This window comes from Emys orbicularis, chromosome 9, assembly GCF_028017835.1.
Source record: "Emys orbicularis isolate rEmyOrb1 chromosome 9, rEmyOrb1.hap1, whole genome shotgun sequence".
In the NCBI taxonomy this organism is placed as follows: domain Eukaryota; kingdom Metazoa; phylum Chordata; order Testudines; family Emydidae; genus Emys; species Emys orbicularis.
In genome coordinates, this window is record NC_088691.1 from 54,580,437 (window position 1) to 54,652,362 (window position 71,926).

Here is a 71,926-nt window from a genome sequence, read left to right on the forward strand (position 1 = left end):
TTGTGGAGCAGTGGTGTGAGTGTTTGGGTGAAAATCAGCTGTGATTTGACTGAGGCTAGGTCTACACTACAGCGGGGGGTCGACCTAAGATACGCAACTTCAGCTACGTGAATAGCGTAGCTGAAGTGGCATATTTTAGGTCGACTTACCTGGCTGTGAGGACGGCGGCAAGTTGACCGCTGCCGTGCCGCCGTCGACTCCGCTGCCGCCTCTTGCCGCGGTGGATTTCCGGAGTCGACGGCAGAGCGATCAGGGATCGATTTTATCGCGTCTTCACTAGACGCGATAAGTTGATCCCCGATAGACCGATTGCTACCCGCCGATCCGGCGGGTAGTGAAGACGTGCCCTGAGTTATGAAGATTTGGGAATCACATTTTGCAGTTTGCAGATGATACCAAGCTGGGAGGGGTTGCAAGTGCTTTGGAGGATTGGATTGGATTAAAATTCAAAATGATCTGGACAAACTGGAGAAATGGTCTGAAGTAAATAGGATGAAATTCAATAAGGACAAATGCAAAGTACTCCACTTAGGAAGGAACAATCAGTTGCACTCATACAAAATGGGAAATGACTGCCTAGGAAGGAGTACTGTGGAAAGGGATCTAGAGGTTATAGTGGATCACAAGCTAAATATGAGTCAACAGTGTAACGCTGTGCAAAAAAAGCAAACATCATTCTGGGATGTATTAGCAGGAATGTTGTAAGCAAGACACGAGAAGTAATTCTTCCGCTCTACTCCGCGCTGATTAGACCTCAACTGGAGTATGGTGTCCAGTTCTGGGCGCCACATTTCAGGAAGGCTGTGGACAAATTGGAAAAAGTCCAGAGAATAGCAACAAAAATGATGAAAGGTCTAGAAAACATGACCTATGAGGGAAGATTGAACAAATTGGGTTTGTTTAGTCTAGAGAAGAGAAGACTGAGGGGGGACATGATAACCGTTTTCAAGTACATAAAACATTGTTACAAGGAGGAGGGAGAAAAATTGTTCTTCGTAACCTCTGAGGATAGGACAAGAAGCAATGGGTTTAAATTGCAGCAAGGCGGTGTAGGTTAGACATTAGAAAAAAACTTCCTAACTATCAGGGTAGTTAAGCACTGAAATAAATTGCCTAGGGACGTTGTGGAACCTCCATCATTGGAGATTTTTAAGAGCAGGTTAGACAAACACCTGTCGGGGTGGTCTAGATCAGTGGTTCTCAACCAGGGGTCTGGGGCCCCCTGGGGACCTGCGAGCAGGGTTCAGGGGGGCCATTAAGTAGGGTCAGTGTTCTTGGGGTCCAGGGTAAAAAGCCGAATCCCCACTCCATGGGACTGAAGCCCGGGCCCTAAGTCCCGCCACCCAGGGCTGAAGTCGAAGCCTGAGTACTGTAGCTTCGTGGGGGCCGCCGTGGCATGGGGCCCTGAGCAACTGCCCTACTTGTATCTCCTAATGCAGGCCCTGGCTTTATATGCAGAAAACCAGTTATTGTGGCACAGGTGGGCGTGGAGTTTTTATAGCATGTTGGGGGGGGGCGCTCAGAAAGAAAAAGGTTGAGACCCCCTGGTCTAGCTAATACGTAGCCCTGCCATGAGTGCAGGGGACTGGACTAGATGCCCTCTCAAGGTCCCTTCCAGTCCTATGATTCTATGTGCAGTATCTGGTGTGTGATTTTTAAAGCAACTTGTTTTAAGCACGGGGAGGCTGTGCAGCACATGCCTGGCTAACAGCTGCGAAGCTGCCTCAGCCACAGCACGGTTGTTAAAGTGTGAATTGAACAAAGCCTTCAAAGGTGCATAGTAGAGCTTCTGATGCTGACAGCACATTGTGTGTGGGGGAGGGCACAGTGAACGTGTCTAGCCAAATAGGGACAGATCATGGATTTGTTTTGCCTTTCAAACAAGGCTACAAAAACTACATTAAGAAAACATTCAGGTTGCACAGATAAGTGCTCAAAAGTGGTGTATAAGCAACCTTACCTTGCACCCTGGTATCAGTACACAGCACTATAGACTTTAATGACAATCACACACTGTATCTCAAATATTCTGCTCCATCACACAGTGGGGATCAAAGGAGCTTTGCCAGTTTACACCAGCTGAGGATCTAGTCCCTAGGTCCTAATCAATATTGCCAATTCAACAAGAGGTCCTGACAAAATTGCATTTGAATGCAGGAATATTTCTATTCTCACACTATATCAAAGACTCTAGATAATAGAAAGCACGGTAACAAACATCGACATTTTGAGAAAGCTGACTGAAGTGGGAGAAAAATGCCACAGATATTACTGCAACTCGCTAGCTGAATTGCAGTTTGACCACTTTCCCAACCCTTTCATATTTGCTTTCAGGGAAAGGGGGAGGGATAGCTCAGTGGTTTGAGCATTGGCTTGCTAAACCTAGGGTTGTGAGTTCAATCCTTGAGGGGGCCACTTAGGGATTTGGGACAAAATCAGTACTTGGTCCTGCTAGTAAAGGCAGGGGGCTGGACTCAATGACCTTTCAAGGTCCCTTCCAGTTCTAGGAGATAGGATATCTCCATTAATTTAACTTAACAGTTAAGTGCCTGAGATATACAGCACAAACACTTGGGAAAAACTTCTTTTGAGCTCAGACACTGGACTATTTGCTAGCAGAAAATTCCGAAGCGTATATTCAACTGTAATATTTGAAATTCACAATAATACAACTTACCCAATCCGATAAGTGAAACAATCCCAAATGACTCATGTAACTAATACAACATGAAGTATGAATATCATGGCCCTCACTCTTATTTACACTTAGGCCTCTTTACCCTGCGTTGGCAAAGTAAAAGGCCCTTGAGGTGGGCATAAATTATTTATAACCTCTCTAAGGCCACTTTACTCTGCTAAAGGGGTGCAAGAGACAGCGTAAATGAGAATCAGGCCTCATATATTTACAGTGAACTGCTCACAGGCCATTTGTATATGGAAAAATGTTCAGATAAAGAATTCACAATGTCAAACAACAAATCCCACCAGGAATGTTGTGATCGGTTCACAAATGTGTAACTTCTCGAAGTGAATTCCTGCATGTGAAGAAGCCATTCCACTCTGTGATAAGCTACATTTGTGGAAGCTGAGCAGCATGCGTGTGTGAGGAGAGAAAACAGAGCACTCTTCAAAGAGCAAACGTGCCCGCTAAAGTTACCTATTTCAGACTTTCCATCTCTGTTTGCAGCCAGGTGGGCTCTGGTCTCTCATCGTCCTTGGTGATCATCTGGTCTGGTTATATAGACTCTCTGCTCTGGTTTTCCTTATCCAAATGTTGCCCAATATCCTGGCTTTCCTGGCAAGCTGACTTGATGACTAGCAATGGCTTGTTCCCATGTAGGGGAGAGAATTATGAGAGTTTGGAGGTTGCTATTGGCGGTCAGGAATGGTTACTGATATGCGCTTTGTGGGTAGGCATGAGAGTCTTGTCTAGAAGGGTTGTTAAATGATAGCTATACTTACGTATAACAACATCAATGTGGGGTGTACCCAGTGCATGGCTCCCAGGGGACGTTATAAAATCCTGCTCCATATAGTTCTCCAAAGTTCAGTGACGGGTATTATTATATGAGCCCAGTCACAGACCAGGGCCCCATTGTGCCAGGGGCTGTTCAAACACACAAGGAGATGTTTGTTCAAAACCATGATGAGGCTGGTCAGGCTCAGTGGTTAGAACCATGACAGTCAGGCCTAGTGGTCAGAGCCAGACTCAGGCATCCAGAGAGGGGTTGGAGCAAGACTGGAGCAGGATTAGGGACGGAGCAGGTGCAGGATAAGGCTTAGGGAGTCTGCTGCCACAATCAATCCTGGACGGACATGGAACAGACTCAGCAGCTGTTTCCCCTGTGAGGCTTACATACCTGCCCTGAGAGTCACCAGGCCAGTTCAGTTGTGGATTGCCTGGGGCCTAGCACAGGAGTGACTCATCACCTTGCAATGAGAACACTGGAGCCTAGGGTGACCAGATAGTAAGTGTGAAAAATCGGGACGGGGGTGGGGGGTAATTGGCACCTCTATAAGAAAAAGCCCCAAATATCAGGACTGTCCCTATAAAATCGGGACATCTGGTCACCCTACTGGAGCCTGCCCTCATGATAGATTCCTTCAGATGCCATTTGTGGGTGCCAGCACTGAATAGCTGTGAGGAACATCATAATTCAGTCACCTCTTTATCATCTGATCTTCTGGAACTGCGAAGAGAACCTTGCCCTGAACCAGCTGGCTTTATCGTCACCTGGACCTGACATCTGGGGTTACAAGCTGAAGATGTTTCCTCCTTAGTCTGTGACCTACCACACTTGTGCTATGGTGTATTTTGTGTAATGAGCCTAGGGGATGGGCCATGACTCAGCCCTGAACTGCACTCCCCTAGAGGTCCATGTTCACCCTCAGGCACCTCCGTGTTTGGATGGTGGAGTTCTCCTCAGTGAGTTACTCTTGGCTCTGTTTTTGAAGGATTTCAGAGTGCAGGTGGGGGAAGTGGATGGAGGAAGCACTCCTCCTTCCTTTCCCCGACTTCTGACGTTAGGGATTTACACCCTGTCTTTGGGGAGAAGCAGAGAAGTGTGCCGTGGGGCTATAGAGAGCTGTGAGCACAGTCAGTGCTGTAGCACCCTGAAATCACCTCCTGGGGCACAAGGTGCATCCTTTAAGTGTTGCCTCCTCTGTCTCCTTTTGTGAGGCTGGCCAGCAAAGTGTTATCGCCTCCCAGGATCAGCTTGTTATCAGCCTGGCATGACGCTGTCAGTAGTTTACTTCAAAGGTGCACTGGTGCAGCACTGGGCCACGTCCCCTTCTAGCAGAGGGTCCACACAAGAGGCTAACAGAGCAAAGCAGCTACCAGGTAACAAAATTTGTTAGTCTCTAAGGTGCCACAAGTACTCCTGTTATTTTTACCAGGTAACACAGTTACTCCATTAGCTCAAGCAGTAAATGCTTCTACGGAAAGCCCTGGGTTCATTCCCTGCTGGAACCAGAGCATTGTACTTGTGTGCATTTCTGAGAGGCCACACATGGCCTCTCTGGAAGGGTTACTTTGCTTTAGAACCATTTTAGGTTTCTCATTTGCTACAGACAAGGACCCAGTAACAGTTCACAGAGAACTGTCTTAAAGGGACTTACTGTAGCACACTATAGGGTGTTGTACAAAGGGCGCTTATGAACTCCCTGGACCATATAGGTTCTGCATGAAACCATGAATGAGCTTTCTGGGGAAATTTTCCCAAGAGCCAGCAGTTAAAATTTGCCAGTTTATTAAAACCAACAAGCAAGAGCACGAGAACAAAGGCGGAGAAAAGGAGGGCAGCTGTCAGGACAGGGACAGGACGCAGACAAGGAGCAGGTAGCTCTAAGAGCTGTTTCCCCGCTCCTAGCTGTACCCCAATCCTGCTGGGCCAGGCTTTTATACCACTGGGCCATGTCCCCTTTCTCCCATCAGCCATTGCTTCATTCACACACACGTGGGGAAAAACATGTTAATGTGCCCCTTAGGCAGATATAATTTTCAGAGCCCTGTTTGTGACTAGTTCAGGACCAGTGCTAGCCCACAGGAAAATGGTAAATATAGGCAGAGAGCTGGCCGGGGGTGAATGTGTACCGAAAAGACGACAATTCGCTTATGAGGCACTTTTCACCAATGGAGTTGAAAGGAGGGGATCCTTCTCCCCATTGTACAGATGGAGAAACTGAGGCTCACCTTTGCTCGAGGTCAGTGGAAGAGCCTGGACTAGCACCCATGTTTGCTGAGGGCTTGTCAACATGGTCTGTTAGCACGCAGCAAGGCAGGCTGGGATCATACAGCGCACGAGGTGGCTGCACAACAACTGGTATGTGGACTGGTACTGCACACTGAATGGTCCGTAGTGCATTTTGATGTATGGCTGTTTGATTGGGAGGCAGCTGGGAATGAGTGCATGTGACATTCTGCCCGGTCCCCTGGGCTCCGAGGGGGGCAGGCAGTAGAGGAGTAAGGCAGGGCCAGGAACTGGGCAGGGGTGGGGAGAGTGCCTGAGACACTGCCTGTGGGAGGTAAGGTGAGGCAGGGGACAAGGCTGTTTGTGGGGAGCTGGGGAGGGACACAGTGATAGTACCCATGGGGGAGAATGCTGGGCTGAGCGCCCGTGGGGATGCATGGGGGACTGGCAGAGAGGAGGCTGGGCAGAGCGCCTGAGCAGGCATGTGGGGGGACTAAGCAGAGCACCTGAGGTGGTGTGTGTGTGTGTGTGGGGGGGGGAGGGTGGCAGACAGCCCAAAGGTGTGCATAGGGGGCTGAGCAGAAGGCCCCAGAGAGCCCAGGATAGGAGCCAGGCCAACGCTGTGCCTGGAACCCCACCCAATGTCAGGCTAGTGGGGCAGAGGGGTTTATCCGGATGGTGATGGATCATCCTGGCACCAGTACTGGAGATTAGGGGATAGGGCATCAAGGAGAGGTGAGGGCTGGGGGACCGACTGAACAAGAGAGTAGATGGGTGCCCCAAAGCACCCATTTGCCGCTGGATTTCCCAGGTGGTGCTGGGGGCCACAGGGGGAGGTGGGATAAAATGGGAAACCCATTCTGAGCAGGACTGTTATAGGAAGGAGACTTGTGTACCCTTTAAATGGAATATAGAAGGGCTCATTAGCCTGTCACATGTTCTGGGGGATCTTCCCCCCACCATGCTTGGGGAGTCTATTTCCCCAGGTGAAGGGGAAGAGCTAATCCTTCCCATCCCTCCCCTCTCACGCCAGCCAGAGCCTGGAGAGTGGTGAGCTCAGCCCTACGGCCCCTGAGGACCCCAGTGCCAGTACTGGTGCCCTGCTGCTGTGAAAATCCGGTGCTGCAGTGGCTGAGAGCCCTGCCTGGCTCTGGGCTCATGGGAAGCCAGCACTGGAAATGGGCAGAGGAACAGGGTTCTCTAACCACTCACAGGGAGATGAGGAGAGGACTAGGAGGGAGGGGTGGAGGAGACGAAACAGGAGCCAGATGGGCAGCAGCCCCAGAAGTGGGGGTTGGCCAATGGGGATATTAGACCATGGGCCAAAGTGCAGGGGGGAAAAGGGGCAAGGGAAGGTTTTACCTTCAGTCTGGGGCTGCAGCCAGACCAGCACCTCCCGTCAGCCAGCTAGATGTTCCTGTGGGATTCCTAAGGCAATAACAGACTGAAGCAAACCCCATGGCACCTCGTAAGACAGTCCCTCCCTCAAAAAGCTTACAATCTAAACAGTACCACGGACAGCACTTGAGAAGACAGTGTGATTAGGAAATTGCTCACACCACCAAGGTATGGATCTTTTATGGCAAATACTCAACTCTGAGCTCTTCCACTGACTTGATGAAAAGGTTCCACCCCCAGGTTCAAAGCTGGATGCCTAAAGTTTGGAACCTAAAGGCTCTATTTATCTTCTCAAATAGGGAGACAGCAGCTCCCATTGGCCTCAGAGCAAGATAAGGATGCTCAATGCCCCAGAAAAATCAGGCCACTTATTTAGGTGCTTTCCTTAAGGGCCAAGATGTCCAGTCCTGGGTACCTCAATGAACAATGCCTGTACTTTCGGATTGCCGTGCAGTGTAGTCTCTTCTCACCTCCAGGCTTACTGAGCTAGGGCTCTTTGGCAAGGGAAGAGGAAAGTATGGTAAGTCACAAGAGAAACTCTACAACTGGTAGAGCTTTTACCCAAGGAATAAGCTAAACTGAGCACATTTGTTTCATTTAAGGCATATGCCTTCAATTCATGACATTGATTATGAAGTCAGAAGTGGTCAAAGAAGCTGGTGAGAATCCATTCCCCTCCCTTCCCCCCCCCCACCCCCGCTCTCCTGCTGACTCTGTTTAATGTGGTTCCAACACCTTTAGTACAACAGTATTTTCAAAGAACCTCTCATTTCCCACTGTGTGCGTTCTGCCAAAGCTGGAGGGGGGACCTTTAAAAAGGATGCTGCTAGTATCCTTTTAAACTAATAAAGCCTAAAGCAAACAATCTACCAAAGAGAGAGGTAACATTATTAAAAAGTTACTTGCATGCATATTTCACTGTACGATACCTGTCGTTCTGACACTCCCCAGAGAACAAGTTCTGATTGAATTGTTTCAGACACTGAAAAAGGCAAATTGATCAGAACTGTTACTAGGGGCTAGTATTACAGCACTTGTGAACATGAATCTCTTTTTAAAAGGGAAAGAAGGTTTCTCCTTTCATTGAAGACCATCCAATATCACAGCAGCAGCTTTATCATATAGAATTCCATAAGCTGTTCCTAAGCTGTAAGAAGTCTACAAGGTGCAGAGTTGCTGGCACAGAATGGCTGCGACGTCACAGGTGAAGCATTTCGGCAATGGGACCTTTGCATGCCTCAGGTTTGTGAAGTACTCTGATCTTTCTGGATGAAGTGTGTCAATTGTGCAGTTATTTGATTCACCTACAGTATTTGAATCAACAAGTTTTATTTTTCATTTGCAACTAGTACAAAACTATTCTAACACGCTGTGTTATGTTTAATTGAAGTTTAAACATTTTAAGGAATAAATTATGTAGTACAGTAAACAACATTCACCTATTTTGGCCATAGCATAAACATGAGAAATCAGAACAAACAGATCGCATTACCCGAACAAGGCAAGTTTCAGCTCTCAAACCAAACACTGAGAAATAACTTTTTAAAATCTAAATAGAAGTTATTAAAATTGGTGATTTAAATAAAGTGTTTTTACTACTCATTTTAGTCATGATTTAAGCCATTTTGATGTAGCAAATCTGCCCTGCCTTTCAATGCTTAGTTTCTTTGAAATCCGTGTGTTCCATGTCACTAAAAATACCGTTTTCGTTTTGAGAGGACAGATTCAGGGGGATGTGGTGATTTTCCAAAGACAACTGGGAGTTGGATGCCCAGTTTCCATTGAAAGTCAATGTGAGATGGACATCAAATTGCTCATTTCCAGAGTCGTAAGAGCTAGTGGAAACACAAATCCTGGAATGGACATTAAACCTCATGTCTAAGCTGAGCTGTTGCTATTAGAGATCAGGAGACCTTCATGCCCACTGCAGGATTCTTGCACCTTCTTCTAAAGCAGCTTGTGCTGTCCACTGTCAGAGACAGGATACTGCATGGGATGGACCTTGGGTCTGACCCCGCCTGGCAATTCTTATGACCCTTTGTCTTTTTGAAGATCTCTCCCGTGGACTATATCCTTTCCCACATGGGGCCCAAGTCAAAGCTGGACTCTCCTGGCTATCTATCTTTTCATCTACTGAAAGAAACAACTGAGGAGAAATACATTCTTATACTTTTGCGAAAGGAGAAAATATCACTTTATTTTCAATATACAGATTAAGTTCCACCATAATACACATGAATAAAAATATTTTGCTTTTAAAACAAGACTAATTCTGCCATGTCCCTTTCTTGACTGATCACAATCTGTCTGGAATCAGGCATACAGCCCCTTCCTTTCGGAAGCTGTTTCCTAATGTGATTATGGTACTCCACAAGCTACACTGCATCTATCTAGTGCATAAAATGCCTTCACTCCACATACAAAAGCTACATCTTCATGTACATTTGCAAATACTAGTTGGGTACAATACTACTCCATCATCTTCCTGCACCCAAAACTAGTCTTCTTCCAAACCTAGAGGAATTACTCCCTATAATGGAGATAAATCCAGCAAGTTATCCCAGCCCAGAGTCTCTTCAGTGATGGATAAAGATGACATCCTAGAGTGACATGCAGCACATGTGCATATGCAATATGAACTGCAAGCCACCAGATACTGAAATGAGAACAATATACATATATTTCACTCAGCAAAGCTCTCTCAATAATGTAATTATTCCAATAATTTGATTTCTTGGTTCTTTTCATTCAAAAAGAGATACTCCTATCCTAGCCTGTTTAAGATAGTCAACAATATTTGATTCCACACACAACAGAGGCGTATGTTATTGCTTGCAGCATAAGCATATTTGCTGGAAATGCCTACAGAAGATTCAGGCCTAGACAAGAGGTTCAGTTGTAAAGCAAGAACACCAGAACGTGCCCTACACCAGCTTTACAGTCTGGGCACTACAATGAGTAGTTTGAAGGTTCTTCATTGTCCTGCTGCATACCATACAGAGGTCAGTAGAACAATGTTGCAAGTGTGCATCCTTCCATCCTCTAGGGGATGGCATCAGTGATAAGGATCTCCCCCAGCACTGACTTAGGGATGCAAGAGCAGTTAGCATCTAGAAATAGCAACTCCTGCTAATGTAAGGGTTAAATCAGATCAGCGTCAAAAATCCACATTCCCTACCTGAAGTGTGGGTGATCTGGGCTTTCATGACAAGTGCTCAAGTCAGTGCTCTATTCTATCAAGTATTGGCAGAACAGGGTTTCAGATCATCTCACAATATCTTGGAAAGGGTTTACTGTCCCAGCAGGACTAGCTGAGCCCATTTCCCCCCCCCACGATTTTCAGAGCACAGATGACCTACGTAGCATTTCAGGATGCAGGTATGTTGTACTAGAGGTACTGTGCTATACAATTGATTATGTTCTGTTATATGCACTGCATGTTTTTTAGTAAGGGTTAAGTTATTAGAATAAATGAATAGGATAGTTGATATTGCTTTTTAGCCATTTTCTTTCCCTTGTAAGTAAAAAGACAGGATCTTGTCTGTATCTATGTTAATTAGATTAGAGGAATTTCAAAGGCCCAGGCCTGTGAATGTAGGAATGTAGGAAAAGATAGTTGCAAGATTTAGTAAGGTCTAATTTATGATGCCTTTCTTGTTCAATATAAAATAATGCTATTTGATACCTTTTGAAGATTTCTGTAAAGAACTGTTTGTGTGAATGAGGAATGCATGCATCAGGAAAAGATAAGGTGCGAAGGCCATTGTTAGCCAGATGGCCAAGGGAGGAGAAGTGAAGAGACTCAAAGATGCCAGAGAACCATCAACGCGCATCATGGTTGAGGAGGGGCAGATTGATGACCCTGAGGTGAAGGCTAGCACTCTTAAACACAAGATAATTGATTGAATCGAAACCAGATAGGATGACCCTCCTGGAGGTGTTTTGGGCCATCAAAAGATAACACCCACTGAGGAGTAACCGGTCATAAACTGACACAGCAAAATCCACAGACTTCAGCAGAGAAGAACAACTATAAGAACAGGGTGCTTTGCCATGGGGCTTTGGGATCGTCTTGCCAACAACTCCAGGAGCATCGGATCATGAATGACAGAGCCCGGCTCCCCTCTGCAACCAATCTGGCAGGCCACTAGATTGATCCAGACTCTGGACTGGTAACTATAACATCGACTGGCAGGACTGTGTGCATGGTGTATGTGTGTGTGAGAGAGATTGAAAAACATATGCTAACTGTTATATTCTCAATAAATGTGGTGTGTTGCCTTTTCCCCTATAAAAAGATCTTGTGTGCTTTTTATAAGCATAACAGGTACCTAACAAAACAGCTGACCAAAATGTTTACGAAAAGACTGGATTTCCTGACCTACCTCTCTGATTGAAACTGGAAGTTACAATAAATATTTTTAGGGAGTAATTACAGCAGTCATTGAGATCTCTTCTTTGCAAAAGCAGATTCAAAGGCTAGATTTAGACTGACAGCATGATACAAAAACATTGGGCTATTCTAGACAGCTGGGTCCAAGAGCACCAGCCATTGGTGGAACTGGCCATCTAGAATGAGTCACCTTAGCTAAAAAAACTTAAAATCGCTACCTACATTAAAACAACCTGAAGGTGTTCTTGTTTTAGAACCTCCTTCACTGAGCTACCTTTTTGTGAACTCTGGTGTTGACTATCATCACTGTTTCCAATTTCCCAATGAGATCACACAACTAAAAATGACTCGCTTTCTGCACACATTTTTGGGTACGATGTTATGCAGAAACGTAAAGCTGATTGTTGTAGCAGGTCACCTAAAACTCCTCTTCCCTGGAACAAGTTCTGGTGGCAGATTGGCCAAAATGGGAATATCTGCAAACATGAATATGCTGACCACCTAGCTACTTACGTATTCGTTCACTAACCTTTGCTCTGAATCACTGACTGGGGAGAATAAGACTGATTCCACTGCTTGGCAATGCACAATCGCTTGTGCATTTTCCTGGTGAGACCAGGGGGTGGATTGCAGCAAATGGGTATAAGACTGTGCTAGGCTCAAATTCATGCTTTGTAAAGTCTCCAGATTTTCAATACAACAGAATGAGGTAGCATTGAACAGCCTTTGCAATAGGACTGACTCCATTTTTGAGTTCTAATAATGTACCTCCTTGCTACATGTTTTAGTCTGTGAGCCAGAGGCTTTTTAAGGGGGGGAAATAATAAAAAGAATAAAGAGGAAGAATTAGGCCAGCAATTTTACAAAATCTGCCTTTTTGGTATCAGCACTAAGCACTGCTCTCTGTCAGCTGGAGAGAAATACAAAACACTGCAGTTTCATTCTTTTCTTTTTTGTTTTTAAAGCCCAAGGGACTTCTGCACAATCTGCTTGGCAATTCTGTTAAACTGTTCTCTGTCCTCCCGCCACATTTTGGAGGCATCAACATTGGCTCCACTTTCATCATTTGGTTCTGAAATGAGAAAGACACAACAGATAGGCAGGTTACTCACCGAGGACTCTGGTTCTTCAAATGCTGCCTCTGCACATTCACCCTCCTGTGTGCCTGAGATACCATCTGCACCAGGGGGAATGTAGAGGCCCCTGGAGAGGAAATCCCACTATACATGCAGCACCCACCCCACCCCTTGTTTCACATATCTCACAGAAAACAGAGGAGAGTTTCAGCAAGGGGTTTTTTGGAGGGAAAAGCTTAAGTGATTGGTATGGGTGCTCTCTTAGTAGCTGAACCTCAGCACTTAAGACAGTATTTTGTCACCAATGAGGCAGTCAGAAGATTAGTGGAGGTTTCTAACACTGCAGGCTGCCACCTGGCAAACCTCTTTCTGGTTCTGGAGTTTCATGAAAACCCAGATTTCTCTCCAGCCCCACCACTGCAGGTCATCGCCTGCACCTGGGGGAAGAGTGCCCAGAAACACACAACATTCACTTCTAGAGCAACCTTCATCCAAGAATCTGAGAACTTTGCAAACAGTATTTAAGACCCTGTGAGGTCAGCAACTCATTTTACAGTCAGCTAAACTGAGGTACAGAGACTTACCCAAGATGAATAAAGAACAGTGGTGAAAGGAGGAGCATAATTACTTCTTAAGGATCACACAGACAGTGGCCACTGAGAATAGAACCCAGGAGTCCTGGCTCCCACTCCTACCTCTTGCATCTGCCAGTATGCTTTCATGGTTTGATCACAAGGAATTGGAGCCATTTCATGACAAGAGGGGAATAAAGCTCATGCAGTCTCTTGTGACTGTACATGAACTTCAGATCCAAATTAATCCAACTACGGATGATTTGACCAGTTCAGAGCACTGAAACACTAACCTGAGGATCGCCAATCTCCAAACCTAGCTTCTTCCAAGCTGTGACCCTCCAAACCTTTCTCACTACTCCTGGAGGATCAGACTGTGGGACTCTGTACCTCTAGCAACCTCTCCACTAGGCCCCAGCTGCCTTCAGTTTCCAGACTCTGGTAGGCACAACTCCAGAGCGCACAGTTTGAATCTGCAAGCAGCCAGGGTCCAGGAGAGAGGCTTCCAGAATCTCTGCTACACAAAAGATATTCAAAGGTGTGTCTCTTGGAAGGGGAAAAAGGGAAACAAAGTCATGAGGACAGAAGAGTCCAGGCAGCTATTGGAGCATTGGAAAGCCTGGGTAAGATGGTGGCACAACCCAAACCTTTTGAGGCCCACACATCACTGTATTAAGCCTTACAATGTTTAACGTATAGCTGGGAATTGAACTGATTTGGGGACAGTCTTGATGTTAAAAATGGGAACAAGTAGAGTGCTTTGTGTCCTGTTCATTCAGGTTTTCTGTTCCTAAAACCTTGGATTTTACATCTTGATGGTCATGCTGTGATTACGGTCGACTGTAGTATTTCTTCCCTGAGTGTATACATCCAGAATACCTCTCTAGGTTCTTAGTCAGCCTTCATCATAGCAGCACTAAGCACCTAAATTATATTTTTAATCACTCAGTACCAATTATTCAAGGGACACATTTCTATCTTCTCCAGTTATTAGATGGCCAAACTTTAGAAACTTATCTCCAGGGTAGAAGTCTGTGTGAAATATTGGCTTGCAGGGATATCCCTGAACCACTGACCTCTTAGGTGACCTATCAGAGTGAGAAGCAAAAACTTAACCCTGATTTCACACACAATAGCAGAGAGCACTAACTGTGCCTCACAGATCTCCATGGCGGTGCCACTGGCCTGGAGAGAAGCGGTGTGAGGTTGCATGCAAACCTGGAGTCACCAATTTGCTGATCCAGTCCAGATATTTTTAGGGTACTGGTACATTAATAAAGCAGTAGGTGGCTGTTATGGCCCCGACAAATCTTGCTGTTGCAGAACAAGGTCTGAGACCTCTGACTGCCCAACAAAGACAAATATCAAAGTAAAGACATTAACCATGCTTCAGAAATGCTGTCCTAGCTGATCAACTCCAGATGAGGCACTAATCCTTACCTGCTAACATGCTAACCACTGACAAGAGGATCTTCTCCACGCTCTGCACTGGGCTCCACCGCTCAGCGCTGCTCTCGTACCCCATGGGATCATCCCCTGGAGCATGCAGAATGGAAATGCAAACTCGCCCATCTGGGTAAACTGAAGAGGAAGCAGAGGAGATTAAAAGCTTTTTATAAATGATACATTTGCCCCTTTGGGCTCCTCAGCCCAGCAATGATTTATGTGCAGAGAGGACCAGACTTGCTCAGCCCTTGCCTCCACACAGCTGCTCCTGAACCCAAGGGGACACTTTCCCTTCAGAAGGCAACAGGACAAGTTATGGATGTTTTGTTAGCTTCCCTGAACTAGGAAGGGAGAAACTAACTTTACCACCATTGTAGCCCAGGTCACAGAGGTGGGCTGTAAAAATCAGATCTCATACACAGGAGAAAAAATAATACTCTATAGTGAAAGTAGGCAGCAAATTAGAGCCAAACATTTTTCAGCATCGCTACTGCCCAGGCTTCTCTCTCCCACTGACTCTGCAATATGGATTACTGTACCTCCAGAAAATCGTTACCCTGTAGTTTCCAAAGTGAACCACAATTCGTTATTTTCTGCCCATGTTTCTAGCCTCCCTACAGCCTTTTGCCCTGTCCTCACCACCCATTCCAAATTACTCTCACCTGCAAGTTTCATTAACATACTCCTTCCGGAACAGAGATGGAGATATTAAGAGTGGATCTCACCCCAATCCCCACAATACTCTGCTAGTCTCCTCCCTGCAACTGGATATAAGATACTCTGACACCCCAAGAACTCCACCCTCTGCTGGTCACTGCTACGCTGACTTGCTGGATTTTCAAAGCAGTGTAGAAAATTTTAGCCCTATAAAGTTAACGGATGATATACAGCTAAGTCACCCAGGCTTCTTGAAAACTTCAGTCCCGCAGAACTTTCCTTACATTAAGGTTGGATCTGTACAGGAGTCAACTGGGAGATCAGTTCCCATGGTGAGAGGCATGGTGATCTCAAGAACCTTGATAATCGGGCAGAGATAAGGGCAATGGGAGCTGGGTGGATTAAACTACCCCTCTTGCTGAAGTAATAATATACAATAATGTGCAGGAAGGACAGAGTAGGTGAATGATCAGTAGCTGCACAAATTCCATGGCTTGACATGAAATATGGATTAAACAGGTACCTAAATCTCAGCCAGAACTTAAAGTGGTTGACATTCCAGAGCTTGTGTACTGGGGTGGGAAACATGCAGGGCAGGTGCGACCAGAGTTTTCCCTCTAGTGTTGTCAGACTTCAATGAATCAGAAGATGGGTCCAGGCACATAATTTGAATCATAATAAAAGGTTCACACATTTTGTGTGTTGCTTTAATAACTAATTAAATCAGTAACCAACAGCTCTGTGAAGAATGCCATGGACCTGTTCAGAAAATGAGAACTGAGTGCTGGAATAGCATTTGGCGCGGTTTTTAAAATATATGAGCTTTTGAACACAAGCATTAGTATTATTCAGTAGAACATTTTTAAACCCCTACCTGCAGAGAGGAGTCCCGTAAAAACAGTTTGGTTGTGATACTCCAGTCTTTTTAACTGTACACTGTAATACTAAAAGACTAAAAAAAACCTTTGCTGAAATTCACGTCCAAGAATCTGAGCTGTGCCAGATATTGAACAGAGGCACCTGGCCTCACAGCAACGTCACATCAGGAATCTCATTAAGATGCTACTTTTTCTTCTCTTAAAAATATTCCTCACATTAGCTACTTTTAAGTTACAGAACAGCACAGAAGAATCTACCCCAGATTCAGATTATTTTTCTAACCATACACCACAAGGCATACACCACCAGAGAATTCAGATGTAGTATAACTGCAAGAGTTCCTGCAATGATCCCCATGCAAGACAGACTCACTTTTGAGTGCTGACCCTTGCTGTACCATGACCAAAAAAGCACAATAGGAGAGAGTTAGATTAGGAGAAAAGACAGTCCCAGAAAGACATGAAACTGTCCACTGGTTAGGAGAGTTCCCACCACACACTTCAGATCTGGGGTTAAATGAAAGAAAATAGCCTTTGTGGGAACACCTGATGTCCTGCTACAATAGTTGCCCCTTTAAAAAATTATGTATTAAAATAAAGTCTTTAAAAAAAACAACCTGTTGAATCAAACTTACTGTTTGGATGAAACATCTCACATGTGAACCTCATCTTCGGAGGACTTAGAGGATAATCAAGAGGGAAGCTCAGGATAGCTGGGAAAACACCATACTCAAAACAGGTATCCTCTGGCCCCCTAGAAACAAATTAAACAAATTAAGTACCTGACTGCAGTGTAAATGCCTCTCTCTGCAATGGTCATTTATTAAGAGGATTAATCAGAGAAATACAATTTAACCTGGATGTTGTGAACATCAAAAAGAAATCGGAAAGGAAAGTATATTGCTATCAGTAATCCTGCAATCAGAGTCAAAATGTTAAGAAAAATATTATGCACACACCTAGGATTCCACTAAAATTCAAATACTACAGTTACGGTAGGGGACAGAAAAAAAAAAGATCCCAGCAGTTGAGCGTAACAAAATGATTATTCGTAAAAGACTGTAAGCGGTTAGGGGCAGGGACTCTCTTACTGTGTGTTTATAACACTGAGCACAGCAGGGCACAGAACCTGAATGGGGCCGTCAGCTACTACTGCAATAAAAGTAGTAAGATGGCACATCAGTAGCAGCAAATTACTTATCATGTGCAAGACACTATTCTTGTGCAATACATGCTAACGTCTATTTGACCAACAGACTTCTCCTGTCCTGGCCTGGCCAGCATTATCACCAATATCCCCCATTTAAAACTGTGGCTAATGACTAAGATCTTGTTGAAACTTGTTCTGAAAAGTCTGATATTTGTTTTCAAGTTTACATTTCAGGAGAAAGGTGGTGACACATCCACTCCCAGCATCAGTCACTGCTATTCAGAGCTTGTCTCCTCAAAGTACGAAACACAGACATTAAAAGACTGGGTCCCTTCCTCACCAATATGGCACACAAAGCATGGTTTGCCCCATGCGACCATTATCTCATTACAACCATGGGAAAAGCGATTGAAATGGCACTGTTAAGTTATTTCTCCTTAGGTATCCTTAGGTTTCAAGTCCTCTTCACACAGCTTTTGACAGCCAAGTGGACTCAGGGAACTGAAGTTTGTTCCCTGAGCTTTCCTCTATAATGCACACCCAGGGGTGTGCTATTTTAGGATATTTACTAGTGGAGAACTGCTGGCATTTGATTACTCTAAGACAGTGGTCACCAACCGGTCGATCGTGATCTCCGGCTGCGCAGCAGGGCTGCCGCTAAGACAGGCTCCCTGCCTGCCCCAGCCCCAGGCCGCTCCTGAAAGCAGCCAGTACGGGGCAGGGGTCTCCCTCCGCATGCTGCTCCTGCCTTTAAGCACCGCCCCCGCAGCTCCCATTGGCCGGGAATGGGGAGCTGTGGCCAATGGGAGCTGCAGGGGTGATGCTTGCAGAGAGGGGCAGCGTGCGGAACCATGTGCTGCCCACTCCCCCCCACTCCCCACAGGGGCACACTGGCGCTTTCCAGGAGTGGTGCGAGACCGAGGTAAGCAGGGACCAGGAGCTGCCGGAGGTCACACCACAACCCCCTCTCCCGGAGCCAGCATCCCGAACCTCCTTCTGCACCCCAAAGCCCCAGCCCTGACCCCCCTCCCAGAGCAAGCACCCTGTACCCCCTCCTGCACCCCAACACTCTGCCCCAGCCCAGAGCCCTCTCCAGCACCCAAACTCCCTCCCAGAGCTTGCACCCCTCACCTCCTCCTGCACCCCAACCCCCTGCCCCAGGCTCAGCCCAGAGCCACCTCCCACACTGCAAACCCCTGGGCCCCAGACCAGAACTCGCAACCCCTCCTGAACCCCAACCCTGTGAAAGTGAGTGAGGGTGGGGGAGAGTGAGTGACGGAGAGATCCTGGGTTGCCCTTAAATTCAAAAAGTGATCTTGGGCGTAAAAAAGGTTGGAGACCACTGCTCTAAGAAAACCAAGAACAGAGACCCTGTTTTAGGGGATACATACACCTGTCAGGAATGACACACAGGAGGCAGATAGACTGAAAAGCGGTAGGGCAAAGTTCTGTGCTTTCCATTATGCAGCACAGATGGTGGCAGATGAGTTTGACTTAACTTAAAAATGGCAGACCAAAGACTACCAGCTACTAATACCATACCAACATCCAACCAGCACTGGGCCCTTCAGACCACCTAGATATCTGAAAGCACCCCACCCAAAGGAGGCCTGCAGGAAAGGGAAAGAATCAGAACACCTAGTGCAAGTGGTACACAGCCCCAAATATTAGGCCATAAATGGAGCAGTAAGGGCACTAGACACAGTCAACAGTAATTAGTCCTACAAGCCTAGTTAACTCCTTTGGAAAGGTCACACACACGCAAAGAGAGCACAGCACGGGAGCAAGCCGTGCAGCCAGAGGTGCAGGCGACTGGAGCAACGTGGAGGAAAAGGCCAGGGATCCACAGAGTTATCAACCTTTTACCTGCTCGGCCTATGCATGAACGTCTAATTGCACAGCCTGCCCACTCAAACCACTTAGCACGTGCACAGATGGGCCGACATGGCAAAAACTCAATACGTCTGATGCTGATGCTATTTCCCTCGCTAGACACCTCAAAACCCAGCCCTTTGCACTCTTCTGCTCGCTCGCTCTCTCACTGGCATACAGCATCTTCACCAGACTGGTAGAGTGGCGCAGCTACATCGGTGCTGCTGTAGCACTTCTAGTGTCAACTAGCCCTCAGTGTCACGCAAGATCCCTGTAGCAACTCCAGCTATGAAAAAGTCATAATGGGAAATGGGTCATTTCAGCTGTATGTACCCAATAAGTGTTTTATTCTGTTCCTCTCTTCCCAGCTGCTGCTCTGCAACATGTCCCGTTCCCCACGGACATGGCATGCAACTTCCTTGTTCCCTTCCCCCAGGGGCACTCCTCTCCTACTGGCAGTTCCAGTCCTGTTGACATCCCCTAGCTGACTGGTTCTCAACCAGGGGTCTGGGGCCCTCTGGGGGGCTGTGAGCCGGTTTCAGGGGGTCCTCCAAGCAGGGCCAGTGTTAGACTCGCTGGGGCCCAGGGCAGAAAGCTGAAGCCCCACTGCATGGGGCTGAAGCCCAGAGCCCTGACACCTGCAGCTGAAGCCAAAGCCTGAGTAACTTAGCTTCACAGGGCCCGCTGTGGCCAGGGGCCCCAGGCAATTGCCCTGCTAGCTACCCCCTAATGTCGGCCCTGGCTTTTATATGCAGAAAACCAGTTGTTGTGGCACAGGTGGACCGTGGAGTTTTTCTATCATGTTGCGGGGGACTCTGTAAGAAAAACGTTGAGAACCCCTGCCCTAGCTCTTCTGTGGGCCATGACTGGCAGGTCCAGTCGGGAGGAGGTGTAAGAGCTGCCCCCACAATGTAGCAGCAGCCTGCAGACTGGTAGAAGCAGATGGAAACAAGGAGTTACAAGACACAAGCTGTCCAGAGCAGCAGCAGTTACCCGCTACCATGCCTCATCTAGTCAACAGTCAGCACAGTGGGTTTGTGCAGGAGCCTGTGCACCTTGCGATAACTATGTATCAACAGAAGTCTTTCCCACTTCGGCATGGCAACTGCCTTGTGCGACGACAGTCATCAGTATGCAGGCACCCAAACCCTTGTCTAGTAAGAAACCTCAGATTTCCATTACATGTTTCCTGAGCTCTTCTAAAGAGCACAAACAGTTAACCTGCTCTTATCTCACTCCCCATAAACTTAAAACCAAACATGGGGGTTGGGAGGGAGGGGAATATCAAAGCTTGCACATTAAATTACTAGGAAGGTCGCAACACTCTGTTCAATTATACCCCCACACACCCCGCTAATTACGCAATCTGTCTCCAAGGCATGTTCCAGGATTTGGGCGTCTGCACGTCAAGGGGAAATAGCCAGCAGGTATGGCACTTTTGCTTCTTTGAAGATACCTTTGTACTCCACACAGGGATGTCAAATATAGCAGCTCAAAAATCATTTTATAAGATAGGGATTAGGTGGGGACTCATCTAATTGACCTACCAAGAGTCGAACTGTCAGTATCTAACTACAGCCACATGTCAGGACTTCTTACCACTTGAGACAAAATACTAAACACTTCAGGAAGCATAATTGCTGTATATGGGGTCCCCACACCTCTCAGCTTTCAGACTCTTGTTCTGCGACATATCCAAGGCATACACAATGCTGCGTGCAATTACATACATCAGAGCTCTTGTGAAAGTGTTCTCTATCATATGCATCTAGTTCACAAAATAACCAAGTAAAGTGTCATAGGGTGACCCTGCTTCGACAGGCCATGGCATGACAGGTGAACCTGCCTCAGTTTCCCCATTCAGAATCCCGCCAAACAGCCTCTCTTAATGCAGATGGCCTTTGTGGGGTTAACTTATTATAGAAGTCTGTGCACATAATTCACAAAAAAAGTCCCACAACTCTAGTCCAGAATCCCCCCCGCATAGTCCAAACAAGTACATGCAACATACAGCCTGGGTATCTTCCACCAGGCCCCGGCTTCCCGGTACAGTCCTCTCCTATCCTCATCTCAAGACACCCAGCCCAGCCCTTCTACCTGGAATGCATCCCCACTCTTCCCAGTGGGAACCTCCACAGCTTTTGTGCCTGGAGATCATATTTAGCAGCGAACATCCCTGCCAAGAGAGCATCCTTCACTCCCTTTGGCCCTCTCAGTTCCTCTGGGTCCAACTCTCTGATCCTGGAGATGTCAGTCACTGGGTACCTTTCTGTACCTGATTCTCCCTGTCCTTTATAGCCCGCAGGTGCTGTCCTGCCCTCTTAGTTGGCCTGTAGACTGAAGTTCAAGGTCTACAAGCCACAAGAACTGAGTAGGATTGCTCCTCAAAAGTGTGGGGATTTAGAAAGGCTGGACAGGTTAGTGAGAACGATGAACATAGAACTAGACCTGCGCTTTCTGCTCCTCAGGTTACTGTAAGATCAGAGAAACACATAAATAGCCAGCGAGAATCAAAATTACACCACAGTCATGTTTGCCTTCCTCATGGTTAGTCAGGGTAATTCAGTCCTGTGCTTCAGCAATAAACACCATGAGCTGACATTTATTCTGGTTACAGTTTAAATACATTTATGTATTAAATTCCTGAAAGTGTGTGAGGTTTCTCGCATTCCCTTTTAAAAGCAACAGGCAACCCTGGGGGTTTCTCTGCTCAGATATGCTAATGCATGATCATATGCCCCATTTTTAGGACTTCTGTTAAACATGCCAATTGTTTTTGTTTTAGTCATTCGCTGCGGCGGGGATCAAGTTCAAAGGGAAACCATGAAGTGAAACCAAGATGGGATTTTCTACTATGAAATGCATAAGAAGGGTGTGAATTTTAGACCTAAACAACTTGACAGAATCCCATTAAGTTCAAGTAGTATACCAAGAGCACTGAAGTTAAGCAGCCATTTGGTAATCCCACCACCTGGTACGGAAAGGATCTCAAAGCACTCCACAAAACTTGAAGCTTCAACACCTTATGCTATGATCTTGTCTGGCTTCCCATGCTAATCAGTCAGGTGTGCTGAGTAGTTGGACACCTCCAGGAAAAAACTCTGATGATGCGGAAGTTATTACGACACCACAGCGACTGGTGCTCTTTCCTTCTAGTCAGTACAGTATGGATCCAATGCTCCAGTGTGGTGTTAGGGAGCTGCTGGAAATGGCATCTTTCAAATGAAGTGCAAAACCAACTATCACAAAAGATATGTTGCTACAGATAAGTCCTGGAGTCCCCCTCAGCAAAGTTCACATCGGGAACTACATTCTGCCCACCTACCTGCCTCCCCGTAGTTTCAGCTTGAAGTCACCACTTCTCAAGCTAAACTGTTGTGATACTGCACAGAGCCTCAACATAGCCATCCGAAACATGGCTAATAACTAACTACCTTTTGATCATGCAAATCTCACATCTTTAACTTTCTCAGAAAGCTGTGCTCCTCTAGAACAACGGAGATCACAAGGCCCAGGACAAAGCATTCCTGCTTGAGGAGATCCAGCTACGGAACAAACAATTATATGGAGCAAATAATCAAGCAAGCAATTTGCAAATACCTAGCAAATAATAAGGTGAGAGGTAATAGTCAGCATGGATTTGTCAAGAACAAATTGTGTCAAACCAACCTAATAGCTTTTTTTGACAGGGAAACAAGCCTTGTGGATGGGGGGTGGGGTGGGTGAGCAGTAGCGGTAGATGTGGTATATCTTAGTAAGGCTTTTGGTACTGTTACGCATGACCTTCTCATAAACAATAGAAATACAGCCTAGATGGAGCTACTATAAGGTGGGTTCAAACTGGTTGGAAAACCGTTCCCAAAAAATCATTATCAGTGGTTCACTGTCAAGCTGGAAAGGCATATCAAGTGGGGTCCCACAGGGATCAGTCCTGGGTCCAGTTATGTTCAATATCTTCATTAATGATTTAGATACAGTAATGGCATAAAGAGTACACTTATAAAGTTTGCAAACCCTCCCTGTTTGGTAATCTCTGCAAGTGCTTTGGAGGATAGGATTAAAATTCAAAATGATCTGGACAAACTGGAGAAATGGTCTGAAGTAAATAGGATGAAATTCGATAAGGACAAATGCAAAGTACTCCACTTAGGAAGGAACAATAAGTTGCACACATACAAAATGGGAAATGACTGCCTAGGAAGGAGTACTGCAGAAAGGGATCTGAGGGGTTACAGTGGATCACAAACTAAATATGAGTCAATGGTTTAACACTCTTGCAATACATCTTGGGATGCATTAGGTGTAGGTTTCCCCCCTCCCATTGGTGGGTAGGGACTTGGGAATAGAAGAGGGAAGAGTGCTGTGGTGGAAAGGCTCTCTCAAAAACGAAGGCTTTGCAATGTTTCCTAAAGATGGTCAGACTCTGGATTCACCTGAACTCCTCTGGAAGACTGTTCCATTGCCGGAACCCACTCACCAGAGAAGGCTTTGCTGTGCTTGGTCCTGAGCTTTGTGATCTGCATTGTCCCAGAAGAGCACAGCTGTCATGGTGGTTCGCAGATCAAAATTTCGTCTTTCATGTAGCTGGGGCTTGATCCATTAATTGCTTTGAAAATTAGGACCAAGGCCGTAAACTTGCATCAGGACCTGACCAGGAACCAGTGAAGGGATGTGAACGTGTGCCTGATGTGATGGCAGCCTGAGTCATGGAGAAGGCGGGCAGATGCATTCTGTACTAACTTGTGCATGGTATTCACATTTAGATACAATGAGTTACAGTAATCCAGCCTGCAGGAGACACCACGTTCAGGTCCTTGTCCAGAAGGAAAGGATGAAGCTACTGGTATACATGGAAACTGATGGTTCCTGGTCATCCACATTTAGCAGGGAGTCAGATAGGTCCCTGAGGCTACACCTCTTTGACAAATGGTGGCTGTGAGCCTTCAATGGAAGGCAGAGAATGTCTTGGTCAGTTCTTCGAAGTGATTCCCTCCTTGTGACCAGCATCACTTGAGTCTTGCCTGGATTCAGCTTGCGCCAGCTGCTCTTCATCCAAGAGCTAATTTCATGTAGGCATTCTGACACATTAGTAGTGGCAGCAGCTGCATCATTTAAAATGAGATCTAGAGTTGAGTGCAACCATTGCACTTTAGGCAGCTGAGCCCATGGCATCTCGCTCTCTCCACCAGTAGTCTCACGCAGATACTGGAGGAATGGGGATAGTTTGGGTCCTGTGGTACCCCAAAGGTGAGGGTCTTCAGAGAGGAGGAGGAGTTATCACCACTACTGTTCTGCTGGAGAGGAACAACTGGAGCCCCAGTCGAGCTTGGACATCTGCTCCTCCTATGTCAGGTAGGGGGGTTACTAGCACCTTCGGGTCCATTGGGTCAAAGGCAGCAGAGCGGTCCAGTGCCCATAGTTATGAGGCGATTGTCCTTTAGTGCACCAGAGCTATCTCTGGGCTGTGCCCAGGTCTGAACCCTGACTGTGAGGCAGCTAGGATGTTGGCGGAGCACGGTGGTTAATTACTTCACTCAGGAATGTTTGGCTGGTGATGAGGCAGCAGGTAACGTTGGCTTCTGGAGGCCTAGGATGAATTATTGTGTTTTTCAAGGAGTTTTGTAGGTATGCTTTTTTGAAGGAGGCAATGACTGTTTTCATTCCATTTAACAGGGTATTTTTCCTCTGTTCACCACCAGTGTAACTAAGGGAAGCAGAGCTCTAGAAATATGGTATTAGCAATGTGACGTTCCCCTGGTGTTATCCGGACCGGTGATCTCCTAGGTCACTACAATCCTCAACTCTGGGAGCCAGCCTTACCCTGCTCTGCTGTGAGAACCCCCACTCCTGGGCTGTTCACGCACAGCCTCTGGCATGTAAGCTGCTCCTTGAATTGTGCAACTGAATGACACTAGCCAATATCTCTGGTCCCGGACACAACCCTAGAACCTCCATCTTGCAGTGTCCAGTTATGCCCGCTGGACGCTGCAAGCTTATATGAGTTCGTCAATTTAACAAAGAAATTGATATGCACCAGGCTCGTTATCCCAAGTGGTGTCTCTGACACGCTTCAAACCAAACGCACTGCTTCAGGTAGAATAAACAAATAAATTTATTAACTACAAAGACACTTTAAGTGATATTAAGTGATAGGCAAAAAGTCAGAGTGGTTACCAAAAGAAAATAAAATATAAGCATGTAATCTAAACTCTCAACCCTATTAGACTGGGTAACATCTAGATTTAAGCAGTTTTTCTCACCCCACTGGATATTGCAGTCCTTAATATACAGGTTTGTTCCTTAAACCTGGGCCGATATACTCTGTTGGAGTCTTGTCTTCTTCTCAGTGTCTTAGGGCTGGTCCACACTACCCGCCTGATTCGGCGGGTAGAGATCGATCTTCTGGGATCAATTTATCGCGTCTCATCTGAGACGCGATAGATCGATCCCAGAAGCGCTCCCCCGTCGACTGCGGAACTCCTGCTCGCCGAGAGGAGGAAGCGCTGTCGACGGGGGAGCCTGCCTGCGCCGCGTGGACCCGAAGTAAGTAAATTTAGTTCGATCTAGGAAACGTCGACTTCAGCTACGCTATTCTCATAGCTGAAGTTGCGTTTCCTAGATCGATCCCCCGCCCCAGTGTGGACCTGCCCTTAGTTGCTTGCAGTGAAGGTGGGGGCAGGAGAAGGGCCCAGTATGTGTCCACTCTGTCTGTTTTATACCCTCAGTCCATGTGCTTGGGGAGCACAAGTCCAGGCATGTCTGGGGGGCATTGCTGAGACTCTCCAGGCAAGGTTGAGCAATTCCTCTGGTACGGCCTTATGCAAGTGAGACATTGCATTGTAGCTCCCTTGCTGGACAATGGCTGTTGATCGGTTGTTTGACACCCTGCCTGGGCGTTGGTTACTTTCCTTGCTGTTGCCTCTGGGGAGCTAATATCTGGCTGACTCCCCAACTTACAGCATGTTTTAGTGACCACCATACAACACAATTCTCATAACTTCATATGCATTAATGGTACACATATATGGACAGAGAAGTGACTTTCAGCAGATCATAACCTTTCCCCTAATACCTTACAAGGCATGCTTTATATGTAAGATCACAATTACATGAAAATGAGGAATATGGGGATTACAATATGCTCCCCCAAGGTATAGAATGTCACAAGTAACCACAGTCCTCCTCAGATGGCTTTCTCTGCAGCCAAACAGCAGAGATCATCTTCCGCCCAGCATCACTGGTGCCTATTGTTTAAACTTCCTAACAAAATTTATGATATTTAGGACCCAGAGGATATTATTACTGACTACAAACAGTTCTAAGAGAGGCTAGATGAGACCACACAGCTTTACACCATCCTTCAGAAGATTTACTGATAAATTAAAATGCTTGAATAGTTCAGTTCTTCTCTGTCAGAGATCACAGACGGTGGTATTGGGCAACTGCTCACAGGTCCTTAGAGCTCTAGCATTCAGGGCTGTATTGGATCTACCATTCTGATCCAAGTGCATGAAAAGCTCCCGAGAAAGACAATATGGGGTGTAGTGCCTACTGCTCTACAGGGTAAAAAGACTTTGCAGAATTTGATTTTTAAAATATAAATTTGACATTTATTTTTAAGCATTTTTATCAATTTATATCGTCACAATTGCTGGAAAGTATGGGAGGGTCAGACAATTATTCAATGATAGTAGATGCTGAGATTCAAATGGTTAAAGCTTTTTAACCATTCAAACCCTAACTGTCAACACCACATGTCAAAATATACAAAGTAAAGATCCTTAAATCAAACTAAGTTCTCAAGTAGGCAAAATAAGAAAAATGCTCTCTCTACATTTTGATCATCAATGGAAATATTTTTCTGTTGGGTTGTGTGTGTACAGTGGAGAGATGCACTGTTGGTTTAGTATACAACATGAGCACAAGAAACTCTGGAGTCCATCAATAAAATGCTATTTATGGTGGAAGAAGCAACACTATGGAGTGAAAACCATCATCCAGGTGTCTGCCAAAATAGTAGGGTGAGACAAACTGATGAGAGGATAGGGAATTCTATAATCACTGATTATGTACATTTGTAAATAGCTTCTTTTGTATTTGTGACAGCTGGAAAATGACCAAAACCCACAACCTCATCAGATCCTGATAAAGGGGAATTCCATGCTAAAAAAAGCCCTTCTCCAAACAAAAGTTCTAAGTCTAAACACAGATCTAATTACTTTTCAAGACAGATTTTTGAAAAATTGGCTTAAATGCGTATTGTTTATATTTAAAAAAGCAATCTTCAGTCTAACAAAGTTCTTAACGAGTGCTTCTGTTTCATTTTGGTGGGCTAAGCTATTTCTTTAACACAAGCATAAGCTTTCATGGTATACTGCTTTTGAAGTTCATAAGGCAGAATACTAAAAAGGCCCTGAAATGATTAATATTAAATTAATTAACTTTCACAATAAATTCTTGGACCCCACACAGCATTAAGGTATCATCCAGTATTTTGATTAAATCCTTTGACATTTTGGAACAATTTATCACTATGTTGTATGAACCAATCACCCCTTTTCTAAAGATCCAATCTGCAGACATCTATTAATACAGCCGCATTCGAGTGTTACAATAGCATCACAGATGTGCACTATTATCTGTTTCACACACTTTTGTGTGTTAGAAAGACACCTCTTAACACAATCGTCTGGGATAGGTAAACACACATGGCTTTATGGAACTGAAAAACAGCTACTTGGGAAGTTCAACTCAATAAGATCTTAAACTTAACTATTACAGCAGTGCTGCATTGTGTAAACACAGCGTTGAAAGAATTCAGCATTTTAAAAATAATTTCCCTTGCTTTCTAGAAGAGAAACAAGAGTTCCCACTTACACATCTCCCTATTACTTTAACCAGCTGTAATTCTTGTATTTATAAAGGGACATACTTGGTGGGTCCTTCACATGTGCTACAGAAGGCCCCTTAGATTAGTCAAAATGAAAAAATGTCAAGCCTCCTGTTTGCCATTTCACCATTTATGCTGCTCGTTTACTTTTTGCATTGTATCCCTCGTGGACAGGGCTAGACTAATTACTGGCACTTCATAGTCTGTTTAGTTTCTTGGACGTCATGCAGCATCCGGGGAACTACAGGCCAGTCAGCCTCACCTCAGTCCCTGGAAAAATCATGGAGCAGGTCCTCAAGGAATCAATTATGAAACACTTAGAGGAGAGGAAAGTGATCAGGAACAGTCAGCATGGATTCACCAAGGGGAAGTCGTGCCTGACTAACCTAATTGCCTTCTATGATGAGATAACTGGCTCTGTGGATGAGGGGAAAGCAGTGGATGTGTTATTCCTTGACTTTAGCAAAGCTTTTGATACGGTCTCCCACAGTATTCTTGCTGCCAAGTTAAAGAAGTATGGGCTAGATGAATGGACTGTAAGGTGGACAGAAAGCTGGCTAGATCATCGGGCTCAACGGGTAGTGATCAATGGCTCCAAGTCTAGTTGGCAGCCAGTTTCAAGCGGAGTGCCCCAAGGGTCGGTCCTGGGGCCGGTTTTGTTTAATATCTTTATTAATGATCTGGAGGATGGAGTGGACTGCACTCTCAGCAAGTTTGCCAATGACACTAAACTAGGAGGCGTGGTAGATACACTAGAGGGTAGGGATCGGATACAGAGGGACCTAGACAAATTAGAGGATTGGGCCAAAAGAAACCTGATGAGGTTCAACAAGGACAAGTGCAGAGTCCTGCACTTAGGACGGAAGAATCCCATGCACAGCTACAGACTAGGGACCGAATGGCTAGGTAGCAGTTCTGCAGAAAAGGACCTAGGGGTCACAGTGGACGAGAAGCTGGATATGAGTCAACAGTGTGCTCTTGTTGCCAAGAAGGCTAATGGCATTTTGGGCTGTATAAGTAGGGGCATTGCCAGCAGATCGAAGGACGTGATCGTTCCCCTTTATGCGACATTGGTGAGGCCTCATCTGGAGTACCGTGTCCAGTTTTGGGCCCCACACTACAAGAAGGATGTGGAAATATTGGAAAGAGTCCAGCGGAGGGCAACAAAAATGATTAGGGGGCTGGAGCACATGACTTATGAGGAGAGGCTGAGGGAACTGGGATTGTTTAGTCTCCAGAAGAGAAGAATGAGGGGGGATTTGATAGCTGCTTTCAACTACCTGAGGGGGGGTTCCAAAGAGGATGGAGCTCGGCTGTTCTCAGTGGTGGCAGTTGACAGAACAAGGAGCAATGGTCTCAAGTTGCAGTGGGGGAGGTCTAGGTTGGATATTAGGAAACACTATTTCACTAGGAGGGTGGTGAAGCACTGGAATGCTTTACCTAGGGAGGTGGTGGAATCTCCTTCCTTGGAGGTTTTTAAGGCCTGGCTTGACAAAGCCCTGGCTGGGATGATTTAGTTGGGAATTGGTCCTGCTTTGAGCAGGGGGTTGGACTAGATGACCTCCTGAGGTCCCTTCCAACCCTGATATTCTATGATTCTATGATCAGCACAAAGTTGCAATTTTGCGGTCGCATACAACGCAGGGGGAAGCTTACATCCAAATATAAAGTAGTAATTGAATTTTCATTTTAAAAGTAATTAAAACATTCTATAAGATTTTGTCACATTTATTTATAATAAACAATTTTGAGGACTAAGGTACTTGAATCTCTGCTTCTATTGCAATTCAGTTTCAAAATCTATCAAGTGTTAAAATGCAATTTTAGTATTGCACACCAAACCAATAAATTTAACAGTAATAATGCTTAATTTGCACTGATGAAAGATCACAAGCTAAACGTACTTGAGAGTTTGCATTTTAAAGGGTGTTTATTTTCAGTGCCAGCAAGAAGTCCCTGGTTATTTACATCTGCCTTATAGCGACAAGGGAAACAAAAATATTTTATGCCTAACAATACACTTTCAAGTTTTTCCACTGTGTGTGTCCTCCATGACAGCTCTCACTATTTGGCAGAGAAAATGAGTTATCAGTACTTCCTCACTCCAAGGAGTTTGTCAAACCCTGGGAGATTTCTAAAGTCAACCAGATCATCACACTGTTTACGGAATACTACTTAGTGTGTGCTCACCTTTCACAACTACAGAGATCATACTTCTAAGAATGCTGACTACCACATTTCCAACTAGAAGACACTGCATAAAGAATCATGGTCAACATTTCTGGATTTGGATGCCTAAAAGTTAGGCAATGAATGCATATTTAGAAATCCAATTATCTTATTTTCAGAGACACAGAGGATCCACAACTCCCACTGATATTGTATTAAGGCAGGGGGTACTAATTGGTTGTATTTCAAACCAATATTTTTCTCCTTCCAGAACAAGTCAGAGATCCCATTCTTTTATTAAAAATATCACCTTCACCCACTCCACGCTATACACGGGCTGCAGACCTCACGTGCTCCAGTCACCAAACCAGGCTAGGTAAGTTCTTACATCCATGATAACAGACAGTATTCCGTTTTCATCTGATGTCAATAATTTCAACGTTTTAAAAGTTTAAGTCATGCTGTAAGTGTATTCCTGTGAAGGCTGGTCGGCAGGGATGGTGAATAGGCATCAGGTTGCTTACAAAGCCTACAATTCAACCACTCAACACCACCACCTTAGTTTTTATAACTAGTGCATGCCCATCTCAGTTTGGGATTAATACCTATTTATTTATAGCTGAATGAAATTTATCTGGGAGTTTGTTTGGCCCTTTAGAGGGGCCACATGGAAGTTAAAAGCTGCACTGTTAGAGAACTTTCAGCCCGTGTACATGCAATACTGGAAAGCATGACCGTTTGAAATGTCGCACACCCGGGAGTTATTTTTGCTGCCTAATGCCAGCGGATGTTACACGTACCTAAAAGGCATCCAACAATGCTGGCAAAAGGTATAACTTCTACAAGGACTCTTTCAGAGCATGTGAACTTTTTGTTAGGAAGAGTTTGCCTCACTGTATTGCCAACCCAGAACACGGTTCACTGGAAAAAGGATGCATTTTGGGTAAATTTCATACCACTACTCTCCATGTGGGACCTCTCTCCCTGAAAGTCCAGAGCTCTCATCTTACCATTACATGTCTAGATGGGGGAGTGGCCTGCTATACGCCCTCTTCTCCAATGCTGTCAAGGTGCAGTGTCATTCAGGGCTACCTGGCCCTCTTGGCTATGATTAAGGTAGGGGAAAGGGAAGTCACCCCTTGAGTTAACGGTTAACCAGTTAACTTTTTAAAACTGATATTTACATCCCTAGTTACACCACAAGGGAGTTAAAAGTTATAAGCCTCTCACATGATTGGCAAGAAAATGCATCCTTTCCTTTCAGATGTAAGGCCTCACTATGCCTAACCATCCTTTGTCAACTCAAGATTGGACTATTACAACATGCTCTGTACAGACTACACCTGCATACCATCCCAAAACCGCAGCCATTGCTAGACAAGGCAGCCTGCCTACAGAGCAGCTTTCCACACGCAGCATATTACATCTGTGCCATGTGATCTTCATGGGCTACCCACTGACTTCTGCATAAAGTTTAAGGTGTTGATTACACCATGCCTACCCCCATATTATCTGAGCTCCTCCCAGAAAGCTACGGGTATGTCTACACTTGCAGAGTTTTTGCGCTGTAAGTTTCACCGGTGATAGGGAACCAGTGAAAGTAAAGCACTGGTTTGTGTACTCACCTGAGGCGTCACAGAGTGTTAACATTAGCAGCACTTCCATCGCTGATGAGAGCAGCGCTCTAGGGCAGCTATCCCACAGTGCAGCTCTCTCCAGTTTGACCATGGGTCTTGTGGGAAGAGGGGGGTGATCGCGTGGCATCCTGGGTCCCTGCACAGCCTCCTCTCCCCAAACACTGATAAGCTCCAGTAGCTCAGCATTGCTCCATGCAGGGGACCCTTTGCTCGTGGAGCAGGCATTGTCACCTGGCCAGATAAGTGAGCACTTGCCAAGAAAACAGGACGGGGAGTTTCAAAGTTCCCGGGGCTTTACAGGGGGAGGGGTGGATGTCTGTTTACCTGGCATCAAAGCAGCAGTGCTACTGGCCAGAGTGGTCACTTAGGCATGGTGGGATATCCTCTGGAGGCTAAAAGCTGTATAAACAGGAAGAACGTGTCTTCACTTGCACATCACTGCAAAAGCATCACCAGTAAGAGCTATATGCCTCTCGTGGAGGTGGTTTTCTTTTTGCGGTGAAACTTCTGAGTTTCACTGCAAAAAGTCATTGGCAAGTGCAGATGCTCCCATGGTTTTTGCGCAAAAAAGGGACTTTTTCCCGCTTTAAATGGCAAGTGTAGACATGCCCTAAATAAGCATCTATATGTTTTATAGACAATGCCTATGGATCCTGTATGCTTCTGTCGTGGAAAAACGACCAGGCGTTGTGTTTGGATCAGAACAAGCATGAGGCTTCCTTTATTGAATACAAGCACACGGGGGTGACAGATATTGGAGCTGCCCCCCGATTCAAGGAACACACAAGCTTTTAAAGCTTAAAACCACAAACAAATTACACATACTTTTGTCTTAATTACCTTATTTGGAATACACTGCAAAATCAATACAGGTTAAAAGCAAAAAGAATAATCATATTTCCTTATTTGGCCTTTCCTGTTGTTATTTACAGTCTGTTTTTTTTTTTTGTGGTTTGACTTTTCTAACAGTACTATTGCGGTTATATATTTCTTAAGCTTGGCTATTGCAAATTGTTCCGCTCCCTTATGCTCCTTATACACAGAACACCATTGTTCTGTTTTGGGGACTTTCCATTCAGCTCCTTATACACAGAAACATACTTGGCCAATACTTTAGATCTACTAGCTTGACCAGAGTTTTAAGGCCCCTTTAGATTTTTCTTCACACTCCGTAACAGTAAATGTGGAGCTTGCCAAATCATTCTGGCACTTTGGTTAAGTGCTGGAGGGGGCAAAAAGAAAATTAATTTTGGAGACAAAAGGAAAACAGATGTAACATTGGCAAACTGTCTGTTTTCTTCTGCTTATAATGTGAGAAATCTGTCCCTATTTTGTTGAATTTAGTTACCGGTTTTCACAGTCTGCAAATCAGTCAACTCATTCTGTTTTCCAAGTTACTTATTTATGTACACATTAAGTTGATGTGGTGCCAGCAGTGATCCTTGGGGTATGCCACTACACCCAGCACACTACTTCACTGGGCCAGCATCACAAACTTTTATTATTCCTTCAACAATATGACCATCAGCATAAAATGACTGAAATGCAAGTGATCTATTTTCAAATACACATCATGGTCTGATGGCAGAGAGGTTCCCAACTTCTCCCTGTGACTACAGACCGAGCAGATTGCATGGAGTTCTCTTTTACGCAAGAATATACAAGACTGAATTAAGATTTTCTGTATTAATGCTCTCCTTTATGACAAGCTAATCCAAAAAGTTAAATGTAAGATGAAGTTTAGCTCCAAAGGAGTATCAACTCACATGATCAAGGCTTCCCATTCAAAGAAGTTTTCTTCATTCATAGGTCCTATTTAAAAAAAAGAGAAAGATACATCATTGCTTTACGAACAACAGTCAATGCCACATACCTACATCACATGAGTTCTATATAGCTCCTTACCTGCTACTATTCCTTCTGGTGGATTCAGGGTTAACTCTAAAATTCAGAATTAAAAGAAGATTGTTATTGATATATTAGTTTCTTTATATTACTGAAAATTCAAAGAATAAGACATTTAACCTATCAATTGGATTGCTGTAGCTCAGCATGCTAATTCCTGACAAGCAGTAACAGCCAATCAGACATCAGGAAAAACTTGGGAATGTTCCAATTCCTCCTACTGGTTGTCTACTTTCCTCATCAGTTGAGCCTTCCAGAGATGAAATACCAACACATCGAGCTCACAGAACTAAACCACTTCATGAACTAACACAATCACTGACTTTCTAGCCAACCTGGCTTTAAAACTTTTCCTGAAAGCCCAATACACAACAATTTGAACTATAAGGGGAAAAACCACTGCTCCACACAAACACAGAAAACATGCACCCTTTTTGAGGGTGGCATATTCTGAATCAGCACACAGAGCTACCAAAGTTCAATGAACAGGAAAAGACTTTACTCCTTCCTGCAGCTCCCATTGGCTGGGAATGGCAAACCGCAGCCACTGGGAGCTGAGGGGCTCCGTGCCTGTGAACGCTCCAGGTAAACAAAACGTCCAGACCTGCTAGAGGCTTACCCTAATGGGCCAGGAGCCAAAGTTTGCCAACCCCTGAAATATAGGGTCACCTTATGAAAGGGTCATAGTTTTTGCTATTTTTACCTAACCATCTTGGGGGGTCGACTTATAAACGAACGGGCTAATGAACGAGTATATACGGTAATTTCTGATGAGAATAAAAACTTTGTAGCGAGCTATCCTGATTTGAGTTGAAAAGCTTAGGAATACACTGAAACACAGTCTTTTGAATTATTTTAGCCCTGTGGTACACTTGGAAGACGAATTTACAAAAGAGGCTCTCTAGCCTGCCAGCTCTCTGCGTAAAAAACAATACAATGAAAGCCATTAAGGAATAGGATTCAAAGGGGAAGAGTCAAGCCAAGGGGTTCAAAGAATTATTTCTCTTTGTCTTGCCAAGTACAGTTCAATGTCAAGCTGGTAAACGACATCACCAATGTATGGTATTATACATGGCCTGCGGAAGCTCTGAGCCTATCAACTCAACATCAGAATACTTTTGATAGTTCCCACAATTACATGCATCCTTCTAGGTGGGATTTTCCACTTCTGAAAGGGAAAGCAGTGTTCAGATCTCAGTCTCTGTGCTGACAGAGCGGCGAATGAGACTTCTGTTGCTCAGTCAGGGCCTACTTAGGAGTTAATAGCTATGAAAGGAGTTGTGAAGGATGCACTGTATAGCCCTCCTACCCCAAAGAAAACTATACCAACACTGGGGACAGTGAGGGTGAAATCCTATGGGACAAAATAAGGTATTTATGAAGATGCAGAGTCAACCCTTCACCTCACCTGGCTAGGCTCTGTCCTTCCCCCTCTCAACAGAAATGGGTGTGCACCACATTAGGGCAGCAAGCACAAGGCAGCTGTGTGGGGTTAGGCCTACATAGTCCTGAAGGAGGTAACTGCAGGATCTTGAACTCACATCATGCTGACAGCCATTTTCTGTTGATTATTTTTGGGGGAGGGGGTACCCCTCTTTTGCACTTCCAGGATTCTCTCTCATACTGCTAGAGTTTATACCATTTAAAGGCCATTTGGGAATCCCAGCTTTCAAATGCTATACAGCATTAATCTCTAACAAATATCATATTGCCTCTATATAAATCCATGGTATGCCCACATCTTGAATACTGAGTGCAGATCTGGTCGCCCCATCTCAAAAAAATTGGAAAAGGTACAGAAAAGGACAACAAAAATGATTAGGGGTATGGAACAGCTTCCATATGAGGAGAGATTATTAAGACTGGGACTTTTCAGCTTGGAAAAGAGATGACTAAGGGGGGATATGATAGCGGTCTATAAAATTATGACTGGTGTGGAGAAAGTAAATAAGGAAGTGCTATTTACTCCTTCTTATTATACAAGAACTAGGGGGTCACCAAATGAAATTAATAGGCAGCAGGTTTAAAACAAACAAAAAAGTATTTCTTCACACAACTCACTGGTAACCTATGGAACTCTTTGCCAGAGGATGTTGTGAAGGCCAAGACTATAACAGGGTTCAAAAAAGAACTAGATAAGTTCATGGAAGATAGGTCCATCAATGGCTATTAGCCAGGATGGGCAGGGAGGATGTCCCTACCCTGTTTGCCAGAAGCTGGGAATGGCTGATAGGAGAAGGATCACTTTATGATTACCTGTGCTAATTCCCTCTGAAGTACCTGGCATTGGCCATTGTCAGAAGACAGGATACTGGGCTAGATGGATCATTGGACTGACTCTGTATGGCTGTTCTACTGTTAGCTTGTGAAGCATTAGCTGTTAAAATTACATCAGAACTGAAGTGGACTAAAAAGAAAGATCGCAATCAAAAGTACGTGATTTTAAAAGGACACAGCTTGAACAAGATCCCAAATGCAGGTTTTGTAAAAACACAAGCCCATAATTTTTTATTTTATCTTATCACTACCCACTGCAGCCAGAGGCAGAAGGCTCCATAACCCATTACTAATCCCTCGAGCCATTTATGCACTCTTTTAAATTTTGTTTGTGTGAAGAGTTAAGATTTTCTAATTCGTTTTTAAGCTTAGAATGAATTAACCATCCCATTTAAAAGATCTATTCATATGCAAGTACAGTGTCTCCACTGAACATTTATGGTGCACACAATGACCACTAATGCATGTTGCGGATGCCCAAGTTTTTAGAAAAGGTTTATTTTATTAGGTATAAAATAGTTATGGTCCAAATAAACCTTGACTTAACTATAGCGAGCATACAAACATACCAAGAATCTGCATTTTAATCAAGCCTGATTATGTTCTTAAATGATCTGCTGAACAATACACCTTCTGAAAACTTTATAACACATTTATCAATTAATTTGAAGGTATGCAAAACTATTAAAGACAGACTACTTGGGAAATACATCTTCTCCCCTTAGTGCAGGCAAATGATAGGACTCTGGTCTGAGATTCAGGAAACCCAATTCTATTACCCGATTCTATTTCCCACTCTGCCATTTCCCTATTGTTGTATTCAGTGTTGTTGTAGCCCTATTGTGTGACTTTGGGCAAGTCACTCCCTCCATCTCTCAGTTTCCCCATATGTAAAATAGGGACAATGATGCTTACTTTCCTTTGCAAAGTTCTGAGACCTATGGATGAGGATACTTAGCTGTTATATAGCAAATATTATTCACTATTATACATGGTGGATAAAAATCATTTACTTTTTTTTTTTTAAATAAAAAAATCGGATTTTTTTCATAATCGGATTTTTTTGATAAAATGCTTTTTGAGGAAAAATCCTATCTAAAGATAGTTTTAATTAAGATACATTATAGCTCAAAGATATCTCATCATGGAATAGGGATTATAAATTCTAATTCTATAGTATGAGACAATATATTCATGTAATGATTAAGAAAAAAGTTTTGTAAATGAGTTCTAATAGTTCATGGATTAGGGACCCGATTTTATGGGCTTTCTGGGGCTTCTGTATAGATTATTTAGGTTAATCTTTTTATTTACCCAGTGGGACTCAGTGCTCAGTCTAGAAGATACCATCAGAAATGCTTAGTTTTGCAGTTCTCAAAGAAAAAAAAAATCTCCATCATCCAGAAACAACCATAGATAAGTTTGTGATAAGAACCAGCAGATTACAAAAAGAGGTAATTGATGAAAAAATTGCCCGGTTTGTTTATGCAACAAACTCTCCTTTCTGTATGATTGTGAACCTACACTTCATTAACATGGTTCAGTCATTAAGACCAGGATACAGTCCACCAACAGAGCAGATGTTGCAGGCAACTTGCTAGATAAAGTGTATGAAAGAGAAATTGAGCAGTGTGCAAAAGGTCTAGAGGGTAAAATTGTTAACCTGAGTCTTGATGGGTGGAGCAATGTCCACAATGATTCTGTTATATGTGCTTGTGTGACAACAGAAGAAGGGAATGAATTCCTTACAGAAACAATTGATACATGAGGAAATGCACAGACAGCAGAATACTTCCAAGAAGTAGCAGTAAAAGCTGTAACAAACTGTGAAAAGAAATTCAAATGTCTAGTATGCAGCTTGGTCACAGACAATGCTGCAAATGTATCCAAAATTAGAAGAAATTTAGAAGAGAGTGAAGAGAGTCCCAAGTTAATAACATACAGTTGCAGTGTTCATTTGATGCACCTCCTAGCCAAAGGCTTCAGTGTTCCAGAAATAAAGGCTAATGTTGTTGAAATTGCAAAATACTTCCGTAACAACCACTTTGCAGCAGCTGCTCTGAAAAAAGTGGGAGGAACCAAGCTAACTCTCCCACAAGACGTGCAATGGAACTCAATAGTGGACTGTTTTGAGCACTATATCAAGAACTGGCCTAATCTCATGACAGTTTGTGAACAAAATTGTGAAAAAAATTGTGAAAAAATAGATGGCACTGTCACAGCCAAAGTTCTCAACATTGGGCTTAAGATAAATGTTTAACACATACTGAGTACCCTGAAGCCTATTTCTGTAGCCTTGAACAAAATGCAGGGAAATAGCTGTTTTATTGCTGACGCTGTTGAAATTTGGAAGAAACTGAGTGAGATCTTAAAAAGAGAAATATGCAATGACAGAGTTAAATTACAAGCATTAAAAAAACGATTGGGACAAGCACTATCTCCAGCTCATTTTCTTGCAAATATTCTCAATACTCGGTACCAGGGTCAAACCTTAACTGATGAAGAAGAGGAGTTGGCTATGACATGGACATCCAGCAATCATCCCTCCATAATGCCAACTATAATAAACTTCAGGCAAAGGGTGAACCATTCAAGAAATATGTTTGCTGATGATGTTTTAAAGAAAGTCACACCAGTGAACTGGTGGAAGTCACTTAAGCACTTAGATTCAGAGACTGTTGAAGTGATAATCTCACTTTTAACAGCAGTAGCTTCTTCTGCCAATGTAGAAAGAATATTTTCTTCCTTTGGACTAATTCATTCCAAACTGAGAAATTGTTTGGGACCTGAAAAAGCAGGAAAGCTTGTTTTTCTTTTCCAGATTATGAACAAACAGGAAAATGAAAGTGAAGATGACTGAGTTAGCTGCAGAAGCCAATATTTCAAGTTTCTCATGTTGACCTGGCTGACAGAGTCGATTTAATTTTTGTTTTATTTAATTTAACTATTTTAGTTAAAAACAATTTTAACAAAAATAAACCTGATTTTAAAAAACTTGAAGGTTTAACTAAATTCAAAAATTTATATGCTTGTTTAGTTAAAATATGTTTGCTGTTGAAGAAAAAAATCCAGAATACATAACGTTGTTGTTTTAGTTAAATAAAACAATTTAAATGTCTGTCTGGTGATGTTCTCCTCCTAATACAACATGGCAAGAAAATCCTCCAAATATTAATAATTAACCTGTTGAACTGGAGATAGTTCACCTCCCAATGACTTAATATCTGCTTCAATTAACTTTGGTAAATGAAATAACCAAATAATCATTAATTTTCTGATATAGCAGTAAAACTAATCTGAAAAGTTTTCAAAATAAATCACTTTAAAAATGTATAGTGTGTATCTTCTAAAAATGAAACCTACATCTATCTCTGAGTTGTGAAGAATGTGTGTTAAGGTTAGAACAACCAACAAGAATGCACTTTTATGCAGAAATCCATGATTAAATCGAGTCTTCCTGACTAGTGATTTAAATCAATTTGATTTCAATCAAACCCACCCTGCTATTATAGCCTCCATTAGAGATGGTGGAAACATTCTCTATCCTGAACTCACCCATCCTATTTATTACAGTTCCCTCTTGTGGTAAGTGAATCCATTATCACTACTTGGTAAGCTTAAGTGTTTTATGATGCAATTTCCTACATTTTTTAACACGTTCTCTCTCTTGGGATTGAGTTTCAATAACTGACTAGGGAAAAGCCCCAAATACTATGTTTAGGAAAGGAAGGGCATTTTCAAAGCAGTGATTTTGATACTAACAATGTTAACCAGCTGCAGGGGCCTTGCCTAAATATTTCTCTCTTTATTTAATGAGCAGCAGCAGCTAATCACAACCTGTCCAGTGCATTGCTGGATTTTTCTCTTTTTGCTCCAGATGGACTCTTTCCAATTTTAAGAACAGAGTGCAATAGTGTGCAACTGAAATGAAATTGGCTTATGTCCTGAAGCATAAAGGCTTATATCTCTTCTAACTGTTTTTTTTTAATCCTGTCTAATGGACCCGTAGATGTTCTCTGCCATATAAATGTCTAATTATTTTCTTAATCCTACTAGGCCAGGGGTGGGCAAACTTTTTGGCCTGAGGGCCACATCGGGGTTGAAAAACTGTATGGAGGGCCTGGTAGGGAAGGCTGTGCCTCCCCAAACAGCCTGACCCCCGTCTCCCTATCTGACCCGTCCCACTTCCCGCCCCGACTGCCCCCCTCAGAACCTCCCGACCCATCCAGCCCCCCCTGCTCCTTGTCCCCTGACCGCCCCCCTCCTGGGACCCCCCACCCCTAACCGCCCCCCTGACACCCCACCCCTCTCCAACCCCCCCTGCTCCCTGACTGCCCCGCCCCCATCCACACCCCCACCCCGACAGGCCCTCCGGGACTCCCACACCTATCCAACCCCCCCCCCCGTTCCCCGTCCCCTGACCGCCCCCCTCCAGAACCTCTGCCCCATCCAACCGCCCCCTGCTCCCTGTCTGCACCCTGGAACCCCCTGCCCCTCATCCAACCCCTTCGCTCCCCACCCCCTTACCATGCCACCCAGAGCAGCATGTCTGGCAGCCGCGCTGCCTGGCTGGAGCCAGACATGCTGCCGTGCTGCCCTGCAGGAGCGTGCAACCCCGCCGCCCAGAGCGCTGCCCGTGCGGCAGCGTGGCTGCGGGGGGACGGGAGGAGCGATAGCAGGGGAGCTCCCCAGCCAGGAGCTCCAGGGCTGGGTAGGATGGTCCCGCAGGCCGGATGTGGCCCGTGAGCCGTAGTTTGCCCACCTCTGGACAAGGCCCTTGACCTCAATTATATCTAGTGGTAATAAATTCCACAGATTAAACACCTCAGTTTTTTAAAGGAAATACTTTCTTATATTAAATACGACTATTTGCAGTTCTACGGTTCTAATGATGTAAAAGAATCTCCATTTTACAGATGTGGAAATTCAGACACAGGAGAGTAAAGAGCTGCCTAAGATCATATAGCACGTTACTGGCAAAGCTGGGGATATGTCTACACTAGAAACGCTACAGCAGGAGCGCCAAGTAGCACTGTAGCGAAGACACTACAGCGATGGAAAGGATTCCTCTACTGCTGTAGTAAATCCACCTCTCCAAGAGCCAGTAGCTACATTGACAGAAGAATTCCTACCAGTCTCTATGCCAAGGCTTAGGTCAGTTTAATTACATCGCACATGGTATGAGCAATGTAGTTAAGCCAACCTTACTTTGTAGCCTAGACCAGCCCCAGGAAGAGGATTCCAATCTACTAACTCTCACATGCTTCAGCCAAAAAAATGCTTTTCTTCAAAAACGACATTCAACCAATTTCAGATTTAACAGCACAAAATCCAGGACATTTAGGCCAGGTCTACACTATACTATAAACTTACACCTGTATAACTATATTGCTCAGGGGTGTAAAAAATTCTCACCCCCTCCTCCCCCCAATTCAGTTATACCAACCTCACCCATAGCACTGCCGACAGGAAGCCTTCTCTCATAGACATAGCTACCGCCTCTCACAGAGGTGGGTTAACCAAGCCAACGGGAGCAGCTCGCCTGTCAGCCTAGTGGTGTCTTAACTTCCCGATATTTCTGACTTTAGTGCCCAACCATGCAGCAAGCTGCAATTATTTGACTGGCACTGGCAGAATGGCCAGTCGGGAGTCTGAAGCACACAATGCCCATATGATTCAAGGAGGCAATGGCTGATATAGTTTTCCAAAGCAGTGAAAGACATGCACACAGGGCAAAAAAATTTTAACTGCTTAAACCAACGTGCAGAGAATGGAACAGGATCTCTGCTTCATTCAACGTACACTGTTAACGAGGCAGTGTTCTTTAGAAAACGTCCATCTTCCCAGTGCACATAATTGCAGCTTTGCATAGAATATAGGTTTTAAAAAAAATCCTACTTGCATACATAGGCAATTTGGAAACACTCCTATCTGCCAAATACAAATAAATTTCCACCAGAACTCAAAAAGGAACATTGCCATACAAAACTTTGAACTCTCTACCCCAGCCATTTTGCCAGTAGAGCTCTTCAAAAAATTGTTTCAAGAATTTATTTACAACATATAAAAATGGGGAAAGTTTGCTGTTGTCGTCTTTTACTTGCTCATTCAGAAATGACAACCAATTTTTTTACTTAAACTATAAAAAAAATACACACATACAGGCAGAGACCATTTCAGGAAAAATTTCAGCCCAACATATTAAAGTCCCTGAACATTATGAAAAACTGAAAACAAAGGATTATAATGCTCATGCAACCTTAAGTACAGATGTAAATAAAGCACCAGCTAGAGTATAACTGCACAATTCTAGCAAACAACTGACTAAACTGAACAAAGGAATGATTTAACTTCTTTTATAAGACCAGAGATGCTGGAAGGGAAGTTGCTACTTTACAAAAATCAGATTAAGGCCCCGATCCTACAAACACTTACGCACACACTTCACTACCCTATGACATGAATGGGACCACCAGGGCCGGCTCCAGCTTTTTTGCCGCCCAAAGCAGCGAAGCAGGGGGGGAAAAAAAGATAAAGCCGCGATTGGCGGCACTTCAGCGGCAGCTCTACCGCGCCGCTTCATTCTTCAGTTGCAATTTGGCGGCGGGTCCTTCGCTCCGAGAGGGACTGAGGAACCTGCCACCAAATTGCTGCTGAAGACCCGGACGTGCCGCCCCTTTCCATTGGCCGCCCCAAGCACCTGCTTCCTTTGCTGGTGCCTGGAGCTGGCCCTGGGAACCACTCACAGTAGAAAGATAAGCATGCTGGTGTTTGAAGTATCAAGGCCTTAATTTTTATGACACAAATGCACTAACATAAGCAACCTCTCTAGATCTCAATAAAAAAAGTCAAGGGAATAAAACAAAATTAAAAAAAAAAAAATCAAAGCAAGAATTTCAGAGATAGTACACTAGAAAGAAAAAAAAAAAAGCCAAACAGGTATTTGTCATAATTAGGAAAAAATTATTGGGAAGAGGGGAGAAATCAGATAAAAGGAAGTAGTGAGAAAAATATATATTCATAAAAAGCTTTATCCAGCAGCAGAGCCTCTTAACTTCAGTTTACACACTAGTTACCTAATAATCCATATCCAATAAAAGCAGAATAGCACAATAAGGGGATCTAACTTTAAGATTATGAACAAACTTTTACAATATTTTTACTTTTGAAAACTATTCTGGGCTATAGAAAAATACTAGAGGACAACTATAATTGGGTGTTCACTTGTACATCATTAGCATAAAACATCAGCAAAAGGCGTGAAGAGGATTTATGGTCTAGATTTACCTCTGCTTTTTGTAACAAAATCTTAAAGAAGAGGCTAGCTAGGAAAGTTATTGTCTGCATAAGCAGTTTTACTTTGTTTGTTCAAATGTTAGAAGACAGATCAATTAATGGTCTACAAGGACTGACAATTACATGCCTCGGAGAGAAAACATGTCAGACTTACAGTTATAATTTTCCAAGAGAAACTTAGAGTTTTGATAATAAACTACACCACTTAGAAAGTCGGGGAAGCTGGGGTACACAGTGTGCCAAACTTTTCTGCTTGTGTTTCCATAGGTGAAATCATTGCACAGTACATTAATTACTGTAGATTACATTAATTGTTCACAAGACTACATTCCATTATAGTTTGGAAGCCTCTTCTCAAGGAAGACTCAGAACTGGAATACCGTATGTTGCTGGTCATGACTGAGATGTACTGGCAGAGCTCTGCAAACAATACACATAGAATGCTGTGATGTTATATAATTAAAATATGACCATTGTTGCTACCATTGTTATATAAATACAGCAAATCTTAAACAAAGTACTGGTATGTCATCTATGGAAAAGTTATGATTTGCTGAATATGGTTATCCTATTTGGATGCATATATTATTTTTGTACCTGAAGTTATGAATATTGACTATGTTCCTGTATTTCAAATGTGTTTGCTCCTGTGGTAAAACCCACAAGGCAGTTTACATCTAGTCTAGCCAGCACATTGTGAATGGAGCATTCGAGTGATGGCCCACCCCCACCCCCGGAGCTCTGCTTTACCGAATTTGTGTTATATCAGGTCGCGTTATATCGGGGTAGATGTGTATTTGATTTTAATTCTTCCTTTTTTTTTTTTTTTTTTTTTTATAAATAAACCTTTAGATGTTACATACTAAAGCACTGGCTGTAAGCGTGTATTTGGGTGTGGTCTGAAATATTCATTAACTTGATGGGTAGTATGTCCAATCATTTGGGATTGGTAGAACTTTTTATATGATGAACAAGATTTTCAGTAATCCTCATCATATTTGACTTGGCTGTCTGGGTGGAAGCCCAAGGCTGGGTTGCTTTAAGGGAACTGCATTTTGGCTTCTGGGTAACCAGTAAGGTATTAGAGAAGTGTTTTGTTGCTATCTTGGTGGAGCTAAGTATTGAAATAACCACCAGTCTGGGGGATTGTCTGCACCATTCTTTGCAGTTTGCCCTAACTGAGCAATCGCAGCGTGGCTCCCCTGGGACCCTGGCCACAAATGCCTACCCCTATTATGCCCAACTCTTTTTAATGCTATTAAGTTCATATTTTCATGAACCAGAGTTCAGTTAGAAGTTTCAGACAACAGAAGCTCTATGTTTTTTTAAATTAGGAGAGCTACTTAAAAGGAAGACCATCTAAGATCCCAATTGCAAGCAAGGACTAATCCAGAGATGGGCAAAGTACAGCCCGCGGGACCGTCCTGCCGGCCCCTAAGCTCCCGGCCAGGGAGGCTAGCCCCCAGCCCTTCCCCTGCTGTTCCCCCTCCCCTGCAGCCTCACCTCACTGTGCCACCGGGCAGCTCAGCACCAGCGCACCCCCCGCGGGGGGGAGCAGGGAGGGAGGCTCACCCGCAGCCTCAGGGGAGCAGGCGGGAGGGGCGCTGCGAATGCGGCCGGAGGACTCAGGAGGAGCACCGGGCGGCCGCGCAGCCAGCCGGAGAGAAGCAGCGCTTTAAAGGGGAAACCGCCGCTACTCTCCGGCTACGAGGCTGCCCTTGCTCCTCCTGAGTCCTCTGTCCGTGTTCGCAGAGTCACATTCCAAAAGGGGTTGGGGGGCAGGGGGATTGGATAGGAGGTGAAGTCCCAGGGGGACAGTTAGGGGCAGGGGGTCCCGGGAGGGGGCAGTCAGGGTCCCGGGAGAGGGGGTGGATAGGGAGTGGGGTCCCAGGAGGGAGCGGTCAGGGGACAAGGAGCAGGGGGGGGTTGGATGGGTCGGGGGTTCTGAGGGGTGCAGTCAGGGGGTGGGAAGTGGGAGGAGGCGGATAGGGGGCAGGCTGCTTGGGGAGGCACAGCCTTCCCTACCTGGCCCTCTATACCGTTTCAAAACCCCAATGTGGCCCTCGGGCCAAAAAGTTTGCCCATCCCTGGACTAATCCTTCCCCTCCTCTCGCCCAAGATCAGAAGTGTATCTAATGCTTCGGAAGGGTGCAAGAGAACTTTGGTATCTAGGGCTGTCAATTTAACCACTGTCAGATGCATCAAAATCAGCAGCATAAACAGACTTCACCCTTGCCCATAAGTAGCAGACCGTAGAGATCAGAGTAGTTCACTCTTCATGCCCATACAATCCTCATCCTCACTGAGAGCCAACAAGGACACTGATAAGTGCCTGGTCATCATGCAGCTTTGGGACATGGATACCTGCACACTATGAAAGGGACTGAGGCTATGGGCATGGCTACACTTGCGAGTCAGAGCGCATTAAAGCAGCCCAGTGCGCTCTAACTCATGACGTGTCCACACTGGCAAGGCATGTAGAGCGCTCTGACTCCGCGGCTACAGCGCTCCTGGTACTCCACCTCGGTGAGTGGAATAACGTTTGATGCGCCTCCGCTGGAGCACTGCAACGTCAATGTGGTCGCCCCGGTCTGTTAATGTGCCCTGATTGGCCTCCAGAAGTGTCCCACAATGCCTGTTCTAGCCACTCTGATCATCAGTTTGAACTCTACTGCCCTGCCCTCAGGTGACCAACCGTCAGACCCGCCCTTTAAATTCTCTGGGAATTTTGAAAATCTCCTTCCTGTTTGCTCAATCAGTCGTGGAGTGCTCTCAGCGAATCTTTCCAGGTGACCATGCCTCCACGCACCAGGCGATCCCCAATATAGAGCAATGGTGAGGTGCTGGACCTCATCAGTGTTTGTGGGAAGGAAGCTGTCCAGCTCCAGCTGCGCTCCAGCCGTAGGAATTACGATACCTTCGGGCAGATATCAAAGAACATGATGGAAAGGGGGCAGGGTTAAAGTGAAGTAGCTGCGGAATGCCTACCACAAAGCCCACGAGGCAAACAGCTGCTCCGGTGCTGTCCCCGCGACCTGCCGTTTTTACAAAGAGCTGGACGCAATACTTGGGGATGACCCCACCTCCACTCCAAGTACCACCATGGACACATCAGAGCCCAGTCCAACAAGGCAGGAGGAGGAGGAGCAAAGCAGGAGTGAGGGTGCTGAGGAAGAGAAAGACATCCCGGCATCCCTAGATGCATGCAGCCAGGAGCTGTTCTCAAGCCAGGAGGAAGGTAGGCAGTCGCGGTGGCCAGTGCTTGGGGAAGGACAAACACCAGAGGAGATTCCCGGTAAGCAGCTTTTATTTTGGAAAGGAAGTTATTCAGTGCAGGCTCTTGGGGCAAGGAGGGTTAGGGCTGCATGCATGCATGCCTAGATGCGGAATAGGGCATTGATGTGCTCTCTCACATTGCAGTAATCGGCCTCAGTGATCTCTTCAAAGGTCTCCTCCAGAACTTGGGCAATGCGCTTGCGCAGGGTTCGTGGGAGAGCCACTGTGGTCCTTGTCCCAGTCAGGCTAACATGTCCACGCCACTGTGCCGTGAGGAACGGGGGGACCATTGCTGCACACAGGCAAGCTGCATATGGGCCAGGGCAGGAGCCGCATTGTAGTAGAAGACCCTCCCTTGCTTCCCAGATCACCCTCAGCAGCGAGATATCTTCCAGGACGAACTCCTGTGGAAAATGTGGGGACAGTGTTCAGTATAGGGGTCCTCTGCAGCTGTTGGCTCTTCCCAAGGCACAGAAACCCAGAGGACAGTACAGCCATGAAATAATTAGTCCCCCTTGATCCTGTACTTACTCACCATTTTGGGGCTCCCGGGGGTTGTGTGCGCTCGCTTTGGGACGGGTAAATTATGCTATTGTGTAGACTGTGCTTGCCCTCCTTAAGTACGGGGGAATCATTGCTCTGTCTGGTGTGAACAATGCTACCTCTGTTAAGTGTTGCATTTTGCCTTTACAGATGCAATCTTGAGATCTCAGCCGTCCGTGTTATCACCGGCCGAGAGGCTGCAAAGAATCAGGAAGAGGTAGAAGCAAAGAGGAAGTCCCTTAATGAAAATCAAAAAGTGCAGGAGTGGTGGGAAAGTGAAAGGAGGGTCCACCAGCAGAATGCAGATCGCCAGCACCAAAGCACAGAGCGGCTGATAAGCATCATGGAGCGCCAAGCAGACTCGATCCCCGTGCTCGTAGCCATGCAGGCGGAGCACTACCGCGCCTGCCCCCACTGCAGCCCTTGTCCCAAAACTCTTTCCCTTGTGCCCCCATGTCACCTCCAACCCACTTTCCCCAACATCCGGGTTCTTATCGCCACCATCTGCCTCCAACACCTGTATCTTCACCAACCAGCCCTGAGAACTACGACCCTTACCCACTGCACTCAACCCCCATCACCATGCAGTATAGCCATCCTGAAGTGCAGCGCTCATTGCACAGCACTCCAGACAGGAAGGCTGAGTATGATAACAGGACATACGCAAATTTGTGATTGTACCATTCCCCACCCCACCCCCTTGCCCTTTCTGTTTCCCAAGCAGTTGTGTTTCTTTTCAATAAATGCATTTTCTTTTCGATAAATGGATTTTTTGGCTTTGAAAACATTCTTTATTATTGCATAAAGTAAAAGATACCTTAGCCCAGGAAAGCAACAGGCACTGCAAGTCAGTGTATCATACGTAGAAAACACAGATTACTACTCACATTGGTACCATTGCACTTCACTCCCCTGCAGGGCACCAAACATTACTGGTGGCTTTCAGCCTCAGATTGCTGCTTCAAGGCATCCCTAATCCTTGCAGCCCCGCGCTGGGCCCCTCTAATAGCCCTGCTCTCTGGCTGTTCAAATTCAGCCTCCAGGTGTTGAACCTCTGAGTTCCATGCCTGAGTGAATCTTTCACCCTTCCCTTCACAAATATTATGGAGGGAACAGCACACGGATATAACCACGGGGATGCTGTTATTGGCCAGGTCCAGCTTCCCATACAGAGAGCGCCAGCGGCCCTTTAAACAGCCAAATGCACACTCCACAGTCATTGTGCACCGGCTCAGCCTGTTGTTGAACCGCTCCTTGCTGCTGTCAAGGCTCCCTGTGTAGGGTTTCATGAACCACAGCATTAAAGGGTAAGCGGGGTCTCCAAGGATCACAATGGGCATTTCGACTTCCCCTATGGTGATCTTCTGGTCTGGGAAAAAAGTCCCAGCTTGCAGGTTCCTGAACAGGCCAGTGTTCCAAAAGCTGCGTGCGTCATGCACCTTTCCAGGCCAGCCTGGGTTAATGTCAATGAAACGCCCACAGTGATCCACAAGCGCCTGGAGAACCATAGAGAAATAGCCCTTCCGATTAACGTACTCGGAGGCTAGGTGGGCTGACACCAGAATTGTAATATGCGTTCCATCTATCGCCCCTCCACAGTTAGGAAAACCCATTTGTGCAAAGCCAGCCACAATGTCATGCACGTTACCCAGAGTCACGGTTCTTCTGAGCAGGATGCGATTAATTGCCCTGCAAACTTGCATCAACACGATTCCAACAGTCGACTTCCCCACTCCAAACTGGTTAGCGACCAATCGGTAGCTGTCTGGAGTTGCCAGCTTCCAGATTGCAATAGCCACCCGCTTCTCCACCGTCAGGGCAGCTCTCAATCTCGTGTCCTTGCACCGCAGGATAAGGGCGAGCTCCTCACACAGTCCCATGAAAGTGGCTTTTCTCATGCGAAAGTTCTGCAGCCACTGCTCGTCATCCCAGACTTGCATGACAATGTGATCCCACCACTCAGTGCTTGTTTCCCGAGCCCCAAAGCGTCGTTCCACGGTGGTGAGCATGTCCATGAATGCCACAAGCAATCTCGTGTCGTATGCATTACTCGAGTCGATATCATCATCGGAGTCCTTGCTGTCGCTTTGGATCTTAAAGAATAACTTGATTACCAAACGTGATGTGCTTGCGAGGCTCGCCAGCATATTCCTCAGCAGTTCGGGCTCCATTCCCGCAGACCGAAAGGGAAGACAGCGCGCGCAGTACAAAGAACGTTGAAAGATGGCGCCAATTGTGGATGGAAGCAGAGGGATTGCTGGGATGCAAACTGATGCATCACGAGGCTTTGGGACAGGACCCAGAATGCCCCACATCCTCTGCCCTCTTCCCACAAGCCACAGCACCAGAATGGGAAGAGGTGCTCTGTGGGATAGCTGCCCACAATGCACCGCTCCCAATGCCGCTGCAAGTGCTGCAAAAGTGGACACGCCAGTGCGCTTGCAGCTATCAGTGTGGACAGACCGCAGCACATTCCCTACTGCGCTCTACGAAGGCTGGTTTAACTCAAAGCGCTCTACATTTGCAAGTGTAGCCATGCCCTAGGTCTACACTACAGCAGCCACAGCACTAAACCAACAAGAGAAAGCTCTCCCATCAGCTTAATAATTCCTGCCTCCACAGGAGGCAGTAGCTAAATTGGCTGGGGAACTTCTCTCACCAACACTGCGCTGTCCACACTGGCGCTTAGGTCGGTGTAATTTACATCACTCAGGGGGAGGGGAGGCGGTGGCTTATTCACACCCCTGCGTGACATAAGATATACCAAAGTAATCTGTAGCGCAGATAGCCTGAGACAAGCAACTCACTTGTCTGGGGTCAGACTCCTATCAGATAGGAAAGATTTCTAGTCACAATTGTCCTGGGATTTTTATATACCGGTTGAGGATGGAGTCTTCAAGGGGGCCATTTAATTATCACAGCACATTTAAATACCGTATTCCTGCAGCATTTGCAGAAGTCAGATTCTTGCATCATTCATAAGAAAGCAGCGAGGCTTTCTCTGGATAAACTGTGAAGTAAACGTCTCATTGCTCCTTCTAATGGGAAAGATGTGAACAATACCAACGTTGCTTCACCCAAGCTCAACTCCAGCTTGTCCCACGGTTCACATCTCCAACCAGCCTCGCCTGGTTAAGGGAGCAGAGTGTGCTCAGAACTAGGATGATTTTCACACTGCAGCCAAAGCAGCTGTTTACTTTGACCCCATTTCCCCCACCGTCTTTGCTCCCTCACCTAGGGTGACCAGACAGCAAGTGTGAAAAATCAGGATGGGGGGCGGGGGTAAATAGGCACCTATAGAAGAAAATGCCCCAAGTATCGGGACTGCCCTCTAAAATAGGGACATCTGGTCACCCTACCCTCGCCGCAGCTTCTCCCGGGGGCCTTGGCTCCCCCGGGTCTCCCCGCCTGGCAGGGAAGGGGCCGCTCCTCAGCCGCGGGCGGCCCGCCAGGGAGCGCTATCACACGGCTCCGCCCAGGGGCCTCGCCTTGCCCCGCTTCAACAAAGGCCCCGTGGGCCGGGCGAGACCTTCCCCAGCCCTGGGCCAGCGGCAGGGGCCATGCCTGGAGGCCCTGTCCCGCAGCACGGCGCCCCGTGCCACGCCAGGCTGGGGGAGCGATGCCGGGCCCGCCCCGCCGCGGCTGGGTCCCCCCGCGGGAAGGGGAGGTCCGGCCCGCTGACTCACGCTTGTACTCGGCCATCAGCCGCTTGAGAGCCGTGCCCGCCATGCGCCGTAGCCGCGAGGAGACGGAGCCGGAGCGCGTCCCGCCGCCAGCAGCTTCCGGGGCAGCAGCGCACCATAGAGAGCCGGGCGGCGCGGCTAGAAAGGCCGCCCAGCGCGCAGCTCCCTCTAGCTGGCGCTGCGGAGTCCGCCGGGCGCACGCGCTAGGGGCGGGGCTGCTGGAGACAGAGCCCAGGGGGGAGGGAGCGGGGACATCAAGACTCCGCCCGTGCGGCTGCTCCCCGCCTCTACAGGCCCGGCCCCCGTAGTTAATCCTGCTCCGTAGCGCTGCGCGGCGGGATCGTTGTGCGTCGAGCGGCCGGAGGGTCCCGCGCAGCCCCCTGTCTGAGCGCAGGGGGCGGGGCAGGGCGCTCAGAAGGGCCGAGTTAAGGGGACGCGGCGGGTCCCGTAGTGCCAGGCCTCGCCCTTCAGAAATGCCAGGCCTGGGCTGAGCTTAGGGTGACCAGATCACTGACAGGAAATATCGGGACGCGGGGGGGGGAGAGGGGGAGCAAAAAAAAAAGCCGTTTTGCAGGTGCCGGGGGAATTAGCAGGCCCTGGCCGTGCTGCGGCCCCGCCCCTCCTCAGGGCCCCGGGCACATGCGGCACGTCCCACCGCCCCGCGGGGAAGAAGCCGCTGGAGCTAGAGGTATGGGGCTCCAGACCCCGGCAGCGGTGGGTGAGAGCAGCTCAGGGCCGCGCGAGTGGCCACGTAAAGTTTATCGGCTTGGGGGGGGAGACCCCGGCCTGCTCCTTGCCCTGCCCTGTAGGGGGATAGCATCCCCGCCCTGCGCCAGCATGTCTCGCCGCCGCCGCAGGCCAGGTAAGGAGCCGAGTCCCCCCTCGTCCTGGCTCCTCAGCTGAGCGGCATTCCTCCTCCCTCCAGGCTTGCAGCTGGAATGCCGGCACAAGCCTGGAAGGAGGGGGTGGTGGCCGGCTTCCAGTTCCTGGAGCTGGTGAGTAGGGGCACCGGGCGGGCAAGGGGGCTGCTCCCCCTGGAGGGCGACGGGGGGGGGGTCAGCTGAGGAGCCAGGACGAGAGGGGAGGGGTGGATGCTACCCCCCTACAGGGGCGAGGACCCGGCCGGGGTCCACCCCGACCCGATAACACTGCTCTACAGCCAAAATGCTTCTGAAGTAAATGTAGTCAAACTTTACTAATTCTGGGTCACTGAGAATGAAAATGATGCTTAAAATTGTTGATTGGCTCTAGTTTTCAAGATATGCTATTGGGTCAGTATATACGACCCTTGACTTGGGAATGGCGGAGGATAAGTGAGTTATAAAGGGAAGGGATCTCAATTTAAACCAGAAATGACTAAAATACATCTTTGACTGGATCTATGAATAAATCTATGACTGGGTTTGGACAGTACTTGCTTTTTAGGCAAAACAATGAATGATGCACTCTGAAGCTGGTATTGCGTCATACATGATATGAATTGCATCATGTTATTCCTAGAAGTCATGGATGATGCAATCATAACGAAGCTTACATCACTCTGCTGAACAAATTGCCCTATATCAGCTCTAGAAATCATACAGTGTCGTGCTCTCTTATTTGTCAGTGTTTGATTTTGCAAAGGGACACATTTCTGTTTAGCCAAAGTGAGCAGAGATGCCTCGTACTTGTGTGAACAGTGCAGATAACTTCTGCTATGTTTGTGGTGAAGTGACTTTTGCATCACAAAAGCGCAGTATAACCACTATGGTTAAGAAAGTCTATCACCTTTATTTTGGCTGCAAAATTGGAGATCAGGACAAGAGGTGGGCCCCACACATATGCTGCAACACTTGTGCAACAAATCTTCGCCAGTGATTGAACAGGAAAAGGAAATCTATGCCTTTTGCAGTGCCAATGATTTGGAGAGAGCCAACAGATCATACCAGCAATTGTTACTTCTGCATGGTGCCTCCAGTTGGGAAAGAAGAAAAAGTGGACTGTGCATTATCCAAACATTCCATCAGCTATACGCCCAGTACCCCACGGAGAAGGACTGCCGGTTCCTGATGCACCAGAATCATTCTCACTTGAGTCAGACGAGGAAGAGGATGAAACTTCTGGTCCTGAACCATCAATGTCACAGGACCCACATTTTCTCCCATCCTCCTCCTCTGAACCACACCTCCTAACACAAGGTGAACTGAATGACCTTGTCAGGGATTTGGAACTACCCAAGAGTAAGGCAGAGCTGTTGGGCTCCAGACTACAGCAGTGGAATCTCCTGGCAGGTGACGTTAGGGTTTCCATGTTCCGTTCCATTCTTCTTCATGGAAGGTGATCTTGTAGCCTGCAACAACATCGATGGTGTGATGGCAGCCCTCAACATCGTTCACGATCCAGATGAGTGGAGACTGTTCATTGATTCATCGAAGACGAGTCTTAAAGCTGTTTTACTGCATAATGGCAATGTTTTGCTATCAATTCCAGTTGGTCATGCAGTCCATATGAAGGAAACCTATGACAACATGAAACAACTTTTGCGGTGCATAAACTATGACCAACATCAGTGGCAGCTTTGTGGCGATTTGAAGGTTGTTGCTCTCTTGCTTGGTCTGCAGACTGGATACACAAAGTACTGCTGTTTTCTCTGCGAATGGGATAGTCGTGCAAGAGATTCCCACTACATCAAGAAAGCTTGGCCACTCCGACAGTCATTGGAGCCTGGGAGGAAAAGTGTTCAGCATCCACCACTTGTTGAATCAAGGAAGATTTTGTTACCACCCTTACACATCAAGCTGGGTCTGATGAAAAACTTTGTCAAGGCCATTGACAAAACACAAGCAGCTTTCAAGTACCTCCGTGGAAAATTTCCAAGGTTAAGTGAAGCTAAGGTAAAGGAAGGTGTCTTTGTTGGTCCTCAGATTCGTGAACTTCTTCGAGATGATGCATTTGACCATGCACTGTGTGGCAAGGAAAAGACGGCATGGAAAGCCTTCCAGTTAGTGGCAATAAATTTTCTGGGAAACAACAAGGCAGACAACTACAGGTTGTTGGTGGAAAACCTCCTCAAGGCATACAAAAGCCTTGGTTGCAACATGTCACTAAAGATACATTTTTTGCACTCTCATCTAGATTTTTTTCCACCGAACTGCGGAGCAGTGAGCGACGAGCACGGCGAGCGATTTCACCAGGACATTGCAACAATGGAGAAACGCTATCAGGGCAAATGGAGCCCATCAATGCTTGCAGACTATTGCTGGACAGTGACAAGAGATGCTCCATTTAATGAATACAAGAGACAAGCCAAGAAGTGCCGAGTAGACACTGAATAGGACTAAACAATGTACATAATAGTATTTTGCCTTTTGTTTCATAATAAATTTTATTTATATAACCCTTTTGCTGATTTTTAAAGTGTAACATAAACAGGACAGGTGAAATATTATCATGTAAAGCAACCATAAACACATGAAAAGACCTAGGTTTACAAATTATGATTAAAACTCTACTATCTACACAATATACATAGACATAAAATGTAAAAACTTAAATGTCTTAGAAACAGTAGCCAATCAGTTGTTTTAATTGTCATATTTGAATTCAGCACATCAAAATACATAATAAATAGCACATTTTATCTCTGAAGCAGACGACTTCTCAAAAATTGTAGACCAGTGTAAACTTTACATGGCCACTCGTGTGGCCCCGAGCCGCTCTCCCCTGCCGGGGTCCAGAGCCCCCCCGTCGCCCTCCTCGGGGAGCAGCCCCCTTGCCAGCCCCCCTGCCCATCCGGTGCCCCTACTCACCAGCTCCAGGAACTGGAAGCCAGCCACCACCCCCTCCCTCCAGGCTTGCCGCCATTACAGCAACAAGCCTGGGAGGGAGAAGGAATGCCACGTGCTTGGGTAAGAGGCGGGGCCAGGGCGGGGATTTGGGGAGGGAGCCAATGGGGGAAGGAGGGGGTGGAGTCGGGGGTGGGGGGGCGAGAGCCCTCCAGGGAGGGCAAAATTGCTTGTTTGTCCAGTGTCCCGACCGCACATCGGTCAGGACGCGGGACAAACAAGCAAATATCGGGACAGTGCCGATAAAATCGGGACGTCTGGTCACCCTAGCTGAGCTGGGCTGGAAGATGCGAAGTCCAGGCCTCCCTCTTCCCCCACCCCAGAGGCTGCCGGTGAGCGGCTGGGGGATTTGTTTAGAGCAGAAGTGGACTGGGTGGGTGGTGGCCCTGGTAGCTAGCGCAAGCTAAGGGGACTTCCAGCCATGGGCCTCTGCCACGTGCTGCTCTGCCACCCAGTTATCATAGAATCATAGAATATCAGGGTTGGAAGGGACCTCAGGAGGTCATCTAGTCCAACCCCCTGCTCAAAGCAGGACCAATTCCCAACTAAATCATCCCAGCCAGGGCTTTGTCAAGCCGGGCCTTAAAAACCTCCAAGGAAGGAGACTCCACCACCTCCCTAGGTAACGCATTCCAGTGCTTCACCACCCTCCTAGTGAAATAGTGTTTCCTAATATCCAACCTAGACCTCCCCCACTGCAACTTGAGACCATTGCTCCTTGTTCTGTCATCTGCCACCATTGAGAACAGCCGAGTTCCATCCTCTTTGGAATCCCCCCTTCAGGTAGTTGTAGGCTGCTATCAAATCCCCCCTCATTCTTCTCTTCTGGAGACTAAACAATCCCAGTTCCCTCAGCCTCTCCTCATAAGTCATGCACTCCAGACCCCTAATCATTTTTGTTGCCCTCCGCTGGACTCTTTCCAATTTTTCCACATCCTTCTTGTAGTATGGGGCCCAAAACTGGACACAGTACTCCAGATGAGGCCTCACCAATGTCGAATAAAGGGGAACGATCACGTCCCTCGATCTGCTGGCAATGCCCCTACTTATACAGCCCAAAATGCCGTTAGCCTTCTTGGCAACAAGAGCACACTGTTGACTCATATCCAGCTTCTCGTCCACTGTGACCCCTAGGTCCTTTTCTGCAGAACTGCTACCTAGCCATTCGGTCCCTAGTCTGTAGCTGTGCATGGGATTCTTCCGTCCTAAGTGCAGGACTCTGCACTTGTCCTTGTTGAACCTCATCAGGTTTCTTTTGGCCCAATCCTCTAATTTGTCTAGGTCCCTCTGTATCCGATCCCTACCCTCTAGTGTATCTACCACGCCTCCTAGTTTAGTGTCATCGGCAAACTTGCTGAGAGTGCAGTCCACTCCATCCTCCAGATCATTAATAAAGATATTAAACAAAACCGGCCCCAGGACCGACCCTTGGGGCACTCCGCTTGAAACTGGCTGCCAACTAGACTTGGAGCCATTGATCACTACCCGTTGAGCCCAACGATCTAGCCAGCTTTCTGTCCACCTTACAGTCCATTCATCCAGCCCATACTTCTTTAACTTGGCAGCAAGAATACTGTGGGAGACCGTATCAAAAGCTTTGCTAAAGTCAAGGAATAACACATCCACTGCTTTCCCCTCATCCACAGAGCCAGTTATCTCATCATAGAAGGCAATTAGGTTAGTCAGGCACGACTTCCCCTTGGTGAATCCATGCTGACTGTTCCTGATCACTTTCCTCTCCTCTAAGTGTTTCATAATTGATTCGTTGAGGACCTGCTCCATGATTTTTCCAGGGACTGAGGTGAGGCTGACTGGCCTGTAGTTCCCCGGATCCTCCTTTTTCCCTTTTTTAAAGATGGGCACTACATTAGCCTTTTTCCAGTCATCCGGGACCTCCCCCGATCGCCATGAGTTTTCAAAAATAATGGGTAATGGCTCTGCAATCTCATCCGCCAACTCCTTTAGCACCCTCGGATGCAGCGCATCCGGCCCCTGGACTTGTGCACGTCCAGTTTTTCTAAATAATCCCGAACCACTTCTTTCTCCACAGAGGGCTGGTCACCTTCTCCCCATATTGTGCTGCCCAGTGCAGCAGTCTGGGAGCTGACCTTGTTTGTGAAGACAGAGGCAAAAAAATCATTGAGTACATTAGCTTTTTCCACATCCTCAGTCACTAGGTTGCCTCCCTCATTCAGTAAGGGGCCCACACTTTCCTTGACTTTCTTCTTGTTGCTAACATACCTGAAGAAACCCTTCTTGTTACTCTTAACATCTCTTGCTAGCTGCAACTCCAAGTGTGATTTGGCCTTCCTGATTTCACTCCTGCATGCCTGAGCAATATTTTTATACTCCTCCCTGGTCATTTGTCCAATCTTCCACTTCTTGTAAGCTTCTTTTTTGCGTTTAAGATCAGCAAGGATTTCACTGTTTAGCCAAGCTGGTCGCCTGCCATATTTACTATTCTTTCTACACATCGGGATGGTTTGTTCCTGCAACCGCAATAAGGATTCTTTAAAATACAGCCAGCTCTCCTGGACCCCTTTGCCCTTCATGTTATTCTCCCAGGGGATCCTGCCCATCTGTTCCCTGAGGGAGTCAAAGTCTGCTTTTCTGAAGTCCAGGGTCCATATTCTGCTGCTCTCCTTTCTTCCTTGTGTCAGGATCCTGAACTCGACCATCTCATGGTCACTGCCTCCCAGGTTCCCATCCACTTTTGCTTCCCCTACTAATCCTTCCCTGTTTGTGAGCAGCAGGTCAAGGAAAGCTCTGCCCCTAGTTGGTTCCTCCAGCACTTGCACCAGGAAATTGTCCCCTACACTTTCCAAAAACTTCCTGGATTGTCTGTGCACCGCTGTATTGCTCTCCCAGCAGATATCAGGGTGATTAAAGTCTCCCATGAAAACCAGGGCCTGCGATCTAGCAACATCTGCTAGTTGCCAGAAGAAAGCCTCGTCCACCTCATCCCCCTGGTCTGGTGGTCTATAGCAGACTCCGACCACCACATTACCCTTGTTGCTCACACTTCTCAACTTTATCCAGAGACACTCAGGTTTTTCTGCAGTTTCATACCGGAGCTCTGAGCAGTCATACTCCTCTCTTACATACAACGCAACTCCCCCACCTTTTCTGCCCTGCCTGTCCTTCCTGAACAGTTTATATCCATCCATGATAGTACTCCAGTCATGTGAGTTATTCCACCAAGTCTCTGTTATTCCAATCGCATCATAGTTCCCTGACTGTGCCAAGACTTCCAGTTCTCCCTGCTTGTTTCCCAGGCTTCTTGCATTTGTGTATAGGCACTTAAGATAACTCATTGATCGTCCCTCTTTCTCAGTATGAGACAGGAGTCCTCCCCTCTTGCGCTCTCCTGCTTGTGCTTCCTCCCAGGATCCCATTTCCCCACTTACCTCAGGGCTTTGGTCTCCTTCCCCCGGTGAACCTAGTTTAAAGCCCTCCTCACTAGGTTAGCCAGCCTGCTGGTGAAGATGCTCTTCCCTCTTTTCGTTAGGTGGAGCTCGTCCCTGCCCAGCACTCCTGCTTCTTGGAACACCATCCCATGGTCGAAGAATCCAAAGCCTTCTTTCCAACACCACCTGCGTAGCCATTCGTTGACTTCCACTGCCAGTGCTGCCTGCCTGTGGCCCCAGGCTGCTAGTTTGTCCAGTCCTGATCTGTCTGGTGATGGGATGCAGAGACCCCCAACTAGGAATAGAAGGAAGAGGATGAGCCCCTGGCTGCAGAGAGGCCTCCCAGCCAGGGCCACCCAGAGGATTCAGGGGGTCTGGGGTCTTTGGCGCCAGGGGTCCTTCTGCTCCGGGTCTTTGGGGCACTTCTTCGGCGGCGGGTCCCGGAGCGAGTGAAGGACCCGCCGCCGAAGATCCGGAGCGGATGGAGTCATCACCGGCTAACTGCCACCGAAGACCCAGAGCGGAAGAAGCTCCGGGTCTTCGGCAGCGGGTCCTTCACTCGCTCCGGGTGTGTTCGGTGGCACTGAAGGACCTGCCGCTGAAGACCAACCGAAAACTCTCGTGGGGGCCCCTGAACACTCTTGTGGGGGCCAATACCGGATTTACAATGGCGCCACTGGCGCCGGGCCCACGGTCAAAAGGGGCCCCGGCCCGCTCTTCTCCGCCCCCCGATCTCTCCTGTGGGGTCAGAGAAGCTTGATGCTGCTGGCTGCCACGGCTCCGTGGCAGCCTCTGCCAGCAGCAGCCTGGCTCCTCCCCCGCCTCTTTCCCCAGCGTGCTACATCCCCCCCCCCGCCGATCAGCTGGATCAGCTGCTTGCCGGCAGGAGGGGAGGGAGGAGGAGGGAGCCTCAGCATGCTCGCAGCTCCAGTGAGGAGGAGGAGAAGAGGCGGGGGTGAGGCCTTGGGGAAGGGGCTGGAATTGGGGCATACCCCCTCTAGCCCCCTGCGTGAGCACCCCAATGACCCCAGCCCACAACCCCAACCCCCTGCCCACCCTGACCGCTGCACCCCCTCACACACCCTCAGCCCCCTGCACCCCCTCACATACCCCGAGCCCCCTGCCCTGACTCCTGCACCCCCCACACACACACCCAGCCCCCTGCACCCCCTCACATACCCCGAGCCCCCTGCCCTGACTCCTGCACCCCCCCACACACACACCCAGCCCCCTGCACCCCCTCACATACCCCAAGCCCCCTGCCCTGACTCCTGCACCCCCACACACACACCCAGCCCCTTGCACCCCCTCACACACATCCAGCCCCCTGTCCTGACCCCTGCAGTCCCCTCACACCTCCCCAGCCCTGACCCCTGCACCCCCACACCTCCCCAGCCCTGACTCCTGCATCCGCCCTCATGCCCCCCCAGCCCCTGCCCTGAAACCTGCACCCCCTCACACACCCCTAACCCCCTGCCCTGACTCCTGCACCCCCCCACATCCCCACCCCCATCCTGAGAAACAAACAGGAGCTGCCCCACGTAAGCGCTCCACACCCCAACCCTGAGCCCCCTCCCTCGCCCTAGCTCCTGGCCAGACCCCGCACCCCGAACATTTTTTTACAATATTTGGAAAGATCATTAAGTGGTCTGTCGAGACCCTCCGTGATTTTCAAGTTGTCTGTGGAAAAATGTTCTTGTAGTCTAACTTAATCAAGGTACCTCACTTTATTTTCATTTACTTGCTATTACTTATGGGAGGAGGATGAAGAAAAAAAGAATGAAAAACGGGGGCAGGGGGAGATAAGAGAGAATGTTCTTTTTCTTGGCTGGGTCCCAAGGAGGAGCTCCAAAAATGAAGCTAAGCACAGGGCTGGGGGGCCCCACTAACTCTAAATCCACCACTGGCTGTCACGTCACCTGGGCTGGAGATACTTTCAGGGCCAGTGTAATCACTAGGCGAACTAGGCGACCGCCTAGGGCGCCAAGATTTGGGGGTGCCAAAAAGCGGTGCCCAACATTTTTTTTTACACTACAGTGGAGTCACATCTTACATGGGGGTTAGGTTCTAAAGTCACCGCGTAAGAGGAAAATTGCATATAGTGAAAATTACCATAAAGTACAGTATACACAGTATACACTAGCACAAGGGTCCTCAATCTACGGCACACATGCCAAAGGTGGCACGCAAGCCGATTTTTTTTTTAATGGCAGGCTGCGGGTCCCGGCTGCCGCTGAGCCTGCTGCTGACCTGGGGTTCTGTTCACTCAGCTGGCAGTGGGCTGAGCAGAGCCAGCAGTGGGCTGGCTCCTGCCAGCCGGGGTCCCGGCCGCCGGCCCTGCTCAGCCCACTGATGATCTGGGGTTCCGGCTGCCGGCTCCTTGCCAGCCAGGGTCTCGGCCACCGGCCCCGCTCAGCCTCCTGCCGGCCTGGGTGAATGGCAGGAGGCTCTGCGGAGTCGCTGGCTGGGATCTCGGCTGGCAGCTGAGTGAACAGAACCCCAGGTCAGCAGCAGGCTCAGTGATGGCCGGGACCCGCAGCCTGCCATTAAAAAAAAAATCAGCTCACATGCCACCTTTGGCACGCGTGCCGTAGGTTGAGGACCCCTGTTCTAGTGTATACAGTGTATACAGTACTGTGTATACTGTAGTGTATGGTAATTTTCACTATGCGTGATTTTCCTCTTACGCGCTGACCTTAGAACCTAACCCCCGCGTAAGATGTGACTCCACTGTATCCATTTTTGAAAATTTATAATAAGCAATGCTCCGGGGGGGGGGGGGGGGGGAGCGCGCAAGATGGAAGTTTCGCCTAGGGTGCAAAATATCCTTGCACCGGTCCTGGATACTGTGTCAGCTGATCCCCACAGTCTCCAACCTACCTGGGCAGTACAGCAGACATGGCCCTGCCCACTAGCTCCTCTCCACTCCCTAGCCCACCCACCACTTGTCCCCCACCCTTAAGGCTTATCCTCTTACTTTTAAAAATGATTGCTTGCCCCTCTCCCCTCCCCCCCCCGGCTTTTCTGGCAGCCCTGTTGCCAGGTATCCAGTTTTAGACTGGAAACTCCAGTAGAAAATGGGACCAGAGTGTCCGGTTAGCAGTGCTGACTGGAAACTAAATGTCCAGTTATAGGAGTAACCACATTAGCCTCCGCTCCTCCCACTCCCAACACCCACCCCAGAGGGCTAGAAGAGAACCTGTCCTGCTGCTGTGGGAGGAGGGGCAGCTCAGTGCAGAGAGAGACAAAGAGAATGGGCTAGAACCTGGTAGGTACCCGCTCTATGTGGGCAGGGATGGGGGGGGTCCTGTTTACCCCCTCCCCAGCCCTGCTGCGCTTGCAGTTTACCCCAACTCCTCCCTTGCTCCAGAGACCAACCCTAGCTCCTGCCTCACTGTGCTTTTAACCCCGGCCCCTTTTACAATCATTCCCCAGGGGGGCCCAGAAATATGTTTGGCGCTGGGCCCACAAAAGGTTAATCCGGCCCTGGGGGGCAAATTGCCCCACTTGCCCCCTCCCGCCCTCTGGGCGGCCCTGCTCCCAGCTGCTGAACAGTTCCTGCCAGGGATGGCTTCCACACTCCAGGCTGGTGAGTGAGTGAGCAGGGCTGTAACAGCAGAGCTGTAACAGCAGAGCTGCAGAGCGCTCCCTGCATGGCCGCAGAGGCAGTGACACTGGATTCCTGCAGATGCAAAGTGCAGGGAAGGCTGCGGTCCTGTGGGCAGAACAGAGACCCTGGCACTCCCAGCTGGTGTGACACGGTCAGGTCTGTGACAGCAGGGCTTCAGAGGGCTCCCTGCTCTGCCCCAGGAGCCAGTTAGCAGTAGGGTGGCCTCCCCAGCAACTAGGAACTCGTCCTCCTTCTTGCACTCCTAGCCAGGGGTCTCTGCTCTGCCCCACCACGACCCGCTCAGCATCTCCCATGGCAAAAGGGCTGCAGAGAGCTCCCTTTGTGGCCTCAGAGCCGGTACCACCCGGTCCCTGCAGGCACACAAACTGTGTGATGTCGGTGTCAGCTGAAATTGACATCTACAGACAGTTATCGATTAAAATGGAACCCTGCCAAACCTGACCATAGTAGAGTTATTGCTCTGCTATAATCTTGAGTATTGCTCATGGTATGAGGGTGAATGTGATGTGGAGGAAGTTGAGAGGTGAGTGACACTAGGCAGGCCTGCACTGTTAACACCGTGGGGAAATGTGCCCAGTGCTGAGGGTCAGCACATCCCCTGAGCCCTGCCAGTGATGCTGTGTACAGGGGCAGAGTGGCTGCAGCTGGGGGCCTTTGCACATGTTATACACCATAGCAGGGCTCAGCCTCAGATCAGATTAGGCTGGCACGAAGGGGAGACTTCAGAGCAAGCCCAGGAGAAGGTCCATAGAACCTATGATTACCTAGATTCAGGGGCTCAAACCCTGTGTCTGCCATAGGCTGGAGTAGTGGCTGTGAATGGATTGCAGGAGGTGCATTTTGCTTTAAGAAGGTACAGCAACACTATCTAACTCTGGCACTTTTATAATCTGGAACATTCTGGGTTGGCAAAGTTCAGCAGTTTGCAGCTAAGCATTGAATTATACGTGCAAACAAATTGAAAAATGTTCTGTTTACTTGGTCTCTGTGATACCAGGGCCTGCTCCTGCTGTTCCTTAGAATTCATGACAGCACATTTGAGTTCTTCATGAGCACTGCTTATTCTTTATTCCTTTGCTGACTCAGCCTTATGGGAGTTGGGAGAAAACGTCCATGACCTTTTGTAATAACAACTCACATTGATAAAGCACCTTTTATGTCCAAGACTGTAATTACAGAGGTGGAGGATTTAGCATCAGAAAAGAATGGCTAAATATACACACACACAAACAAAAGGCTGCCTTTCTACTTTAGCCTCTCTCACTGAACGCATTAGGCTGCTGATCCCAGTTTAATTCCATTAGCTGCACCAGTTACACCAGGCTTGAATTTGGAACATGTACAAGGTTTTAAGATTGCCTTATTAATAGTCATAGGCTTCAAGGGCAGAAATGACCTGTTTGAGGGTGGCTTGCCCTTTAAGGGGCATTGGGCCCCACCTGTAGCTAATCAGCTACTGCACAGTTGATGCTGTGAGACCAGGGGTCAGGTGACAACTTGAAGATCATCTGGTATCCAAAAAAGCCAGAAAGTAGTTGTGCTGGAAAGCTGTGGAGAGTAGATAGACTCCTGCAGAAGATTCTGGTGCAGGGTAAAAGAACCCTATTTATATACAACTCTTAGGGAGGGGAGATGATCTGCCAAGGTGAAAATTGCAGAGAGCAGGCCAAGGAGAAAGCTCATAGAATATCAGGGTTGGAAGGGACCTCAGGAGGCCATCTAGTCCAACCCCCTGCTCAAAGCCGGACCAATCCCCAACTAAATCTTGACTCCCAGGCAGGTAGCCTGCAGGATGCAATCCAGTAGGAAGTAGGTGGGTCAGAACTCTAGTTCAGAAGACTCTAGTTCAGGGGAAGGAATGCGACTGAGGTCGTGGACAGTTTCATTTTAAAGACATAAAACTGAAGCTGTGAAGAACAGAGTGTGGAATCCTGAGGTTGGAGTGTTCTTCAGTGTATGGGCTGGTGAGCTAGCACCCAACACCCTTCTGACTTCTTATGTAATAGAGGCCACAAATTTTCACTCAGATTCTTGTATCTTGGGTGAAGTAGAGCATTTCTTAAAGATTTCACATGATGGAGAATCCATCACACCCTTTGGTATTTTGGTCCAATGGTTAATTTACCTGCATTGTAAAACGCATGTGCCTCCTTGGAGTTTAAATTTGTCTAGTTTCTATTTCCAACCAGTGGCTTCTTTTATGGCTTTGCTAGATAGATTAGAGAGCCCTGCAGGCACTCTGAGATTATGAAATGGAGTTTGCCATGTAAAATGTAGCATCTCACTGAAAGATGGGAAATTCAAACTGTCCCCTAGTTTTTGGTTATTGGTACCTGCAGACCTTGAGCGCTGTAGGCTGTCTTGCTGATCAGGCACGCGTGGCTTAGCTGCAGTCACATGAGCCTGTAGACCAGTTCAGATAGAGGGACTCTGACCACTCTACAGTGGAGGAGTCTGAGGGAATAGGGCAGGGGTGGCCAACCTGTGGCTCCGGAGCCGCATGCGGCTCTTCAGAGGTTAATATGCAGCTCCTCGCATAGGCGCTGACTCCGAGGCTGGAGCTACAGATGCTAACTTTCCAGTACAGGTGCTGTGGGGTGCTCACTATTCAACCCCGTGCTCTGCCCCAGGTCCTGCCACCACTCCACCCCTTCCCCCAAGGCCCCTGCCCCTTCCCCCAAGCCTGCCATGCCCTCACTCCTCCCCCCCCAGAGCCTCCTGCGCACTGCAAAACAGGAGGCATGGGGAGGGAGGGGGAGGTGCTGATTGGTGGGGCTGCCGGTGGCCAGGAGGCACTGGGGGATGGAGTGGGGTAGCGGATGGGGGGCTGCTGACATATTACTGTGGCTCTTTGGCTATGTTCATTGGTAAATTCTGGCTCCTTCTCAGGCTCAGGTTGGCCACCCCTGGAATAGGGGAAGACAGATTCCCCCTTCTCCTGATCCACGTTTTCCACTCTCCTCCTGCTGCTCTCAGAGGCCTAGGCTACAGGGTAGACTCCAAGCTTCTGCTTCCTGAGTGATTCAGTCCCCCTTCAGGGGCGAAACCTTAGAAAAGGGGAGCCCCACCTCCCTGAGAAAGCAGTATACCTCACAGATTGTGCTGAGCAGACAGTACTATGGGCCTGTTCTGAGTGCTTGAGGTGTTTTCCTTTCCCCACATTTTTGAATGATCTAGTCCCTCTCAGGCCAGATAAGTTCTAGCTACCCTGCTTAGGGCTATAGGAGCTGTTTCTGAAGACAAAAAATGACATACATCAAAGTGACAAGTATGGTACATTGTGTGTAAAATGTCAAAGCCGATTCTACACTGAGAAACACTAGTGCTGAATTTCACTCTGCAAATTCTCTCAGAGGAAGTGGATCATGTCTGGTGATGTGTTTGGCACTGTGGGAAATACTCTAATTAATCAAAAGGGAAAAGCTGCATGCAATTATCATCTAGAAGCCTCATCACAGAGAGAAGAAATAGCTACCACAAACTATTTCATTGGGAAATCAGTGATGGTGAAAGTTGTCTGACACAAAAGCAATGCAAGATGTTGCTTTTTTTTAGTTTGGTGGGATCACTTATCTTTATGTGCATTCAATCCTCTGTATATGTACCAGTAGTGCTGTCATACCGGCATCTCAGTAAATTCAGTTACAGGTATGTTTCTCACTTACATTGAGCTGGCCTCTTGAACAACTCAGCACAGCTGCTGTTTACGCAGAAACCAATCTTCCCACCCTCCTGCCTAATTATTTTTTGGTTCAGGTAATTTTATTTAACAAAACACACAATTCACCAGTTAACCATAGTAGAGTTTGGATTACCAGACGAGTGTGCCTTTACTGTAATCCTAGTTGGTTGTGAGTATAAGTACCCTGAACTGTGCATTTATTGTACCTATTATCATGTTCAGTGTAGCTGATTAGAACTGTCCGAGGTGAGGATTTCAATGCAAGATATGGCAACAAATGAAGCAATGGCACTTCAATGACCTAATGTCAAGTAAAGCCATCTGAAATGCAGCAGCATTAAACATAAGCCATGAGACAGAGTACCAAACTATATTTACTGTATACAGTAGTAAAGGACAACAAATAATGTACAAATTGGTGAATAAACTATGAGCTCTAACAGAATATCCCACCCTAGCCCATATACAATAAAATGAAAAAGAAAATAAGGACTTTTCCCAGCAGATTTCAAGCAAAGAGATGATCTAATGTTGTCAAATTGGTCAGGTAAATATAAAAGGCAGACAATGACCTAATCAAGCAGCAATGGACAACCTATTGAAGGATAATAAGATGACCTTTTAAAAATTTCATTTGGAGTAGAGCCCAAAACATCATACAGAACTGAAAGTCACCACACAAATGCATTTAAAATTCAATACATTTTTGGGAAGCAGCAGAGCAGAAATTTCTCAGAAGAACCTTAAATTACCTTTTCAAGGTTTTTGTGCTTAGCAATCTTTTAATAGCTCTTCTGCACATACAACTTGGCCATAAGCTTATCAAGAGTCTGTTTGTTAGAGGTTTTGGTTTGTTTTATGTAAGACCACATTTATCCATAAGAAACATGTACTGAAAGAAACCAGAGGCCACATATTTACTAGTACCAAGTGAGTAATAATGATACAACTTTTATGTTTGTATTAAAGGGGATGATAGGGACAAGTTACACATTTTTTTGTCCATCACCTAGTAAACCAATAGTGAGCTGTGATGATGGACTTTTTTCTTTTTATTCTTATGGAACATAATACACTAGTGTTCAGTCATGAACACTAGTAGGTTTGGTCTAGCATTCTGGTAATAACTCAATTGCTGACATTAATTCTGGGCAATTCTCTCATTTTTGCTTTTTAAAACTTAAATTTCAATCTATTTTATCAGATTATGACAAAGCACATGTACATTTGCAATATTTAAACATTTACTCTATACCAAGCCTCATATCTGCACGTACAGTCCTTGTATCATAGGTTTTAAGTTTTACAATAATAACTGTGTTTACAACACATAGTAAAAACTTTTAAATCAATAACCTTTTCTTCCCTTCACTTGCCCTATTGTAGGAGGAGATTTTAAACTCACTGCTGAACTGAGGATATATTTACATGATTAGAATTATGCAGTGGGGCAATAATACAACAAGAGTCAGGAATGAACAATCCGTGTCCTAGAATATAGGTGGATACTTAGGCCACAGGTTTATATAAACAAGGTAACAGCAGACAGACAACCCATATTTTACTTAAACTGAAAAGTTAATTCCATTTGGCCCAATTTAAGATGTAGATTAATCCCTGCAGATACAGTTTTGACTTGCACACGCAGTATGTCAGAGGGACAGCAGAACAATTTTGGTAAATGTCCTCTAAAGTTTTAGAAGAATCCTGTGTGATTGGCATGTTCATTCATTACTATTTAATAGCAAATCCAAGGACAGATGAGAAAGTGAGGTGTGACAAGGGTCTTTAAATTCCTCTTCCCAAAAGGACAGCATGTTTAACACACTCCACCTGTCTGCTGTTGAAACACATCAATAGTATCTTCATCTTCCATCTCCAGCTGTTGGATTAATGCACACATATTTTAATATATACATAGCTATACATTTTAAAAGGGCATTTAGTTCTTGCACCGTTAATAGCATTACTCGTTAAGAAGCAGTGTTTAAATTTAAACTTTAATGCTTATTAAATTCCCCTCTCCACCCCATCAGAAAGCAACATCACCCCTTCACCACAGTGTCTTCCCAGCTCCAGTCACAAGTTATCTTGGTCTCCCTTCAGCCAAGACATTCCAGGCTGACTGACACTGTGTTGGGGAACAAGATCCCAGATTTAGGCAGTAAAGTAGAGTCTAAGATCCAAGGCATTAAGGGCTTCATGTCAGTCTATGCTTTTCCTTTAGTGTCAATACTCAGCACAGATTGTTCCTGCTCGACAGGGCACAACTCTGGCCCTCCATTCCCACCCCTGCTCCCCACAGTCTCAGGCTTGGTCTACACTTAAAAATTAGACCAACCTATCTTCGTTACTCAGGGCAGTGGAAAATTTCAGGCCCTGAGAACCATAGTTAGGTCAAAATGACCTAGGCATGTCTACACCAGGGGTCAACAGAAGGATTCTTCCATCAACCTAGTTACCGCCTCTCGGAGAGGTGGATCACCTACATCAACAGAAAAACCCTTTCTGTCAACATCGGGAGTGTCTAGTGTTACCGAGGCACAGCTGAAGCACCACAGCTGTGCCACCATAGTGTAAACATACCCTCAGTATACTTCCCCAAGAAGTCTGGGGCAAGATTCTCTGCTCTGCTTCCTCCTCGCTAACTGCTAAAGGTGTGGTTTCTGTTGATTTAATCTACAGATCTCCCCAAACTTGCAAATCAAACCTTTATTCCACTCCCAGCCAACTTCTGCAGCGGTGCACTTTGAACAACTGTGCAGTTCAATTTGTCTTCTGAACAGCAAGGGTCTGTAACTAATCTCAAGGGTCTGTAACTAATCTCAACTAACCACTGTGAACAGTTATTCACATGAGTAGTACCATTAATTCTACAGGGGTTATACTCTGTGGGCACAGAAAAAGTTAGTCTTTTCAGCAAGCCATCCTGGGGTGCACTCCAGTCAGCTGCAGTCAGGGTATTCCTTTTCAGCCTAGATTATCTCTTTCATAGTTTTCACATCCAATTACAAAATAGCTTTGCAGGGTATTCCCACAGCCAGAACAAATCAGTTTGGTCAGTGATTTATTGTTCTCTCTCAACTCCAAAGGAGGACTCATTAGTCCAATCCACACCATCCAGAATATTTCTGGGTTTTGTTTCTTGTATTCCCTACCACAGGCCTTGTCCATACCAGGAATTTTCCTCCCTGAAATTTCTCACTATTACCAATACTGATTCAGCTTCAGCAGTGGCAGAAATGGTGGTAGCACTAGTGTAGACAAGGCACCAGCAGCCACCTGTGTTTTAATCATGTTATTGTCTATACCTACTCTGCGCATGGTTCGTAAGACAATCCTTAAAACTCTGGCAGCTATTTGGAGCCATGTCTACACTAGTACTCTCACTTGCTAATTGGGTCAAGCTCCACCAGTGGTAACAATTATGAGAAATTTTAAAGAAAAAGAAATCCTACTGCACGTTTTGGGAACTGCTGGGCCTACAACAAAGATACTATTCTATCAAAATCCCACCTAAAATAGTTTTCTCTAGGTGCAGACACATCTAAAAATATAGAGTTCTGCTACAGTTATTACAACGTATTTTCGTACCTGTGCAGGCGTGTCAGTTTCATTAATTGGTTGTCCATCAAATCTGAATCTAATCTGTCTCATTGACAAACCCTGGAAGTTAAAATAATTAACATGAGATATGGAGTTCTTACTTTGCAATCCAAATAAAATAAGTTTATGATTAGGAGCAAGTATTTGCTATAATGTGTAAAAATCAGAATTCAGAAGATTTAAAGTGACAGACGAGCTATATATATGTTGTAGTATATGATTCGACCCAGATCTCAAAATTCTAAGTTAGTCTGATGTCCCAGGGCAGGCACTGTATGAGCAGGACATCTACAGTAGAACCTAAGAGTTATGAACTGATCAGTCAATCACACACCTCATTTGGAACTGGAAGTACACAATCAGGCAGCAATAGAAGAAAAAAACAAAACAACAAAAACATCCCTCAACAAATACAGTACTGTGTTAAACGTAAACTACTAAAAAAAATAAACAGAAAGCAGCATTTTTCTTCTGCATAGTAAAGTTTCAAAGCTGTATTAAGTCAATGTTCAATTGTAAACTTTTGAAAGAACAACCATAATGTTTTGTTCAGAGTTATGAACATTTCAGAGTTACGAACTACCTCCATTCCCAAGGTATTCATAACTCGAAGGTTCTACTGTATTTTGGAATAGCACATGTCCCCTGCACCTGGCAGAATGTTGCTTTCTGTTGAGTGGGGGAAGGGAGAGTAAGCTACCAGAGCAGAGTGATGCAGGGGGATAGAGAGGCAGCAAAAATCATTAAGGGGGGGGGGAAAAAGAGAGACAAAACAAAAGGAAAAGACAGACAACTACTTTTCATCTTCAAAACACTCTGCAAACTTCTTAAACCTCACTTCACACCTGTCAGGTGGATAAGGATTTTATATACATTATAACACTGAGGTTAAGAGGTCTAAGGCAACAGAGGGAATTAGCGTCAGAGCTGGGATTACAGTTCAGGAGTTCCTGGCACCTAGTACCAATTTTAAAGAACCAGGAGCGCTGGATGAGGAGAAAGTCATTTTGATTAAAGTATAACTGAAACCAAATTTTTCAAACCTGAGAGAGAAAGTTAGGCCGCAAAATCCATATTCTACCATACTCCCATATAATGGGGTCTACTCATTCTCTGGAACATTGGTATTTAACACATTTTATGAAAAGAAGTAAAGTTTCCATAATGACAAGGTCTTTCATAAGGTAAGTGATCCTATTGACTCTCAGGCAACAAAATGAATTTATTAGTAATACTACAACATATAAAAACTGTGTTAAACACATGTACCTGTCTCTCACAATAAGCCTTCATTAGTTTGCTTAGGGGTGTATGCCTTTTTATTTTGAACTGCACCACAGATCCATCCTGGCCAGCTACTTTTAGATTGATATGGTCATTCTCTGTTTTTACTCCTTCCTGCAAAACAAAATGTAAAGATGGACATCACTATTTATGAATAAAAGTTACCCTAAGAATTTGGAAAAGACTGATAGTAATTTAGCAAACTGTTGCAAAACAGAAGCATTCCTTCCTATATATAAAGGTTTGATGTTCTCCACAGCACACAAAGGAAAAAAAAAAACCCAAGTTTTGTGTTTGCCTCTGAGACTTGCAGGCAAAGAGGTAAAAGCAAGGAACTTTAGAACAAATTACTAAAAACTGAACAAATTCCAACATTTACATCTGCAAACTCAGACCATCCTGAGGGGAGTTAGTAGATTATTTATACTCAATGGCAAAACACTAAGTTAACACAGAGTTAAGGTTGCTTGATGATATATCATCCAGAACACTGAGTTGAGCAGAACTCAAACGTCTGAAAACCAGGAAATGCACAGTTAAGTGTGCATGGGCAACCTTAACTTTGCTCTCTTTCAGTAATGCCCCAATATGCCCCATTAACACAGGAACCTTTACTCTGCCAACCCCACAGTTGCTGAAATTACTCCTGGGGGGGGGGGGGGGGTTCTGCGCCCCTGCGGGAGCACAGAATTCACATGGCCTGCATTTTTCTGTGCCCCCGTGCAGAAAAACGCAAAAAAAAAAAAAAAAAAAAATCTGCCGGAGGACACGCGCCTCTTGCCTGTCAGCGCGTCTGTTCCAGTGTGCCTGAAGCAGCCTCCGAGACAGGGGAGAGGGGCTGGGCGTGCATGCCTGGCTGATCGCCGGCGGGGGCGGGGCTGGGCATACGTGCATTCCAGCAAGCGAGAGAGAGACTCTCTCCCTCTCTCTTGCGACTGCAGCTCCCTGGCGTGTAACGGTAGGGCTTTTTATTATGCAGGAAGCACGCTAGAGGCACAAATGAAGCAGCCTGCCTGAGGGCTTGTCTACACTGGCACTTTACAGCACTGCAACTTTCTCACTCGGGTGTGAAAAAACACCCCCTGAGCGCTGCAAGTTCCAGCGCTGTAAAGTGCCAGTGTAGACAGTGCACCAGCGCTGGAAGCCGCTCTCCCAGCGCTGAGAGCTATTCCTCTCATGGAGGTGGGATTTTTAGAGTGCTGGGAGAGCTCCCTCCCAGTGCTGCACCGCGACCACACAAGCCACGTTAAAGCGGTGCTGCGGCCACGCTTTAACGTTGCCAGTGAAGACGTGCCCTGAGTTAATTGATCTCATTCTGAGGCACAAATGTAGCAGCCTGACTGTGTAAAGTTGTTAAAATTGCTGTTGATGGTTAATTGATCTCATTCTCTGAGGCAGAAATGTAGCAGCATGCCTATTGTTCCTATTGTTAATTAACTGTTCCCATTCTCAGTCAATTCTCCCAGGAGCATAAAATTTGTGAAAGTTTTAAGGCCAGAGTGATGTAAAGAAGTCTTATCATAAATGACATTAAGGGGATCCTCAGCTAGGAAGATCTTATGTGCTTTCTCACTTTTTTCCTGTGCCAAAGTGGCACAGTGAGGTTAGATTACAGCTCAGGATTTATTTTACTTACCCATTAAAAAAAAAAAAAAGACTTTGAGGGCAAATAAAACGTTTA

General features: G+C 46.4%; 2 protein-coding genes across 3 annotated transcripts in view; both read right to left on the reverse strand.

Moving 5' to 3' along the window:
- Positions 1–9,271: 9,271 nt before the first annotated feature.
- Positions 9,272–50,953, reverse strand: UBE2G2 (ubiquitin conjugating enzyme E2 G2). 2 transcript variants are annotated; one of them, XM_065410388.1, is made up of 6 exons: positions 50,815–50,921; positions 33,737–33,772; positions 33,598–33,643; positions 16,749–16,867; positions 14,573–14,713; positions 9,272–12,556 (listed from the first exon to the last, which is right to left on the reverse strand). In XM_065410388.1, the coding sequence occupies exons 1-6, from the start codon at positions 50,855–50,857 to the stop codon at positions 12,444–12,446; spliced, it is 498 nt and encodes a 165-aa protein (XP_065266460.1). In that variant the 5' UTR covers positions 50,858–50,921; the 3' UTR covers positions 9,272–12,443. The 2 variants fall into 2 exon arrangements, with proteins under 2 accessions (XP_065266460.1, XP_065266461.1); XM_065410389.1 differs by lacking the exons at positions 33,598–33,643; positions 33,737–33,772 and having other exon boundaries at positions 50,815–50,953.
- Positions 50,954–65,712: 14,759 nt separating this feature from the next.
- LOC135883412 (small ubiquitin-related modifier 3) overlaps positions 65,713–71,926 on the reverse strand; it is a 22,851-nt gene continuing 16,637 nt past the window's right edge. Inside the window, exons 2-4 of the mRNA XM_065410511.1 lie at positions 70,231–70,359; positions 68,950–69,021; positions 65,713–67,237 (exon numbers count right to left, since the gene is read on the reverse strand). Of these exons, the coding sequence (XP_065266583.1) occupies positions 67,175–67,237; positions 68,950–69,021; positions 70,231–70,359 (264 nt within the window). The 3' untranslated portion in view covers positions 65,713–67,174. The remainder of the gene's footprint in view (positions 67,238–68,949; positions 69,022–70,230; positions 70,360–71,926) is intronic.

Coding starts and splice junctions, on each gene's coding strand:
- UBE2G2 (XM_065410388.1), bottom strand. CDS start 50,857: ATGGCGGGCACGGCTCTCAAGCGGCTGATGGCCGAGTACAAGC. Junction 33,644..33,736: donor ACCAGAAGGAATAGTAGCAG/GTAAGGAGCTAT, acceptor TTTTTTAAATAG/GACCTATGAATGAAGAAAAC. Junction 16,868..33,597: donor GAATGGGAAGCCTTGATCAT/GTGAGTTGATAC, acceptor ATTTGTTTCTAG/GGGGCCAGAGGATACCTGTT.